Source organism: Neomonachus schauinslandi, chromosome 11 (genome assembly GCF_002201575.2).
Source record: "Neomonachus schauinslandi chromosome 11, ASM220157v2, whole genome shotgun sequence".
NCBI classification, from domain to species: Eukaryota; Metazoa; Chordata; class Mammalia; order Carnivora; family Phocidae; genus Neomonachus; species Neomonachus schauinslandi.
The window spans coordinates 38,717,685-38,789,773 of NC_058413.1; the positions used below are offsets into that span (position 1 = coordinate 38,717,685).

The 72,089-nt window shown below is 40.8% G+C and overlaps 1 protein-coding gene across 1 annotated transcript; it reads right to left on the bottom strand.

The window, feature by feature from the left end:
* Positions 1 to 1,754: 1,754 nt before the first annotated feature.
* Positions 1,755 to 57,495, bottom strand: ZDHHC13 (zinc finger DHHC-type palmitoyltransferase 13). Its single transcript, XM_044919221.1, has 17 exons — positions 57,397 to 57,495; positions 43,753 to 43,898; positions 41,049 to 41,171; positions 39,707 to 39,784; positions 37,978 to 38,122; positions 36,502 to 36,566; positions 35,014 to 35,176; positions 34,647 to 34,772; positions 31,093 to 31,226; positions 27,832 to 27,932; positions 14,774 to 14,898; positions 13,847 to 13,909; positions 12,837 to 12,930; positions 11,556 to 11,639; positions 7,396 to 7,553; positions 4,733 to 4,830; positions 1,755 to 2,341 (listed from the first exon to the last, which is right to left on the bottom strand). The coding sequence occupies exons 1-17, from the start codon at positions 57,421 to 57,423 to the stop codon at positions 2,203 to 2,205; spliced, it is 1,869 nt and encodes a 622-aa protein (XP_044775156.1). The 5' UTR covers positions 57,424 to 57,495; the 3' UTR covers positions 1,755 to 2,202.
* Between the last annotated feature and the right edge of the window lie 14,594 nt (positions 57,496 to 72,089).

Genomic DNA, 72,089 nt, shown 5'->3' on the forward strand with positions numbered 1-72,089 from the left:
GAAGCAGGCTCCCTGCTGAGCAGGGAGCCAGACACGGGGCTTGATCCCAGGACCCCGGATCATGACCTGAGCCCATGATCGGAAGGCAGCCGCTTAACCGAATCAGCCACCCAGGCATCCTAGGAATTTGAATTTTAAATAAGTGATCCTCAGACACCACCCCCGTCATTATCCCAGGCCTGTTATTCTGATGTAAATGGTCTATGGACCCCAATTTGAGAGTAATTACTTGGCAGGGGTTGGTGAGAGCAGACAAGAGGATGTAAGAGGACTTTTTACTGACAAGTGAGTAAAGAAATAGCTCATTATTGCTCACTTAAATACAGCTCCTTAGCTTAACATTCAAGGCTCCTGGAGATCTAGTCCCAATCAACAAGTCCAATTTACTGACCAAGCTCCCCACTTTAAACACCCTATAAACCCAGCCTGTCATGGTTCTTAACTACACTTCAGACTCTCCCATTGTCTTCACTTGTAGAGTTCTCTCCATGAGAATGCCTTTCACTTCCAACTCCATATTTCCAAACTAAGTATCATTGAAAGACCCTTTCTAATGCCTTATTGTCCATAAACACTTGATCACATCCATTGAGGCTCTCTCCAACCTCTAAACTCTAACAATATTTTATTTGTACCCCTCTTACGGCTTTTAATATTTTCTACATTATACTATAGGCTCATTTATCTTAGCTTTCCCTCTAGACTGCAAGCTCTGTGATTACTGTGCCCAATTAAATGTTTTATGGCCTGAAAGACCTATCATGGTGTTCAATAAATACCTATGGAATAATTTAAATTAATGAAATGTGCTTTCCTTATTACATGTCAATTAGAAGTGCTGGAATATAGTCGTTTGGAAGGTGTGAGGCGGGGTATTTGAATTTTAAACAAGTGAGCCCCTGCCCCATCCCTGTAATTCTGATTAAATGGTGTATGGACCATAATTTGAGAATACATACTTGGTAGAGTCTGAAGAGAGAGAAAGGGAAAGAATATAGCTTGAGAAAGTCCTTCTGTCCCCCAGTAGAGAATCAGTCTTCAAACAATTATGATCACATCACATCCTGCTTAAAAACCATTCATTCATTCAATGAATTTAAATGTTTACTGAACACATACAGTGTGTCGGACGGTATTCAAGATGACCGGCACTCCTAGAGTTGCGACCCCATTTAGTGTCTAAGTGACCTTGGAGAAGACAGGAACTTCTTTAGGCTTTAGTTTCCTTATTTGTAAAGGCTCTATAGAGGAAAGAATGGATCCCTGGAAAACTGAAAGGTCAATGTGGTTCCAGTACAAAGCGTGGTCCAGAGTGAGACTGGTATACAAAATACGGTTATATTATTCAAGACCTTGGAGGTCATGATGAGAATTTTAGCCTTTACCCCAAGAGCAACAGAACTGTAAGTAATGGTTTTCAGCAGGAAGGGGCCGTGCCCAGGGGCATTTATATACAATACCAATAGTTAAAGTTGAATTCGTTTTCCCTCCAGACTAAGGGAAATTAGCAATTACAATCACATCAGTCTAATGTTTTGAGGGTACTAAGTAAAAACAGTAATTAATCTTTAAGATTTCCTCTGTTCAATTTTCTAAGTAAGATGGAAAACTAAATTAAATCTTGCTTACTGGTGTTAACAGAGAGCTCAACTCATTCCTGGAATCACGAATCAGTTTCTTTATGTCCTATATACACCTTTTCTCAATTTAAGATTCTAAAAGTGTTAAGTGTCAGAAATGAAATCTCAACTACAAAAAAAAAAATTTATTAAGTGTGAAAGCAAAACAGATACATCTATTTAAATATTTTTTACATATTTATAGATAAAACAAACACAAATAATTTATCAAAAATTACAAGTTTAAAGAATAGTACTATTTTGAAACAACCAATAAAGTATTTGAAAATACATTTTATCCATAATTAGTGAATATTATCTCCAAAAAAATGTAACTTGTATTTTCTTGTGAAAAATATAAGTTTCTTTAGATGTCTGCCAAGATTGTTCAGGAACAGTCCACCCTGCTAAATCTAAAAGTGTAATGCCTTTATTGAGAACTTGTTTTTACCAAATAGCTTTAAAAACCACCTGCATTTTCCTTTGGGCTTAGGTGAACTCTGAATCTTCACTTCACTTGCAGACCACAGGGCATCAACATAAATGCTAGCAGGTCAGAGGGAGAGTCTGGGGTTGCTTTTCTTCATACGGAGCGAAGAACCTTCTCCTTCGCTGGGTGGAAGACCATGGTGTATTGTGATGTCCAATCCACGGCACAGGGCTTCACCAAGCCGAAGCAGCCACACTGAAAGAAATCTGCGAGGTTCTGTGTGAGCCCAAGGCTGCCAAGGAAGGAAGAGAACACATCTTACTACATTTCCTGTTGGAACATTCATTCAGACCAGAAACATTCACTGAGAATTTATACAAAGTCCTTTGAAGATCCTGTAGCAGGAATCCAGAGGTGAATCAGACAGGTCCCCAGCTTAGAGGACATTAAAACTGAAGCCCAGTTCCATTTCTGGACCTGAATCCCTATTTCGAGATTCCCTGGCTTCTGCCCAGCAACTTAATTTCCTTCTGAGTCCCCCACTCACTGGGATGGTGACTGCCATCAATAAGTGTCCTTCTTTCCATTCCCATTGCCCTGATTCGCATTTTGATGATCTCAAAGGCCAGAAAGGCCAGAAACATTATAGTCAACAAAGTGGGTTTTTTCCTAAACTTCCTAAGTAAAACATGGCCCTGTCTCAATGCCTTCCAATGACTGATTGATTGATCGATTGATTGATTTTTTTATAGTCCAGGGGTCTTTTGTCTTTTTTTAGACCTATCATACCATGAATTCAGAGGGAATGGGTTCTAGCAGCTCAGGCTCCTTTCCATTGGTTCTCACAAAGTGCAGCACTTCTCTGGGTGGAACAGGCTGGCCCTTCAGTTGAACCCAAGTACCTTTCTCCTTGGCTTCCTTCTTTTTCTGATCATTTTCCTTCACATGCTTCAGGAAGCTATCTCAGCTCTTTGAGTGCTTAATAAGCTCAATACGTACATTAGTTCTCTTGGCAAGAATCTTGCCCTTGTGTGTTTACGACAACAGCATGCTGGGTGACACTGTAGACTCTTGCAGTTCCGCCATGGTAGCACTTGTGGGGCGTTGTTTTCTGAACGGTGCCCATTCCCTTGATGTCTACAATATCACCTTTCTTGTAGATTCGCATGTATGTGGCCAAAGGAACAACTCCATGTTTTCTAAAAAGTCTAGAGAACATACAGTGGGTGCCTCTCCTCTTTCCTTGGTGCTAGTCATTTTGGCGAATTACTGGAAGATGGCGGTTCCAGGAAAAAGGAAGGAGCTCCTTCCAATTAATCTTACCAATTGGACACTGTCTGGTCCTCCAAAAACCTTATTAAAACCAACCCCCATATGCATTAAAACATATCTGTGCGTGAGGAGGACTATGCCATTGCTGCTGTGGGGAGAGTTGTCAGGAAAGTACCATCAACACTCCTCCAGAGCTAGTTAGTGAATACAAGTAACTTAGGGTAAGACAAACAAGACAAATCTTCAATTTGGGCAGGTTTGTGGAAGCGAGATGCAAAGGAGTTCTAAGGCTTTCCTGTTAGTTCCTCCAGGGTATGTTGCCCTTACTCAGTAATTCCCAAACATGCCCCAGTTCTTTCATCTCAGCCCCTTCTTTCAGGCTCTTTAGGGCTTGAAATCCCCTTCTGTCCTTCTCTGTCAGGCCCCATCCCACAGCTCTCAAGGCTCAGCTGAAAATTCCACCTCGGTCACAAAGGCTTTCATCCTTATTCCTCTGGTTAAACTACTGGGAAAGGGTTTTATCCTTGCCAGTCTGAACCAATCATCACAAGCTTAGCACCACCGGCCAACCTCCATCACCTTAGCCATCTCTTCCCAATTAAGTCAATTCCTCTCCTCTCTAAACACAGATCATAGTCCTATCCGAGGCTCTGATTTCCTTGTCTAACAGCCTAACAGTTTCATCTTGTACCACGAGTGTGCTTTAAAATAGACTACTCATGAGATATGCAAGTGAGCGTTAAATCCCCTGAGGGCTCAGGGTGACCTCTGCAGCACTCCCAGCCTCCAAGACCCCGATATGTAGGACAGGGAGATAAGCTTCAAAGCCCGATCATTCATATTGTAAGATGACAGCCTTCCTTACAAACACTCCCATTTTCAACTGAGGACAGGTTTTATACAACCGATGCCCTGGAGCAACCACACCCCAAACCCAAAGCACTAGCTTCTCCCTGACACAGATGGGCACATTAAACATGGGGCTAAAAGAATTACTAGTGATAGAAAGGCAGGTGGAAAATCTTGGCAAAGCTCACAATCTAATGCTTTCTGCAGAGAGCTTTGTGGCTGGAATTCTTGGTTATCTCACACTGACGTCATGCCAGCAACATGCAATCTTGTGACCATGTGGCTTGACTAGAGAGCTTCCCCATCTTGGCAAAACTTCAAAGTCACTTAACTATTTGTGCTGAGTCCAGCAGACTAAGTCCCAAATTCTTACCACCTTGGGGCTCATGACCTTACCACTCACCTCCTGTCACTGAGGCTTCCAAGAAAAAAGAGGTTCAACTCCACCAGACAGCAAGTTACAGGAGAGCAGCACAGCCTGGGTGGTGGCAGTAGGCTGGGAAACCAATGGCTAGACTAGCATCCTCCACAGGACACAGCGGCCAAAATAGATCTGACTTACTTGTATGGGGTCCTCCTGAGGGACAATGTCTGTTTCATATGCCTGCTCTGCTTCAGCAAGCTGGTTCTCTCGTGGGAGGTCAGGCCCAGAAAAGCAATCTGCAAAAGAAGGTTGGAAGGTACATGAAAAATACTATTATACTGAGGTTCTGTCACTCGTAGTGCATCACAAGACAGTGCTAAACATTCAGTACTCCCCCGAAGACAGTATAACCTAGCCTTTTGTCTAACCAAGGATCACGGTCAGGATAACGACTCAACAGCTCTAAATGAGACTAAGTAAATCTAGTAGCTGATCATTTCTTTAAAAGTTTACTTATTTATTTTTCAGTAATCTCTACACCCAACGTGGGGCTCGAACTCATGACCCCGAGATTAAGAGTCCCACGCTCTTCTGATTGAGCCAGCCAGGTGCCCCTAAGCATTTATTTTTTTAAGTGACTGTTTTTATTAACCTTCAACAAAGCACAGTCATGAAATAATTGCTTTAGTAATTCAAGTCATGGCTTAGAAGCCTGTTTAGATTCTCAACACATGCAGCATGTAAGTTTTAGATGAATAAAACTATATAAGGTCATTTTTACTGCAATTATCTCACCTTGTATATGCTTCTTACATACATGGCCCTTTGGAAAGGGCCAATTGAAAAAGTTAATCTGGAGTGAAGGACATTTAAATCCATAATTTGGGGAAGGGTAAGAGTTAAGGTAACTTAAAAACCTCCAAATCTTTAAAACCCTACTATTCACTGAGTTACTCCATTTAATCCTCAAAACAACTCAAACAGCAAGGTCCTTATCCATAAAACAGAGATTATCACACCATCCTCCCTCATCAGACTGTTGAAGGATTTGACATAATATATCTAAAATACCCAGTGCAGAGGCTTCCAGAGGTGAAGTAACTGGTCCAAGGTCACACAACAGCTTCAAAAGCGGCAGAACTTAGACAGACACACTCAGTCACCTCAGGCTTCCAGAGGTGAAGTAACTGGTCCAAGGTCACACAACAGCTTCAAAAGCGGCAGAACTTAGACAGACACCTCAGACACCTTAGTGTCAAAGATATGGCAACAAATGGCCACATACATTATCTTATAAAGTGAGAACTTTATTCTCACCATATCTCATGGTCCTTGCCACAGTCTATGCTCCGTTTGACTTGCTACAGTCAAACCCATGACTCACTAGAGCAGTCAGCAAATGAAAGGCTTCAAACAACTGAATTGTTTTATTAAGAAAACAACTTTACCCTGAATTCCTGTATTAGAAAAGTATCCAAAACTTTGAGTCCATTTTCTTGCCTTAGAAAGTATAAGAAACATTAAGCTTTCTTTTAAAAAGTTGGTATTATAGTCTCATATGTATCTGTACTTGCCCTAAGAGTCCAGAAAAGAAGGAAGAGAATTAGAATGGAGGTCTCAAATCTTCGGTTCTACTTCTAATTCCACCTCTCACCAGCCACACGGCCAAAACAAGGCACTCGACCTCTCATAGGCTTAGTTTTCTCGTCTATAAAATGGAGACACTGCTTTGGCACAGTCTATACCTTAACTGTTTGTCAGCAAATAGATAGGAAAGTGCTTTGGATTATGTAAAGCATATATAAATATTAGGTATTATAAGATATTAACAATCAGTGATGCTAATATTCATTCTTTGTGCCTGAGTCTGTAGATACCAAAGGGGCAGGAGATGAAGATGAACATTCAGAGGCCTTGGTTCAGTGTTACCAGCTTCATTCCTTTCCTTAGCGTTTTTTTCCTTTGTCTGTCTTTATTTCTTTATTATTATTATTATTATTATTATTGTAGAATTGGTTACTTCCCTGTAAAAGTGGAATGCATTTTGCTTTCGATGAGTAATGCTCTAATTATCTGAGGTCTTACAGTAATTGGCTCAGACTGATCACGGCTGTCCATTCCACGAGGGCAGGCCATAGCAACAACAAGAATTAGGTTATGCTCATAGAGGAAGGCAGGCAGCAGGAAAAGGACAGAGCTTCATAGGAAGCTGAATGTGGCTACTGCCCTCGAGCGTGAACTCTCTAATGGCCGTGATCTTCTCTGGAAGTGTAATTACCACGTCCACTGGTTGGTGATGGATCTTGCATTTCTTCCCCCCTTCTATCCACTTAAGCACTGCATAATAAACGGGATATAAACAGGGTTGGAAAAAATGAGGGAAGATAATCATCTCACAAATGTCTTTAAAAGCATCTCACAATGCTTTTTATATTTTATATCATGTTTTCACACACCTTATGACTTAATTGTATGATGAAAAAAGCCTTTGAATAGGCTGTCAGAAGACCTAAGTTTCTAGTTCTGATTTCACTACTCACTGAGTGATCCTGAGCAATTCAATTCACCTCTCTGTAACTCTATCCGTAAAATAAAAAGGTCAGATTAGATCATTTCTAGGCACAAGATAACAACTTATTATTCCAACCTTTACACGATCCTGTGAGCGTAGCATTATCAACTCCATATTACAGACAAGGAAACTGAAATTCAAGACTCAACTGACATGCCTATACCCAGAGAGTAATCGACAGGTGGAACTAAGACCCGAAAGCCTTCTGATTTAAAAGTCAAGTCTTTCTACCTTGTTACAGGCTACTGGAAATTTTACTCAAAGGCATTATAAGAAGAGAAATAAATACCTGAAAGAGTTGATTTAATAATAAAAATGTGGACCAAGAGAAATGGAAAGCTGCTAGCATGAAGATATATAAAACCCAAGGGGAACAGGCCACAATCTGATTGAGGTAGGTCCATAGTCCATCTTCTCTGAATGTTGTGGCACAATGATTTGACCAATCTGTGAATTCACAAAAAAAGGAACTCATTATTTAAAAAGGCAACAAACTAGTGATCATTCTTCAAGAAGATAAAATCATTGCTCTTCTATTCAGGCAGAAGAGAAAGTAAGACATGGTAACACAGACTAGAACCCAACTTTAAGAATTTATCTTCCAGGGCGCCTGGGTGGCTCAGTTGGTTAAGCAACTGCCTTCGGCTCAGGTCATGATCCTGGAGTCCCAGGATCGAGTCCCGCGTCGGGCTCCCTGCTCGGCGAGGAGTCTGCTTCTCCCTCTGACCCTCCCCCCTCTCATGCTCTCTCTCTCTCATTCTCTCTCTCAAATAAATAAATAAAATCTTAAAAAAAAAAAAAAAAAGAATTTATCTTCCAAATGCCAGCTTAACTAACAAAGATGAAAAAAATGGTACTTCAGGCTCGTGAAGGCTATGATAGCATTGCATTGGTGGTTGGCAGTAAAGGAATAAAAGCAAAAAAGGTCCGTAAGACCACCACTAAAACCATCCTATTCAGCATAAAATAAACTGGCCCAAGGTTAACCGTTCAAGGACTTGATAATGGAGAATAGCTGTATTTAATAAATATCTGCTTAGAAAACCCTTTATCTTATCCAGGATACACAGCAAGAGATGAGCCTGTTATAGCACTGAATAAACTCTTATTAAGGGTTCAGATCAACAGGCCACTGCTGTAGGCACAAGAAATCCTGTAAGCACCCAGATACCATTGGAACATGACCTAACAGCACACGTGGTTATTGGGTGTATTTCTGCAATGGCACCATGATTTATCTTGTAGAGAGAGAAAGTTCAGGTAAGGGAATCATGAGAGCGACACCCTAGGAAAAGAGAGGACTTCACTATGGCCTTCGTGACCCCCTAAGCCATGCAGCTAAGAGTAGCAGTAAGGAGAATGCAGGTAGGTAGAGCAGGAACAAGGGAACAAATCTTCAAGGTTTTGTGAAGCCAATGACTTTTGTAGTACCATGACCGTTTATAAAGGGCAAATTATTTTTGAAGTAAGAACTCTGTAAATTTGCACCTTGAGGTTTCACTAATGCCTCTGACAATTTGACAAGTAGCTTCAGACATCTTCCCAAAGCAGCACTTAAGAACTCCTAGGACAGAGGACGCCTGGGTGGCTCAGTCGGTTAAGCGACTGCCTTCGGCTCAGGTCATGATCCTGGAGTCCCTGGATCGAGTCCCGCATCGGGCTCCCTGCTCGGTGGGGAGTCTGCTTCTCCCTCTGACCCTCCCCCCTCTCATGTGCTTGCTCTCTCTCATTCTCTCTCTCAAATAAATAAATAAAAAATCTTTAAAAAAAAAATCTATTTTTCCCCCCTTTTTAAGTCTCCTTTGGTTCCTAACCATCTATCATGACTATATGTCAGAAGCATTCTAAGGACAATCATCACAGAGTAGTAATCAAGGCAACAAGTTAAGGCAAATTACGCTCTCTTTAGAGCTTCTCGTTAGGACAGCAGAAAAAGATGCATCCCATGCACCTGACATGACAAAAAAAGAATATAATTCCCAACAGAAGGTAGAAGAAACAGCTGCTGCATGGCAAAGAATATCTACTTTCTTCCAGCTTATAGATTTCTACTGCTCTCTTCTGGGAACTTTTTTGATAATACAGCATGACCTCAAACTGAAATTTTCATAGGACTGATTTCAGACTTAGTGTCAAAGATATGGCAACAAATGGCCACATACATTATCTTATGCAATATAAAACTTTCATATGTGCTAATAATACATTCCTGTCATTGGCTAATGACAGGGGACTCCTACTGTTCCAAGCCGATCCTTTTCCTCTTTAGATAGCTCTGACAGTTATAATGTTCTAACAACGATCTAAAATCTTTCTCCCTGTAACCTGTAGGAGGCTGACACTTTGAGTGTCCACCCTGCAAGCAGACCTCACAGAAGATGAAACGGATGGACGCTACACAGAGCCAGAAGTAGCTGTCACTGACTCACAAGTGAGGCGTGCGCCCATCAGGGCTCCAGCAACAGGAATGTCCCTGGGAAACCACGAGGGTGGGATGACAGTGAGACCTCCTTAGAAAAATGAAGCACGAGTTCACTTTTTCCATCTGTGAGGTAATGATAAATGACACAATGTCCCCATTTAGTGTAAAGAAATACTGTCGGAATACAAATGGGATAAAAGTAACCAAATGCGTTCAGCTAGTCTACAGGGTTGCAAGTGAATATAAAGTGGGACCATTCCTAAGAAACAAAATATAAAAACTGGATCAGAGCCAGAGAATAAAGACAAAGAAGAGGGAAGAACCAATGCATGTAATAAGAAAGCAACTTGGAAAGAATGGAAGCGATGGAAAATTACTTCTGTCCTTATCAATACAGTCTTCTGCTGGACACGGACACCAAACAAAGGTGACTATTTTTAGTGAAGAGAGAAGCGGGAGACAAGAGTGGTGTAAAATCTGGCTCCTCTCCCTTAGTATCAAGTCCAAGGGACAAGTTGGTCCATGGGCCGGCTTAAAAAGGTTTTCTGGGAATATGTTTTATTGTTAGGCCTTAAAAGGACAGTTCTTTCAATAGAACTGTCAAGAAATCTTTTATTTCTTACACCACAGGACATAATTTAAGAGGTTTTTGAATTCCAATGCTCAGGATTACTGATGGCCTTTGACAAGAAAGGAGATCAGGGATCTCAACCTTCTGACTATTAGATCCATTTGAGATAGTGACGGTCACATTGAGCTTACAAAAGCATTCCCTACTGATCATAGACACCCAAGGTGTCAGACAAGAAAGGGGCTGACAAGGTAACTGAAGCCCTCTCCATGCCTATGGCAGGGCAAAAAAGAAACCAGTTCACATAGATATTAAGCATCTTTAAAAATGAAACCCCAAACAAACCAAAACTTGTAATACTGGATGTTTCTGGGGAGGGGAACTGGGAGGCTTAGGGACAGAGTAGGAAGATTTATTTTTCAAAAACTAAACAAAATTTAAACTAAAGAAAGCTGGGGGCCGGGGAAGGCGGGGGGGGGGGGGTACTTAGGATGCTAAGGGAAAAAGAAAATAAAGTAGAAAAAAACGTTTCTAACATCTTCCTGAATCATTCCACATTTTAGCTCAGGATATAAACTAGTATGCTACTGGCAAAATCTAAGACCTGAGCATGTATATAACAGGAGGGTGGGTGGAAACAGATTCGTAGTGAGGCCAGATTCTCCCAAAGCCTTCAAAATAAGCAAGAAATAAACAGTTAAGGCCAAAATAAACTACAAGCACTATACGTTTTCCCAGTTAGGTTTGTGAAGCATAGCCATGCAATTGTTAAGAGCTAACCCAAATCCTTCTTGCTTCAATGTAAACCCTGTTCTTCTTGGTCAATCACCTTGGAACAGCTGGATGTCACTCCCTACGTGAGCCCCCTACATGCCTGTTCACACTGCTACTGAGAAGTTATTTTCCCTTCTCAGGGATGCAGAATAAATGGTCTAAGGTTTTCTTCCAAGACATTACTTCCAAACTTTCAAAGACTATTAGTTGTCCCATTAGTCCTGTGACAACATTTATCAAATAGCATGGACGTTCAGGCTTTTGTTCCTTCTCTCCTGTGATCACTTCCTCCCACCCTTAACCTCTCCACGGCCAACCTGTTCTTTTTCCTATTTTTTTTTTACTTCTCACTTCCCTAGTTTTGTTCCTGAGCAGCTAATTTTTCCTCACTTCACTAGGTGATAAATCTACACTCTGCCTTAAATGAATTTGTATTATTGACCACTTCTCAAATTCATCAAGGTCACTTTAGGTGAGGTACAATCTCTTGCCAAGTGCTAACAACTAATCTCTGAGCATTTCTTGCAGCTTCCCAATGCTGAGTCTTAAAGGCAGCCGTTTCATTCTAATTAGGGGTATGGTTTATCGTCACCCAGGCAGAATGTGATATACAAGAATTTACCAAGAAAAGTGCATGTGGGTATGGGTTCATGAGCTTACTGTAAGAAAAATTTATACTTACAGATGAAAGATTCATATATAATCCAATCACAAACGATGGAAAGGAAAAATAAGAAGAATATGTAATAGCGATGGTTGCCAAAACCTACATCAAAAAGAAAAAAACATATTTAATACTTTCTTACAATGATTTTCCAGATCAAGACCTTATTCACCCCTATCCTGTCAAAAGCCTTCACCAAAGTAAAAAATAAGCTTATGCTTTGCCTTTAAATACCACCACACCAAAACCAAACAGCTCTGATATATCATGGTCAATTATCCATGTTAGCTGAACTAATATTTATTTGTTGCTTACCTAAAAGACATCGTTTTTGGAGAGAACAAGATTTACTAGACACATGCAGCTCTAGGATGGCCTATAACTGCGCTGGAGGAAGGTGAGAAGGCAGGACTTTGGGCAAACCATACCCTATCTCTTCCTTCCATGTAGCGAGTTTAAGAAGTACAATTTTGGAACATCAAGGATCCACTTGATCAGGGGAACAGAGAAAATGAATCTGAAGAGCAGCAAATAGATATGGACTCATTACTGTTGCTTTTTCAGCCTGCTATAATGCTAACCATCCCATCTTTACAGTGGGATGGGGTCCATGAAGCTTGGGGCCTTAAGAATTACCTCTTCACCTATTCTCTAGGAATAGCAGAGAACATCAAAATGCACCAAAGAAACCCGACTGTGAAGCAGCCTTTTGTTCAAGATTTTAAAAGCATTTCCTCTGCCGAAGACAAATGACCGTAGTTCCTCTGCAGTTCCTCATAATATACCCCTGGTTTTTACAGTGACCGCTCAGAGGAAACTCAGGGCTACAGACCAGGACAAGGAATACTCCCCATCATCTCTGGTTCTGGCTCCTACCTGAGCTTTGAAGGAGGCAAGTGGAGAAGTAAATGAGAGAGACAAGTCACAAAACATGGTAAGAACCTGGTAATTTGGTATAGAAGACTGGTATTACTAAAATAACCTCAAGCAAATAATTTACCTTTTATATTTTTTCACCTCTAAAATGGAGATAGTAATACCAAACTCAAAGGTGTGCCCTGATGATCAAATAGGATACTATATTCAAAAATGCTTTATAAACTCTACTATACAAATCACATTCATTATTACCAACATGGACAATTTTCCAGAAGTGTTAAACCGTGAAAAGGATTCTCAGATAAGGAAGAGCTATAAAATGGACCCCTTAGATGCCCTTCCATTTTTTCTATGAATCACACACATAGCTAAATATATGCTTAACTTCATAGTGTTAACTAAAAAAATTCAATCTCTCACCTATGCACCGTCCAGTCCACAGACAATGCTGATCATATCGAGCGACACAGGAGTTACACACGTGGCAGTGCAGTGATCTTAACGGCTTCCTTATCTAATGGGCAATAAGACAGGTCTGAGCAAAAATCAGCGTCTTAAAGTGGTAACAAATCACAAGCAAAATCTTACTCCGAAATCATAAAGACATGGGCACAAATAATCCTAAATAGATCATCAGTTCACACAGAGGCTCTGGAATGCCTTATTAATATCTACTTCCAAATATCTATTTTGATTAGGCCATCACTAAAAGGGATTTGACTTCCAGAGCCCAGTCACACTGACCAAGGGGAAGTGAGGCAGTAGCAGGCGGCAGAATTGAGCACTGGATTAAGAAAAAGGAAAAAGGAAACCCAAGTTACATTTCTGGCTCTGCCAATAATTTGAGGGAAGTTACTTCCTCCCTCTAGGCCTTGATTCCTCAACTGCAAAATGAAAGGTTTCACTAGGTGGTTTCTAGGGTCATCGTGAACCTCTTACTTGAAGTTAGTTCTAATACGTGCTTCACGGCGGGAAAAAGCAATCAAAACACGCTACGGATCATTCAGAGAGATTTAACCATGGGCAACTTCAAGAAACTATAAACATCATTCCCTCATACGCTCAAGGCAGAAAACTATTCTGACAGTAATACAAAATTAGAACCTGGTAAAAACGAAGGTGTACAAATATACCATGAAGATTTAACAAAGGCTTACATGAGAAATGTTACCAAGAATTTGCTTTCTTTTTTTTTTTTTTTTAAGATTTTATTTATTTATTTGAGACAGAGAGAATGAGAGAGAGAGAGCACATGAGAGGGGGGAGGGTCAGAGGCAGAAGCAGGCTCCCTGCCGAGCAGGGAGCCCGATGAGGGACTCGATCCAGGGACTCCAGGATCATGACCTGAGCCGAAGGCAGTCGCTTAACCAACTGAGCCACCCAGGCGCCCCAAGAATTTGCTTTTTTACTACGGGAAGAAAAAGACTCACAAGACAGGATGTACAAAATGTTCTGAAGTCCAGACAGCCAGTCTCTGCAAGGGTGATGATATTCTGAAAGGCATGAAATTTGACCTTATGATTACATTTTACTAGGGAATGTATAATGCATGGTTATATACCATTCTCACAGCTCTCTCTCCAAACTCAGGTAGCCAGAGAAGCAATGTGGAATACTTGCCACCAAATCATCCTGTACCCAAAAATAATGTTGACTTTTCAAAGCTGCATTTTCAACCACAGCCAATAAATTAGAATGCACAAAAATTACACCTCCTCTTCTCTCCTTTGAATGGCTAGCATCTCCCAGTTATAATCTGCTAGAGAAAAATACATACACACATATACACTCATAAAAAAAACAACAACAACAACAAAACCCATCACTAGACACCAGAACTGATAGTTATAAGCACCATGGGCTTGTCTTTCAGGAACACTGGCTAGAAGTAACACAGACATCCATACTCTCCCTGACTTCTAAACATTCACAAGCGAAGGAAGCCATGCATGGCAACTGACAGCTTTGCATCTGAGGAAGAGGAGGGCATCTCTTGCCAATAAGGACTCCTCCCTTGCCCCTGCCTGCTTACTCTCCGTGTATTAAATTGGGGGAACTTAAGCTAAATGATCATTATCTCAGTGTTACTATAAAGAAATCGAGATCATGTTTGCTAACAGAAATTACATTTGAAAAAGTCTTGGTGGGTATGACCTTAAGAGAAAATAAAAATATTTTTTGAAAATTTTTACATAAATAAACGAAAGCATGACAGTGGAGAAATCTCAACTTTGTTGATGTATGTTGCATCTATTACGTACCAGACACGAGAGATCCAGCCATGACAAACATCAACATTGCTATGACCTCCTTATTTAAAAAAAAAAAAAAAAAGTAACATTATAAAGAAAGCTCACCGTTTTCCTTTCTTCTTCAGAAACTTTGGTGAAGCCTGGATCTGTTGCCCAAGTCTTATAGAAAAAGTAGAGGAAGCCTATTATGCTGAGAAGGAAAGCAAAATAGAAAGGGGTGCCTGCTAGATGTGAGAACCATGTTAAGGAATGTATCAACTTCCACTAAGAACGGTATAATTATGACCTAAGCAAATTTCATCACTGGTGCCTGAGAATCTCTCTGCATTCTATCCTCACTTTCCATTATGTATACACATCCCTGCCACCAAACCTGGCCCCATCCTATGTTCTAATCCTACAGGAATTTGCTCATAGTTGCTAAAAATTAATCCCTCCCGATTAGTTAAAACTCATGAAATATTGATAGGAATAGTTGCAATGTATGAGGAACATCCTGACGACTGAAAAACATTCCAGATCCAAATAAATTAACCTCTCATGATGTAACTACGGCTCTCCTGTAAGCATCGAAAAGAATATTTATTGATCATTTTTAAAAACTCATTCAAAGAAACAAACCACTTGATTCAGAGATTCCAACTGAAAATATTTCTTTATATATTAGATAAATGCTTGCAAAAATTTCCTAATGGAAAGTTTAATAACAAATTCTTGTCATGTATTAGGCTGTATTAATTTAGAAACACACAAAAAAATTGCTCTCTTTGCAAAGTAATTACAAATCAAATACTATTTTGGGAAAGGAACATATTACAGACACAAGATAAAAAGTATTTCAAGGATAAACATTACCCATTTTGAAATGATATAAATTCTTTGTATGAAAAGTAAAATTTTGCTCTAGGGAAAGATAAATGAAGGTGCACTAAGTAATAAGCCAATACACCAGTAGTAAACCAATTCTCCTTGCCCAATTTAAATCAATATTGACACAGTAACTTTATCTGCCTTCCAAGGTATTATCAGCTTTTTTTTTTTTAAGATTTTATTTATTTATTTAAGGGGAGAGAGAGAGACAGTGAGTGAGCACGAGTGGGGTGGGGGGTGGAGGGTAGAGGGAGAGGGAGAAACAGACTCCCGGGTGAGCAGGGAGCCTGACGCGGAGCTCAATCCCAGGACCCTGAGATCATGACCTGAGCTGAAGGCAGATGCTTAACCAACTGAGCCCCCCAGGCGCCCCTCAAGCTGTCTTGTGCCAAACTCTGGAGTGGAAAAGATGGCCATAAATAGCCTCTAAACCCTTGCTATTTAAAGTGTGGTCCATGGACCCACAGCAATGGCTTTACCTGGGAGCTTGTTAGAAAGGCAGAACTTCAGACCTCACCCCAGATCTGTAACCAGACTCTGGATTTTAACAAGATCCTCAGGGGATCCACATGCACATTACAGTTCAAGAAGCACTGCTCCAACCCACAAAAACCACCAGCAGCAACCAGAACATCTGGTTCAGGTAGGCAGGAGCAAAGCTTGCTGGTTAAATTTATCAGTTTGTCTGCAGAAGGGCCTGGCTTTAAGAAAGAGATAGGATCGGGGCGCCTGGGTGGCTCAGTCGTTAAGCGTCTGCCTTAGGCTCAGGTCATGATCCCAGGGTCCTGGGATCGAGCCCCACATCGGGCTCGCTGCTCTGCAGGAAGCCTGCTTCTCCCTCTTCCACTCCCCCTGCTTGTGTTCCCTCTCTCACTGTCTCTCTCTCTCTGTGAAATCTTTAAAAAAAAAAAAAAAAGAGGATCTAGAAGAGTTGTGTGAAATGGAATTCCAACAAATAAAGCTTACTTAGAATGAATTAAGAACACTATTATAGAGTACGTAAGTCAAGACCTTTAAAGTAACACATCCTGCTTTCTTCCCATAGAATCTTTTTTTAAAAATTTTTTTATTCTTATGTTAATCCCCATACATTACATCATTAGTTTTAGATGTAGTGTTCCATGACTCATTGTTTGTGCATAACACCCAGTGCTCCATGCAGAACATGCCCTCCTCAATACCCATCACCAGGCTAACCCATCCTCCCACCCCCCTCCCCTCCAGAACCCCCAGTTTGTTTTTCAGAGTCCATCGTCTCTCATGGTTCGTCTACCCCTCCGATTTCCCCCCCTTCATTCTTCCCCTCCTGCTACCTTCTCCTTATTTTTTTTTTTTCTTAACATATATTGCATTATTTGTTTCAGAGGTACAGATCTGAGATTCAACAGTCTTGCACAATTCACAGCGCTTACCAGAGCACATACCCTCCCCAGTGTCTATTACCCAGTCACCCCATCCCTCCCACCCCACCCCCCACTCCAACAACCCTCAGTTTGTTTCCTGCGATTAAGAATTCCTCATATCAGTGAGGTCATATGATACATGTCTTTCTCTGTTTGACTTATTTCGCTCAACATAATACCCTCCAGTTCCATCCATGTCGTTGCAAATGGCAAGATCTCATTCCTTTTGATGGCTGAATATTCCATTGTATATATATATACCACATCTACTTTATCCATTCATCTGTCAATGGACATCTTGGCTCTTTCCACAGTTTGGCTATTGTGGACATTGCTGCTATAAACATCGGGGTGCACGTACCCTTTCGGATCCCTACATTTGTATCTTTGGGGTAAATACCCAGTAGTGCAATTGCTGGATCATATGGTAGCTCTACTTTCAACTTTTTGAGGAACCTCCATACTGTTTTCCAGAGTGGCTGCACCAGCTTGCATTCCCACCAACAGTGTAGGAGGGTTCCCCTTTCTCCGCATCCCCGCCAACATCTGTCGTTTCCTGACTTGTTAATTTTAGCCATTCTGACTGGTGTGAGGTGGTATCTCACTGAGGTTTTGATTTGGATTTCCCTGATGCCGAGTGATGTTGAGCACTTTTTCATGTGTCTGTTGGCCATTTGGATGTCTTCTTTGAAAAATGTCTGTTCATGTCTTCTGCCCATTTCTGGATTGGATTCTTTGTTCTTTGGGTGTTGAGTTTGATGAGTTCTTTATAGATTTTGGATACTAGCCCTTAATCTGATATGTCATTTGCAAATATCTTCTCCCATTCTGTCGGTTGTCTTGGTTTTGTTGATTGTTTCCTTTGCTTTGCAAAAGCTTTTTATCTTGTTGAAGTCCCAATAGTTCATTTTTGCCCTTGCTTCCCTTGCCTTTGGCGATGTTTCTAGGAAGAAGTTGCTTCGGCTGAGGTCGAAGAGGTTGCTGCCTGTGTTCTCCTTTAAGATTTTGATGGATTCCTGTCTCACATTGAGGTCTTTCAACAATTTGGAGTCTATTTTTGTGTGTGGTGTAAGGAAATGGTCCAGTTTCATTCTTCTGCATGTGGCTATCCAATTTTCCCAACACCATTTGTTGAAGAGACTGTCTTTTTTCCATTGGACATTCTTTCCTGCTTTGTCAAAGATGAGTTGACCATAGAGTTGAGGGTCCATTTCTGGGCTCTCTATTCTGTTCCATTGATCTATGTGCCTGTTTTTGTGCCAGTACCATACTGTCTTGATGATGACAGCTTTGTAATAGAGCTTGAAGTCTGAATTGTGATGCCGCCAGCTTTGCTTTTCTTTTTCAACATTCCTCTGGCTATGCGGGGTCTTTTCTGGTTCCATACGAATTTTAGGATTATTTGTTCCATTTCTTTGAAAAAAGTGGATGGTATTTTGATGGGCATTGCATTGAATGTGTAGATTGCTCTAGGTAGCACTGACATCTTCACAATATTTGTTCTTCCAATCCATGAGCATGGAACATTTTTCCATTTCTTTGTGTCTTCCTCAATTTCTTTCATGAGTATTTTATAGTTTTCTGAGTACAGATCCTTCGCCTCTTTGGTTAGATTTATTCCTAGGTATCTTATGGTTTTGGGTGCAATTGTAAATGGGATCGACTCCTTAATTTCTCTTTCTTCTGTCTTGTTGTTGGTGTATAGGAATGCCACTGACTTCTGTGCATTGATTTTATATCCTGCCACTTTACTGAATTCCTGTATGAGTTCTAGCAGTTTTGGGGTGGAGTCTTTGGGGTTTTCCACATAAAGTATCATATCATCTGCAAAGAGTGAGAGTTTGACTTCTTCTTTGCCGATTTGGATGCCTTTTATTTCTTTTTGTTGTCTGATTGCTGTGGCTAGGACTTCCAATACTATGTTGAATAGCAGTGGTGATAGTGGACATCCCTGCCGTGTTCCTGACCTCAGGGGGAAAGCTCTCAGTTTTTCCCCATTGAGAATGATATTCGCTGTAGGTTTTTCATAGATGGCTTTTATGATATTGAGGTATGTACCCTCTATGCCTATACTCTGAAGAGTTTTGATCAAGAAAGGATGCTGTACTTTGTCAAATGCTTTTTCTGCATCTATTGAGAGGATCATATGATTCTTGTTCTTTCTTTTGTTAATGTATTGTATCACATTGATTTGCGGATGTTGAACCAACCTTGCAGCCCAGGGATAAATCCCGCTTGGTCGTGGTGAATAATCCTTTTAATGTACTGTTGGATCCTACTGGCTAGTATTTTGGTGAGAATTTTTGCATCCATGTTCATCAGGGATATTGGTCTGTAATTCTCCTTTTTTTTTTTTTTAAGATTTTATTTATTTATTTGACAGAGAGAGAGAGAGAGAGCACAGATAGAGTGGCAGGCAGAGGGAGAGGGAGAAGCAGGCTCTCCGCTGAGCAGTGAGCCCGATGCGGGGCTTGATCCCAGCACCCTGGGATTATGACCTGAGCTGAAGGCAGACGCTTAACCGACTGAGCCACTCAGGCGCCCCTGTAATTCTCCTTTTGGATGGGGTCTTTGTCTGGTTTGGGGATCAAGGTAATGCTGGCCTCATAAAATGAGTTTGGAAGTTTTCCTTCCATTTCTATTTTTTGGAACAGTTTCAGAAGAATAGGTATTAATTCTTCTTGAAATGTTTGGTACAATTCCCCTGGGAAGCCATCTGGCCCTGGGCTTTTGTATTTTGGGAGATTTTTGATGACTGCTTCAATTTCCTTAGTGGTTATAGGTCTGTTCAGGTTTTCTATTTCTTCCTGGTTCAGTTTTGGTAGTTGATACATCTCTAGGAATGCATCCATTTCTTCCAGGTTATCTAATTTGCTGGCATAGAGTTGCTCATATGTTCTTATAATTGTTTGTATTTCTTTGGTGTTGGTTGTGATCTCTCCTCTTTCATTCATGATTTTGTTGATGTGGGTCATTTCTCTTCTCTTTTTGGTAAGTCTGGCCAGGGGTTTATCAATCTTGTTAATTCTTTCAAAGAACCAGCTCCTAGTTTCGTTGATCTGTTCTACTGTTCTTTTAGTTTCTATTTCATTGATTTCTGCTCTGATCTTTATTATTTCTCTTCTCCTGCTGGGTTTAGGCTTTATTTGCTGTTCTTTCTCCAGCTCCTTTAGGTGGAGGGTTAGGTTGTGTACTTGAGACCTTTCTTGTTTCTTGAGAAAGGCTTGTATTGCTATATACTTTCCTCTTAGGACTGCCTTTGCTGCATCCCAAAGATTTTGAATAGTTGTGTTTTCATTTTCACTGGTTTCCATGAATTTTTTAAATTCTTCTTTAATTTCCTGGTTGACCCATTCATTCTTCAGTAGGATGCTCTTTAGCCTCCATGTACTTGAGTTCTTTCCGACTTTCCTCTTGTGATTGAGTTCTAGTTTCAAAGCATTGTGGTCTGAAAATAGGCAGGGAATGATGCCAATCTTTTGGTACCAGTTGAGACCTGATTTATGACCTAGGATGTGATCGATTCTGGAGAATGTTCCATGGGCACTAGAGAAGAATGTGTATTCCGTTGCTTTGGGATGGAATGTTCTGAATATGTCTGTGAAGTCCATTTGGTCCAGTGTGTCATTTAAAGTCTTTATTTCCTTGTTGATCTTTTGCTTAGATGATTTGTCCATTTCAGTGAGGGGGGTGTTAAAGTACCCCACTATTATTGTATTGTTGTCGATGTGTTTCTTTGCTTTTGTTATTAATTGCCTTATATAACTGGCTGCTCCCATGTTAGGGGCATAGATATTTACAATTGTTAGATCTTCTTGTTGGATAGACCCTTTAAGTAGGATATAGTGTCCTTCCTCATCTCTTATTACAGTCTTTGGTTTAAAATCTAATTTGTCTGATGTAAGGATTGCCACCCCAGCTTTCTTTTGGTGTCCATTAGCATGGTAAATGGTTTTCCACCCCCTCACTTTCAATCTGGGGGTGTCTTTGGTTCTAAAATGAGTCTCTTGCAGACAGCATATCAATGGGTCTTGTTTTTTAATCCAATCTGATACCCTGTGTCTTTTGATTGGGGCATTTAGCCCATTTACATTCAGGGTAACTACTGAAAGATAGGAATTTAGTGCCATTGCATTGCCTGTAAGGTGACTGCTACTGTATATTGTCTGTGTTCCTTTCTGGTCTATATTGCTTTTAGACTCTCTCTTTGCTTAGAGGACCCCTTTCAAGATTTCCTGTAGGGCTATGTTTTGTGTTTGCAAATTCCTTTAGTTTTTGTTTGTCCTGGAAGCTTTTTATCTCTCCTTCAATTTTCAATGACAGCCTAGCTGGATATAGGATTCTTGGCTGCATATTTTCCTCATTTAGTGCTCTGAATATATCCTGCCAGTCCTTTCTGGCCTGCCAGGTCTCTGTGGCTAGGTCTGTTGCCAATCTAATGTTTCTACCATTGTAGGTTACATATCTCTTCTCCCAAGCTGCTTTCAGGATTTTCTCTTTGTCTATGAGACTCACAAGTTTTACTATTAGATATCGGGGTGTTGACCTATTTTTATTGATTTTGAGAGGGGTTCTCTGTGCTTCCTGGATTTTGATGCCTGTTTCCTTCCCCAAATTAGGGAAGTTCTCTGCTATAATTTGCTCCATTATACCTTCTGCCCCTCTCTCTTTCTTCTTCTTCTGGGATCCCAATTATTCTAATGTTGTTTCGTCTTATGGTATCGCTTATCTCTCGAATTCTGCCCTCATGATCCAGTAGTTGTTTATCTCTCTTTTTCTAAGCTTCTTTATTTTCCATCATTTGGTCTTCTATATCACTGATTCTCTCTTCTGCCTCATTTATCCTAGCAGTTAGTGCCCCCATGTTTGATTACACCTCATTAATAGCCTTTTTGATTTCAACTTGGTTAGATTTTAGTTCTTTTACTTCTCCAGAAAGGGTTTCTCTAATAACTTCCATGCTTTTCTCAAGCCCAGCTAGTATCTTTAAAGTGATGATTCTGAACTCTAGATCTGACATCGTACTAATGTCCGTACTGAGTAGGTCCCTGGCAGTCGGTACTACCTCTTGTTCTTTTTGTTGAGGTGATTTTTTCCATCTTGTCATTTTGTGCAGAGGAGAATAGATTAATGAGAGAACAAAATGCTAGCAGAGTAACAACGTCCCCAGAAAATATACTCTAAACAAATCAGAAAAGACTTGAAACAGTGGGAAAAGAAAGGGAAAGAGAGAAAAAAGAAAAAGATAAAGATAAAAACAAACAAAAACAGAAATAAACAAAACAACAACAACAAAAAAACCAGAATGTGATCAAATATGATCAGGCTGGTATCTTGCCATAAACCGTGATCCGCGGCACTGTCCCGTGAGGGTTCCACCCCCCGCTTAGCCACCGGAGTGACATCCCTCAGCAGAGCAGACTTTTAAATACCAGACTTTTAAATATCAATATCAAAATCTAGTGCCACACACTAGATTTTGGGTGTATTTTGGTCTGTTAAAAGAAAGTGCCTCCCAAAATTTTAAAAAAAGAAAAACTTATATATGTACAAAAATAAGGGTTGATATGATGAAGGGATGGAATATGACTGTAAAGATGGAAATTATAAAAAATTTTATATAAGGAATTGATAAGAAGTTGTTTGAAAAAAGAAAGAAGAGGATTTAAAAAAAGAAAAAAGAAAAAAAAAGGGAGAGAATGTGATCAGGCAGGGGAGTAGAAAAAAACCATATACTAGAGATTTAGGGTATATTTTGATCTGTTAGAAGAAACTATCTCAAAATTTTAAAGAGAGAACAACTTATATATATGCCAAAAATATGGGTAACTACTATGAAGGGATAGAATATGACTCTAAAAATGAAAAATAAAAATTTTTTTAAAAAGGGATTGATAAGATGTTGGTTGAAAAAGGGAAAAAGAAAAATTCAAAAAAAAAAAAGAAAAAAAAGACAGTTAAAAAAAAAAAAAAAACTTTGAAAGACTAAAGAATCATGGTAAAAAAGCCATGAATTCTATGTGCAGTATTCCCCTAGCGCTGGAGTTCTGCCGTTCTCATTGATGGGTAAACTTGGTCTTGGCTGGCTGTTCTCGCTGATCTTCTGGGGAGGGGCCTGTTGCCGTGGTTCCCAAATGTCTTTGCCGGAGGCGTAATTGCCCCGCCCTTGCCCTCTCCCGGCTAAGTAATTTGCTCAGGTTTGCTCTCAGGAGCTTTTGTTCCCTGCAAGCTTTCCGTACAGCTTTGGAGGCGGAGAGTGAAAATGGCAGCCTCCCAATCTCCACCCTGGAAGAGCCGAGAACTCGGGGTCCCGCTCCTCAGTGAGCTCCCAGAGAAAAGCAGTCACTCCTGGCTCCCCGGTCTCCGGCCACACTCTGTGCTCACCCGGCCTGTGACCGCGCATTTCTATCTCTGGCACCCGACCCCGGGTGGAGTCTCCAAACCCAGCAGATCCCTGCGGTGCGCTCCCGCGCTGCTCCTCCCAGGGAAGAAGGGGAGTCTTCCCGGATCTGCCGCTTGTTGGGTCCCTGCTGGAGGAGCAGTGGCCCGACTGTGCCGCGGATCACGGTTTATGGCAACCCCGAGCTGAGAGCCCGCACCTGGGCTCCGCCTCTGCAGCCAGCTTCCCTGCTCCGTTACCTGGGAGCTCTGCCACACTCAGGCACCCCCGGTCTTTCTGTGACCCCAAGGGTCCTGAGACCACACTGTCCCGTGAGGGTTCCACCCCCCACTTAGCCACCGGAGTGACGTCCCTCAGCGGAGACTTTTAAATGTTCCGATTTTGTGCTCCGCAGCTCTATCACTTGCCAGAAGTGGCCGACGGAGGCCCCTCCCCCACCCTCTATCCTCCCGAATATCACCTCTGATTCACTTCTCCGCACGTCCTACCTTCCAGAAAGTGGTCGCTTTTCTGTTCAGAGAGTTGTTGCTATTCTTTTCTTTGATCTCCTGTTGAGTTTGTAGGTGTTCAGAATGGTTTGATCCCTATCCTGCTGAATTCCTGAGAGGAGATGAAATCCAGGTTTCCTACTCCTCCGCCATCTTGCTCCGCCCTCCTTTTCCCATAGAATCTTGATCAACACACATGACACATCCTCAAAAATACATTCAGCTGAATCATATGATTCAGCATACTGAGCTGACCCAACTCCGGGCTCCTGTTCTAAATAACTTTCAAAACAAATCCCAGGAGAACTCACTGGAGCCTCTCTCTCTTCAAGTAAAATGAATGCATTCTATCTTCTCACATAAAAGCCAAATGTTCCTTGCTTCCATGCCCTTGCTTTGTGTGGTTCATTAACCTCAAATGCTCCCCACTGCCCCCATCTACTTCTAGAAGCACACTTTGAAGATGTCCAAGCCCTAACTGCCTTCAAGACCTAACATATTCTACTTCCCCTTGAAGGTCTTTCTTGATTGCCTACAGAGAAGAATTCTTTCCCTTCCCTGAAACTAAAGATGCCTGTTCTGTGGTACTTAGACCTTATACACACCTCAGCCTCCCCAGTTACCTTGTGACTCTTTGCAGTTAAAAAGTCTCTCGGGCGCCTCGGTGGCTTAGTCGTTAAGCGTCTGCCTTCGGCTCAGGTCATGATACCAGGGTCCTGGGATCGAGTCCCACATCGGGCTCCCTGCTCCGCAGGAAGCCTGCTTCTCCCTCTCCCACTCCCCCTGCTTGTGTTCCTGCTCTCACTATGTCTCTCTCTGTCAAATAAATAAATAAAATCTTTAAAAAAAAAAAAAAAAGTCTCTCAATATGGAACTGAAATTTGCCTTTCTGTAACTTGGGACTGTTTTTCATTCCATAGATCCTGTAGCTCTACACTAAAGATCTACACTATAGCTGCCCTTAGATCTATCCTACAGAAGCTATTCCTCATTTTTCAATACATTTTTATTCAATGTCCATTCCATACAATGCACTGGCTTCCGAATGATAAACTTCGGAACACATGACAGTGGAGGGCAGTGCTCACACCTCCAGGATAGGCAGCAACCTTGTTCCTTATGCAGTACAGCCTCCTGGTCATGTTCTGCTTATGCTCCTGTTTGTCTAGGTCTCTCTCACAAGAACAGAATTCAAAACAGAGCAAACACACTTCAGGGTTGTCCTGACCAGTGCCGGGGACAGCGCAACTGCTGTTGTCCTTTGCAGGGACACTCACATCCTTGTACTACTACTGGAGAATACAGCGGCTTCCATGGCAGCTAGGTCACTCCCTACACGAGGCTTTTAGTCAAAGCTCTTACTCTTACACCTGAACCGAGGCTGGGTCACTCCCTCCGCAACAAGCCAGAAGCACAGACGTAACGCTCTGTGTGTCACCATTTCTGAGTCTTAATCTTACCTCCAAACGCATCAGTAAGGTCCTATCTTTTCCATTTGATCCTGCCTCAGAAAAGCCAAATACATTAATGCTGAACATATAAAAGGCACCAAAAGGAAGTGATCTTCTGAGGAACCAACCTAGAGTTTCCCTTAAAATTAACTTCAGCATGCAGCCTTCCACACAAATTTTATTCATAAGAGTAATTAATAATGAAATAGGTATTATTTAGAAAATGCCTATTATGCAATGGGGCCAGCATTTTACAGACATCATAGCATAATAATCCTTGCAGCCATCCCATGAACTTGGTACTCTTATCCCTCAGGGATTTTTTTAATAGCAAAACTGAGACTCAGAGAAATTAAATAATGTGCCCAATGGTACGTGACAAGTCAGAAAAAGAACCAAACTCAAACTCATTCTGTCTGATTCCAAAGATGGTACTCTTTCCGCAGCGCCCCAGACACTCTTCCCATAATGGGCTGTGGGAGGGGAAAGCTCCCACACGATCCAGACTTGGCAACCTGAGATAAGATTAGTCTATATACTCAGGATGGGTCTTTACAGGGTAGCACCTCAATTCATACCCAGAGCAGTTCAAACAGCATTTAACATTCAGCTCTCAAAACACCGATCTGACGGCAGAAGTATGCCACCTACTGACTGGCATGCACTCACCAGCAGCAGGTTCATATGGGTGCACAGGTCAAAGGGCTTTCTGCTGTTCGTGCAAGGAAAATATCCCATCCTGTCAACTCTGACATCGTAAGAATCTGTCTAGCTTTGGAAATCAATTCTTCTGATTAATGGCATCTTCACAAATGGTGAGCTGCTTGTAATGAAACTCACCTGAATACTAAGTTCTGTAGTTGAGGCTCTCAAACTACAGTGGAGTTACATTCTTGTTGATATTACTTCTGCAAAGTTGAAATAACTCAATATAAACAGTATCTCACTTTTTGTGCAAAAAGCGAAATAATGTGAATTGCTCGAATCTTAAAAATTCATCAAGAAACACAATTTTAAAACTGTGTTTACTCCACTGCCACATGGGTTGGTAAACAAAAATACCAGCCATCCCTTAGGATCATGTCAATTATCCCAGAATTTACCAGCCTTGGGATTTTTCCAAGTGATTTTGGGTATATATTGTGCTGTTGTTTTATACACTCATGATTACTTATAAAGTATTTTTATATCACACAGTATCATCCAAGCCTTCATTAAGCAGTGGTCATAAGGCTAGTGCTTAAAAAGCTGCCCCCAAATCAGTAATCATGAGACAAAGGCTGTATGTAGTAACATCTTTGATAAAAGTCAAATGAACTCCATGGTATGCTGCACCATTCATTTACATTAAAGGAATCTGAAAAATATTAGAGATAATGCTCAGAAACAAAAAGCATCACTGAAGTATAAACATGCTATGATGAAAGGAAATGTATGCACTCTGAGAACTCATCTGCCTCTCTCACTTTACATTGATTCCCTTGAAAAAAATATTCCTGAATTGAGTATATGCATCTCTCCCACAAACACCATTCTTTCTTTTCAAAAATACCATTACCAGAAAGAGACATAACACAAGTTAAAGGAGCATGTTTACGGGTACATTTCTATCCACCACATTCCTTCTTCCCCTACCCTATAAAGAAAGCAAGGTTATAATGGCTTCCTAGAGTCTCTGCAAGGGGAGAGAGAAACCTGGAAAGAGGTGGGAAGATAAAAATCAGACAAAATGCCTCCCTCTTAATGGGAGATATAAATAGCTGTAAACCAAGAAGTATGCCCTATCCCCACTTCTATGTGACTAGGCTTGGTCGACCCTAAGAGCACAATACACCCTTAAGCTGGTCTTGGCCTGAGCCTGGCTCCTCAAGTGATAAACCTATTTCTTAGAGGAGTTTTTTTTGTTTGAAACCATGGGCTGCCATCCATTAGTTGGCCATGAAAGAATTAAGTGGGCTGTGACCAGCATTTTTAAAAAGGGAAATAGAATAGGATAAAATAACAAAATTTCAGAGTAAAAGCACACATCAGGAGTGTCAATTTTCTGTTTCACATACGTTTTGGGTGGCAATGTAAAAGTGTTTTTACTGTGGAGTGAGAATCACCGCTGTAGAGAGCAGCAACACTTCGCTGACTGCTGAGGAGGACATGTTTCCCCGAATACCCCTCCCATACAGGCCATCTTGGTACCCAGAAGATTTAGTAACTGCCAACCAAGTTAAAAGAACCATTTGACCTTGAAGAGAGTATCTCAAGGCAGTACAACAAATGTTTATGGGTCCGAGTAAAATAATAATTCATCCTACTGTTTCTTTCCTGGGAGTAATAAATACTAGACCCCTACCGTTTCCATGGTGTGCTCTGAGATTATTTCCGGAACTGAGAAGATTTTCAACACTAAACATCGTCAACCAGAATAATTAAAATGAATACAAATAGGAGTTGCATTCCCTGGATCTCTTCTATTCTAATTCCTAAATTTCTAACACTGGCATTACTATTGTTTAAAGGCAAAATGAGATATGCGTTTAAATTTCAGCTTGAAGGATATGAGGAAAGAATAAGATGAACCAAGTCACAAATATCCAAAAAATGGAACTTAGCAGGAAGACCGCTGGTAAGTATACGAGGCTCTTATACCCGACCAAGAACCTGAAAGAAAAAAGGATAAACATATGATATTAGTGAAAACAAGTATGGTCCATATTAATTTTAGTTCTAAGTCCCCTTAAATAATAACAGTAATAATAACAATCCCCTTAAGTAATGGCAGCAGCAACAGCTTTCAGTACCAAGCGCTTCCTGTGTGCCACTTTCCACGTGGTAACCGAGAGTTCGTCGCCACCTTGCCCCATTTTCCAAGAGAAAAGTAAAGCGGAGATGCACGTTCCAGTTCTTATAACTAACTTCTACATTATTTTATTCCCCATAACTTTTTATCTGCAATGAATCTTTAGTTCTATTGAGACGTATCACGTGTGTATTTCTCTTTTTGGCATACCATGTTTTCAAATATTCCAAAATGCAAAAATTGTAAATACTTGGGAGATTCACCTCACATTTAACACACTTCCTTGCCAGAGGATAGTAGCATATTTTTAAAAACAAAACAGATGCACACAACCTTAAGCAGTTTCATCCCAAAACCAGCTTGAGAAGCAGACAGGTGACACAAAATGATCTATAAAGGCTAAAAGTGGCACCTGTCGTCAGAACGCTAACCCCCTCACTTGGGTAACAAGCAACGTGGAAGGCTACATATCACTTACTCAAATGTTACTATTGGAGTTTCAAAAGAAAAAAATGTCTTTCATGTTAAATACTCAGTATAGTAAATCCATGCATGAACAGAGTTTACCTGGATCTGTTTTAAAATTTATACCGGGAAAAAAACAATGTTGATGACGGGTAGGAAAAGGATTTTTTAAGAGCTATCAAGATCATAAGCATAGTTAAGATAAAATATTTCAGAAAAACTAAAGATCCTAAACTTCAGGCACATAAAATGTTCCCAGAGTAGGCCAAATGGAGCCCATGTAACCTCCACAGCATTACCTGTCTGAGATTTTGCAGCACAAATGTGTTTGACCTAATTAAGTAGTGCAGCGAACTACCTATTTGTAAGCGTCTGCTACCACGACCTGTCTACTTCTAACTGGCATCACATAGCAGCCTGGATCAATAAGCAACTGCCCCTGGAGTCTAAATAATAGAAGTCTGCAGCTGCCTACCTCCATGAAACTGGGTCTCTACAGAAGGGTATGAGAGAAATAAAAGCAGTATGGATAAAGATGCCATATGCATTTGTCTCCCATTTGAACTGTGTCCATATGCCAAGCCTAGCATATGAAGCCCTCGACTCACTGTCAGCAAAAACAAAAGTTCATAGAATTTTCGTATAATGTTGGTTTCTAGTAGAAAACAAAACCTCTAATGTTCCTATCCTGGGTGAGGAGATACTGCCAGCCCTTTGAAAAAGCAAAAGCAAAAACCCCAAAGTGATGACTGAGACTCCTGGGGACCTGGCTTAAAATTTCCTTTGGCAACTGAGTCAATCTAAGTAGTGGAAAATGAATAAATATCTCTATGTTACAAGTTTTCTGAATAGCAGACAATTTTAGGCATTTTGTTATTTTTCAGAAAAATAAGTTTTTACTTTACATTTATATTCTAATTCATTTCCAGCCGACTGTCCTGCTCTTGAGTGACCAAGAATAAGATTCTTCTAACACTTTGTTTTTTCTCATGACTTAAGCAGCTCATGCTTATTCCAGAAAATGCTGGCAAGCAAAAAAGGGCATAGGAATACTGAACACCACACCCTGAAGAGAGCAATACTGTATTTCCTTTTAGATCCTTTTCTATGGGTCATCATCATTACATTTTTCTTTCATTCAGTAAATGAAAATATTGAACAGGAGAAACAAGTTTCCTGCTTATAGGGGCCTTAACACTCCAGGAAATGGTGATTAAGTGCTATGAAGGAAATCAAACAGGGTGATGCAGAGGGTTAGTTGGAGATGGCCTAAGGAGGTGACACTGGACCTGAGGCCTGAATGGTTATGTCTCCTGCTATACAACAACAATATGGTATTGAAACACTTCAGACAAAGACAGAAGCAAGAGCCAGGGCGGGGGGGGGGGGGGGGGGGGGGGGCGGCATGACCTCAATGTGTTCTAGAAATAGAAAGAAGGTAGAAGAGCAGAGAAGGGAAGAGAGGAAAGAGATGAAATCAGAGGGGAGATCAAATCACATAATACGTCACGGGCAAGGAGTTTGGATTTTATTTTGAAGACACAGAAAAGGAACCAGAGGGCTTTAAGCAGGGAGAAAAGACAGAAACTGATTTATTTGCCTTTTTAAAAGACCGTGCTGATTGCTAAGTGGAGATGAACTATAAAGGGATAATAGCTGAAGTAAGGAGACCAGTTAGGAACCTTGGTCTAGGGTGCCAGCATGGAGACGGAGAGAGCAGACTGACTGGACAAAGAGGAGGAAGGACTTGGTGATGAGCTGGATGTGGGAAGGGAAGAATCGAAGATGAAAGTAATCCAAGGATGGCACTCATCATTCACACAGGGAACTGGATGCCATTTTATTGAAAAATGGAAGTGAGAAGAGATTGGGGTGTGGCATGATTATTGAGTAATGTGTGTCAGCCATGGTTCCAACCATTGTAAATGCATTAACCATGAAGCAGGCATTGTCACAATTATCCACATTTTATAGATGAACAAAGTGAGGCACAGAGAGGTAAAGCAACTTAACGTCAGACTGCCGTGTGGTAAAGCCTGACTTGAACCCAGGCAACCTGACTCTTAACCATGACTATATATAATCATGTATAATATTTTCCTAAAAATAGAACCATATGCAGCTACTATTTTATAATTTCCTAAAATTTAATTAGGTTGTTTCAACTATAAAGCATTAAGAGCAAAAATAATAAGCTTAAAATAAGTTTAGATTAAGGAAAAAACATTTCTGAATAATGGGCAAAAATGCTTCACAATGCAAAACAGTCACAAAAGTCTTCTCATTATTTACCAAAATCCACAATTCAAAAAGTGAGCTAAGGATCTTTATTTTCCATCAATTGCCAGTTCAATCAAATTACTGGGTTGACCAATTTGCTTTTAGCTAAAACATATGCTACCAAAGCCCTTCCCTCCCACCACCCCTGAAGAAGTCTCTATGTAGTAAGTAACATTCATAGCTCAATAAAAACCTATGATTCTAGCTAATCGACAATAGAAATAAGTAATCAAATAGAAATGCAATAACCAGCCTTGCAAAAACTAATATACACACCTTGGAAACAAAGATGTCAGAAAAAACAATGTTAAAAGAAGACATCCTTTTAAAAGCCAAGAATCTGAATTGAAGTCCAGTATGTATCCAACAGCCCACATGGTAATCACTGAAAGCATCAGCAGCAGGAAGAGCTATTAAGAGATTGAGAATTTTAGAACTTTATGGATTTTACATCCTAAGTTTCTAACAATGATTAGTACAACAAAAGATCGACTTCCTAAATATGTAACAATACAACAGCAGGATACAGAGTTTTTTTCTCTGAAATTGCTGATTGATAAATTTGAAGTCTGAGAAACCACAAATCTTGGAAACAATCTTCTAAAAGCCTTAGACTTTATAAAATATTGCTTAAACATGTTTTCTTTTGCTTTCTTCCCCTCCAAGAAATGGCGGTCTTTTAGAAAAGTGCTAATGAGAGCTAACATTTTTAAAAATAATTTCTTTCAAATAGTAACTACAGGTCAGAAAGCATAAAGCAAAACAAAGGAACCACACAAAAATCAATACACCCAAATCTCAGTGAGGAGAGTACAGGAGTTCCAGCCTGAACACAAGATGGTGCTAGCCCCTAATAAAGAAGGTCAGAGGGAACAAATTTGCAGAAAAGATGACAGTTTAGGGCATGTGGAATTTCAGATGCCTATGGGCATCTAGGAGATACCCAAGAGGTAGTCAGAAAAAGCAGGTCTACCACCCAGGAGAACATTTTGTACACATCAGTATACAGGCTGGAAAGCGATGAATGAACAACATCCCAAAGACTGTGTACAGGTGGAAAGGGGCAGAATCTTGGCCAACACAAACATTTAAGGGGGAAAAAGCTAAGTCATCAAAAGTCACCAAGAGAGAGTGACCGGTGTGACCAGAAAGGCAGGATGAGAACCAAGAGAAAGGTCCCCATGAAGCCAGAGAAGAGAGTTTCAAGAAAGGAGTAGTTCTCAGTTGTCAAATGTCACACGGAAGCCAAAGACTGAATTAAATCCTCAGGATGCTAATCATTCAGGTTTATTCTGGCAAAGTTAACAATGAAGTATCTAAGAACCAACGGTGTGACTGACTGCACTGAAGCCGGGCTCCGCACCGCTGCAATGCAGTCCCTTAACTGCAATATACATGACCTTGGAAGCCAGCAGGGCTTTTGTAACAGCAAAGGGAGAAAACTTATTCTGCCCTATTTTCTTTGATTTTTACTTCTTTAAGTATTCTGAGGATGAATACTTTCAAATGCTATCAAATCTTTAAAATCCTAAATCTAATTTGCATGGCAATATAAAATTAGCAAGTTTAGATTTTTTAAAAAGTAGTAAACTTAGAATCTACAAGCAACATAATCTCAGAACAAAACTATGAATTAAATATGGATCTCAAATTTTAACCCCAGACATTAACACTCCTAGATGAGCCACAGCATTTATTTACTCAATAACTATTCCAGTGTGTACCGTATACAGGGCACTGTTCTAGGCACTTGGGACACATCATGATTTAAGATCTTTCTCTCATGGAGCTTAAATTCTAGCAGAAGATGACAAATAAATGTACTAAGTGATTTAATAGTACATAAATAGTGATTTAATAGTACATAAATACCTGGATCACGCAGAGCCTTATAAGTCACTGTAAGGACTTTGGCTTTTATTCTGGGACAAAGGGGGAGATATCACAGGATTCTGAGCAGATGAATGACAGGACCTGCCCTACATTTCAAAAGATTCATCTAGCTGCTCCATTAGAATGGACTAGAGGTGAGTGGGGGCAAGGAGATGTCAGACACCTGCAGTAATCTGCATGAAAGATAACGGTGGCTGGACCAAAATGCCACTGGTGGGACAGTGACAAGGGATCAGACTCCCGGATATAGACTGAGGCACAATTAGCCAATATGGTTTTCTAATGGACTGGATACATGGTGTGACAGAGAAAAGGCAAAAATGGCTGGGAAGCCCGAGTTGCCACCTACTGAGAAGGGAAAGGCTGTGGATGGAACAGTGGGGAGGAGTGGGGCAAAGATCAGTTCAGTTTTGGATATGTTATGCTGGAGATGCCTATCAGACACGGAACCGGGTAAGTAGACAACTGGTATAGGAGTCTGGAAATATCTGAACTAGAGATAACTTTGGAAGCTGTCAACCTGTACATGGCATTTACAGCCATGGAAGTGCACTGGGGGGCTTGGAGGGCTCAGTTGGTTAAGCATCTGCCTTCGGCTCAGGTCATGATCCTGCGGTCCTGGGATCGAGCCCCACATTGGGCTCCCTGCCCAGCGGGGAGTCTGCTTCTCCCTCTCTTTCTGCCCCTCCCCCTACTTGTGCTCTTTCTCTCCCTCTCTCAAATAAATAAATAAAACCTTTTGAAAAAAAGCCATGGAAGTATATGAAATCACCAAGGGAATCACCAAGGGAATGAATGGATTAAAAAAGAGGTCCAAGAACAAAATCCTGGGGCACCCTACCAATAGGGGGTAGGAGAGAAGCAGAGGAGCTGGCAAAGGATACTGAGGAGTGACAGTTACTTCTTCCTCTCTCCCTCCATACATCTGAATGCCAAAATAGGTGCGGTATTTGTGATGACCTCTGCATAGAAATCTGGTGTCTGTGAATTTAGAATCGTTCTGAGGATATAATTACTGATCATTATTAGATAAGATGATGCCATCTGTCATATTTGAAAACATTAAAAATAGTAGAACTTGAATTATGTTCACTAATATGACTTAGATTTTTTGGGCCATTCACGAGAACAAGCTGAACTTCCTAACTTTATCAATTCACTTTCACGTTTAGGAGAACATCACTCAGAACTGCCAAGTTAAACAAAGAGTAAACTTGGGGTACATCTCTTGAAATTCCAGATGTTTTCATTTTGTGAAGAGCCATCACATGCTTGAAGTCTGCAACACTTATTTTTAAAGTCTAACTCATCCGTGTTGAATGTTACTATTTTCCTCTTGAAAAAAATTTCAATAAAAAGTTCTTTAAGGGCGCCTGGGTGGCTCAGTCAGTTAAGCGACTGCCTTCGGCTCAGGTCATGATCCTGGAGTCCCTGGATCGAGTCCCGCATCGGGCTCCCTGCTCGGCAGGGAGCCTGCTTCTGCCTCTGACCCTCCCCCCTCTCATGTGCTCTCTCTCATTCTCTCTGTCTCAAATAAATAAATAAAATCTTTAAAAAAAAAAAAAAGTTCTTTAAGAAAATCTTCCACAAACTTCCTCGCAACAAGGTATTTTTCCTTTTGCTTGTTTAAGAATCTAAACCGTCTGTTTTCAATTCATTCATTAAATAAATGTGGAAGTATGCTGTGACATTCACAAGATAACATGTAGCTTTAGAGCCATCTAGCTGAGGACCAATAGCAAACTGCTAATGAAAGTGCCAAATTTCCAACTCTGGGCTACGGGATGTGTGCAAAAGATGCGATTAGCAGATGTAATGTAGCACTAAGCCAATTTCCTGGTTTCGCCCTGGTTTCCTCCCTGATTTGCCTTAAGAAACAAACACAAATGAATAAAACAGTTCTTATGGCCCAAAGAACAGGACCCAAATGAACATACCTCACATTTCTGCAGCCACCTCCAAAGTCTGAACTTCTTGTTGGCTCTCATTTTGGCTTCTGTTTTTAGCATGTGAATAATGAGGCGATTTTTGTTTTGTAGAGCTATATCAAGAGGTGTTTCACCCTTAAAAAGAGAGACAGAAAATTCAATTATATTTTCCACAGAGTATGGGTGCTAAACATTTTATAAGAAATCAGCAGAATCACAGACTCAAATGTATTCATTCTGAAAGTAGCCAGCTACAGTTGATGGTTATTTATCTTGTGGTTAACTGAAAATATATGTATAGCTTATGTTTATGTTGATGTACTAATTTTCTAACTGAAGACATAATAAACTAAGGGAGATAAATACCTGGTCATACCTTAACATTTCGAATATCCAGGCTAGAACCAGCTTCCAAAAGTTTATCGACTGCATTAACATTTCCTGCTGCAACCGCCCAGTGGAGTGGAGTGTTTTGGTGTATTTTATCAACCACATTGAGAGAAGGATTAAACTTTAAAAGAAATCCAGTTGGTTCTGGCCTGTCTCAAAACAATAAAATACCCAGGAGTATTAAGAGAGATGAATGATTTCACGGGTAAATGCAAAATAACAAATTTTTTAAGCTAAGGTATAAATTGACCAATCAGTTAAGTATTCTGAAAACCAAGAAACTTCTTTCTGCAGAGTTCTATTCCAGGGGCTAATAGGAGAGATGCACCCCCCAAAAACACATCTACAAGTGACAGTCTGCTACACAGATAATATAATTTCAATGTCAATACAGTGGAATAACTGCTTTTGTTTTTCAAACTTTTACTTTCATGTTATTGTTCTATTGGTTAACATTTTTTCTTAAATTGTGAATTTAACTTTGGCCAATGCTATGTCATTTACCTAATTAAAAACTAAATGTACAACATTATATTTGAGGGGATAAGCCAAAAGCTAACTTTGCATGTTCCCGTAAACCAATTATTGCAGGCAGAATTCAATATTTTTACTTTACCATCAGTATCTTCCCTTTCTTCGTGACTGCTCAAGAGATTCTTTTAATAAAGCAATATTCTACTTATTTATTCTATCAACATCTTTAAACACTATTATCTGACTTTAGAGTTATCAGCAAAAAAGATGAAATGCTTTTTAACAAAATTCAACCCCCAGCCCCAGCACCTCCATGAACAAAATGAAATGGCATCACAACTAACTCAGTTCCTAGGAGAGAGGTCCTAAGTAAAAGCAGAATCAGAAATTAAGTACAACACTGGAAACAAATTCATAAAGGTAAAACTGGCGAGTATTTGGACAGAAAGAATACCAGAGGTTGGGACTATATGGTGGTCATTAATCACATGTGTTTAGACAATACATAGAAAAACTTATGTAAATACTTAATATAAACATAGCAATAGACTATATTCATAGATCAGTTACAATTAATATTTTCAGAGCGGTCAACAATGTCAGAGAACCTCAAAATGTATTGTTTTCTGAAAAGATTTTATCATCTAGATTTCAAATTATGAGAATATTTAAACTTGTAGCCCTTTTTTAAAAAATGCAAACTCAAAAATATAAGTCACATTAATAAGTATATGCTATGGAATCTCTACTTGTTTTGTAAGGAAATTTTTTTCTTATTAGTAGTTTTCAAACTTTTCCCCAAAGCTACCAGGAAAAAGAAAATTTATTTCAGTGGTGCCTGTCTAACCACAACTACATTAAAAGTTCCTATCAGCCACAAGGTGGAAAATCTTTCTTCTTCACAAGGTAGTATCATCTCAACATAGACTAAGATACTTAAAATTATATACACAGTTAGAACCAAGAATCAAAATGAGGCAATTCAGTTAAATGTACTTACCCAAGTACTTTGTGAGCTGATAACATGAGAGGTGTCTGCCCATTTAAATCTGTCATATTCACACTCTGTTCAAAATGAAGAGTCAATCAGACTTACTGTAAACGCAGTCAAAATTCTCTCTTCTCTTAATGGAAGTAGCTCTCTAATACATTCAACATTACCACTGTGTTTACAAGAAGGGTTCAAATATCATTTGAACAAAAGAATGTTCTGCTTCACATCCATGGGGTAAAAATCCATTGATTTCTACAAAATATTCTTAAAGGGAAAATCTGAATATATGGTTTAAAATGTATAATGTGAATGGAAGAGAGCTAAGGGAAGGGGGAGAATGCTGATAATGGCCATCAAATATAAGAGACTGCAGAGACCTTAGGAATCATCGAGGTTACACCTTAACTGACACAGTAGTAATTCAAACTACCGTGTCTTATACAATGGTACCCAGTCTTTATGTAAACACACCAGGAATAGTGAAATGTCCATCTTTTCTGAAGCAACTCACCGTATTTTTGGACTTCTGTATCCAAGAGTAAAACGTGAAAAATTCTTTTCTATTTTTTAGAATATAGGGGGAAAAAAGGAAACCCTATCTCCACGAGGATATGCTCCTTTTAATAAATGGGCCCAGGTTTGAGGCACACAATAACGGTTCCATCCAAGTCAAAGAAAGAGTTTCAGTTACCTAAGAGTCTTTTGGGCCCTGGAGGAATACAACTTGGGAAAGAGCCCAAAGAGAAGCAGACAGGGCTCCTCCTCATACGTCTTCCCAAAATGAGACCCAAGAGGTTATAATTATTCTACTTCAGCTGGCTAAGTCTGAGAGAAAGTGCTTATTTAAAAAGAACACAATCATTCCAAGAGCATTTGTGCAAACATGTTTCCACGCCTGTTACAGGCGAGTCTGCTGATATATAAACTACTTTGCTACCAGAAAGCACACCCCAGACAAGTACAGCTGACAGTGAAACTCCCACCGCCAGTACCCTATAATTTAACCTGTGCCATAAATGGATGCCTCTTAAGGCAAGTCATTTTTCATGGAATTACTTTAGAGAACAATAAGAAGCACACATTCAAATTGGTCTCCCATTTGGACTCAAATAATGAAAGCAAATGATGGGTTAATTTAGTGATCTGACTACCATTTCTACATTCAACCAGAAGAAAAATACAGGCTTTTGAAGTCATGTTTTTGAAAAACTCTGCAAATTACTGGGATCATAAGGAAAACTACTGCAGGCTTACAAGTTTCAAAAATACCTATTATATGTTACTGTGCTAAATGACCTGTCCTTTTTGCTCCAATGAAGCTAGAAAAGCAGCATTCAATAGCTAGCTTTACTGAGGTTAATATTTGAGTATCTGGATATCTATAACTTTTACTTTAAAAATGAGGACAGACTATCACTAACCATCCTCCCAATCTCTTCAGGTTCACAATAGCTGGAGTATGAGATAGGTTTCAAAACATACCTGTCCTTTGGAGATGAGATAGGCTATAATGGGCATGTGTTGAAATAATACTGCCAGGTGGATGCTGCTGAAGCCCTCCCCATCAATGAGAGTGGGGTCTGCTCCATACTGTAGTAATAATATGACCATAGGCAAATGTCCTTGTCTGTAAATAGAGGATAAAAATTATACTGTTTTCTGTAGCATGCAGAAAAAGAAAAACTTCAGGGAGAAACTGATATCCCTAAGACAGGAAAGATTTGGTTCAATATAAAGAGTATTTCCTAACAGACTTTTAAAACACTGGAGATTCTCTAAACATATTTCACTTTAATGCTCCAAACTTAGAGCTATCTGGAAAGTCTTTCTTGAGTGCTGGTAATACACTTAATAACCTCCCAATCTACTATAAACCTTAAGTTGCTACCACATATAAGTAATTATTTCACATGACTAATGCCCAAAATGAAAACTTTAAAACCACTTAGACTTCACTGTTGCTATTTTATTAAAAGTGTTTCTTAAAGATTTTATTTATTTATTTGACAGAGAGAGACACAGAGAGGGAACACAAGCCGGGGAGGGGGGGTATGGGTGTAGAAGAGGGGGAAGCAGGCTTCCCGCGGAGCAGGGAGCCCTGCAAGGGCTCGATCCCAGAACCCTGGGATCATGACCTGAGCTGAAGACAGACACTTGACTGAGCCACCCAGGTGCCCCTCACTGTTGCTATTTTAAAAACAAGAAATAATCATGAGCCAGATACACTGAAGTACAACATTCACAGACTACAGGTATACGTGAAGTATTATTTATTCTTAGGAACTACATACTTTTACACTTGAATATGGCTCATTTTCCATGTAAAGCATTGTACCTTGCTAGCTTAAAAGGGATGAGGTAACCTAAATTCTTCAAAATTCTTGGCTATGGAAAGAAGACTCTACTCCTTTTCTTAAATGAACAATTATTCATTTTAGTTTGGGGTTCATGCCAACCCCACCAACCAGAGACTGGAATTAAAATGACAGATGAAGAAATTGTTAAGTATCAAGACAAGCATGTTAACTTGAGCTTCAAATGGCCAATATATACCACAGAAAAGAACTGACTGAGATGGGTATTAAGGAGGGCACTTGTTATAATGAGTACTGGGTGTTATATGTAAGTGATGAATCACTGAATGCTACTCCTGAAACCAATATTGCACTGTATGTTAACTAACTAGAATTTAAACAAAAGTTTGAAAAAAAAGAACTGAGTTTACAGTTCTCTGAACTATCACTTTATCCATGTAATCAGATAAAAAGATACTTACTTTGATTATAAGCAAGTATAATACACATATTTGAGTTTTAGCATCATAATGGAACCCTAAATTAAACACTAAAAAACACTGTCTCTGTAAACTCTTTAAAACTATAATTTTTTTTTTTTTTTTAATGAAGGTGGGGGGTAAAAAGGGAAAGAAAGCCTTTCAAATGGTCTATAACAACAGTTTCTAATATGGTAGTTACTAGCCACATGTGGCTATTTAAATTCAAATTAGTTAAAATTAAATAAAATTAAATAAAAATTCATTTCCTTAGTTGCATTAGCCATATTTCACATGTGGCTAGTGGCCACCACAAAACGGAACACTTCCATTATCACAGAAAATTCTGTAAGAAAGTGCTGGTCTACAAGATTCAGAAAATGAACTTAAGTCACTTTGATTCTGAATAGCAATTTCAGTGTTCAAAGAAATCTTTACCTGATGGCCCAGTGAAGAGGAGTCGAATTTAAATCTCCACCCAACTGATCTACTACAGCACCTTTTGAAATATAAAACCTATTAAAAACAGACATAAATGGAAATAAGATTTAAAACTTAAAATTCATGCTGAGAAAGAAAACATTAATTTTTCTTAGTAAGAAATACATGAAAACAGAAATTATGATAACCCTGCCTATAAGCACTCAGACCTACAGAAGTCTGAGATTCACACAACAGCATCAAACAGAGCCCTGGTGGAAACATTCTCAGCATATCAATAATTACTCCTGCTGTCAGGAGCATTCCATTATAACTGACATACCAAACGCACAATAACTATTCTCCATGTACTCTAATTACTCAGCACTCTCAAAACGGTTTATATTCAAAACATTTAGGATCATAGAGACATTCTACTTAACTTGCAAGACGAAAGGTGGAATTATGTCACTTTTAACAATTTAGAATTAGAATTACTAGGCGGGACTGAATTCTAAAAGTAAATAGTAAAAAACTGATTCAAAATCCTTTCAGAAAAGTTAGACACTGAGTATTTGGCTTTCTATTTCGGGGTCACAGGTGTGATACAGTGGTATCAAGTAAACCTATAAGGTAAAGAGACTTATTTTCTTCTGTGGCTTATAGGAATTAATCTCATTATTTTATTTTATTTTATTTTTTTAAAGATTTTATTTATTTATTTGAGAGAGAGAGAATGAGAGAGAGCACATGAGAAGGGGGAGGGTCAGAGGGAGAAGCAGACTCCCTACCGAGCAGGGAGCCCGATGCGGGACTCGATCCAGGGACTCCAGGATCATGACCTGAGCCGAAGGCAGTCGCTTAACCAACTGAGCCACCCAGGCGCCCTAATCTCATTATTTTAAAGTTATACTTCATATATCATATTATCCAAATAATCTAGTTTATTTCCACAGAAAAGGAGTTTGCCAGGGAATATAAAGTGTGTTTATTTTAGTATATTTTAAACGTTAGTACATTTTTATTTTCTTAAACTCCAAGGTTTTTGCTGAGACTATTTCACCAGGGATCTGTTTGATGCTACTGTGTGAATCTCAGACTTCTGTAGGTCTGAGTGCTTTTACAGAGGGTTATTATAATTTCTGTTTTCATGTATTTATTCTAAGAAAAATAGACGATCACTAAGGTTCTTTTCAACACTACGAACTGATGTGTATGGCATGAAGTTTCAGGTATTCATTCACAATAAAAGATGACAGACGGTACAACATTCATACTTGTACTTGAAGAAAAAGACAAATGAAGAGAGGTCTAGAATAACAAATACACACTTAATTAACACACATATATCCCATCTTACTTTACAAGATCCAGCCTGTTGTTAATAGCAGCCCAATGAAGAAGCGATACATTTTCTTTGTCTGGTTGCCTGACATCATATCCTGCTTCTACCAACTCTTTACAACGTTCAAAAATCCCGTATCTCAAATAAGAAAAAAAAAAAAAGCATAATTGATACCATTAAAATAATTTCAAATACCAAAATTTCTTCATCACATCTTTATCCAATCTGTCTTTCAGTTGAGACAGAAATACAGTAATTAACAGAGATGTACACAGAGAGCATATTGTTAAGCCTTGTAAACAACAAAAATAAACCTTATTTTCTAACTGATCAGACCAACCCATTTGGGAGTTGAACTTGATTTTCTTAACTAAACTTCAACATTCACATTTCCCCTCCCTTCAATAAATTTCATTTTATCCTCTACTATATGCCAGAAATGCATAGTGCTGATCCCTGACTACAATCCTATCCCTTAACATGGGAGAGAGACAGCAAAGTAGGAATGGGATAAATTCAACAATACAATGTAGACATGGTATAGTTACAGTAAAGAAAGGAAAGATTAGCCCTTCCTGAAGGAGATGAAGCATGATATATGTGAGCTGTCTCATAGGCCGAAGGAAGGGTATCTGAGGCCGAGGAAATAGCATGGACAAAAATCAGAGATGTGAAACTGCATGATGTTCAGAGAAATATAAGCAAGTTAGCATGGCAGAAGCATTAAGCATAAAGAAAGGGAATGGCAAGAGACAAGGCTAGAAGAGGTAGGCGAAGACTGCGTGGACCTTCTAGGCCATGCTATGAGTTTAGACTTCTTAGCTCAAAGGGAAGCCACTGAAGGTTTTAAAGAGGAAAGCACACACACTTTGAGTTTTAAGAAAGGTCGCATTAGTGGTGGAATGGGAGTTAATTAGAAGAGGGTGACTCTTGTATAGATATACAGGTGAGAGGCAATGAGAACCTAAACTAAGAGATGGAAAAGGGAGGGACGGACTGGAGGAATATTGAAGAGGGTTATTTAACGGACTATCAGAATGAGAAATGTCTCTTTTTAATGCTATAGTAATTTTTAAAATCATTCATTAGCTTTATTTCTTTCTAACAGTAACTATTAAGTCCCCAACAGACCATTTAGCACTTTCTTTGAAACTTATTTCCATTTAGAGGGACCCGAATGCTTCAACAGGCCCTCAAGGGTCAAAATCACATTTTAGATTAAATAATTTCTGCCTTACCAAAATGTGTGTGCTTATCAGTCTGTCATGGCACTTTTTAAGATAGAGATACCTGTTTGACAATGCTACGTGAAAATAGTAATAAGAGATACATAATGATACATATATTCATATTCTCCAAGTTTTAAATGTCAACTTTAACATTTTACTGAAAAATACTCCCTTTATGTGAGAAATATAAGAGTACACATTGAGATTTTAGTAATTTAGAGAATGTACTTATCCTAGTTCTCTTTTGCCCTTTCCAAATACTACCTAATGATATTCCCACAACCACTTAAGAAGGTCCAAGATCTGAAGGAAATTTTAGGAAAGATATAAAATGTGAGTTTTTACTGAGATTCCCTGTGAATGTAGCCTAATTTCTTACATTTATTATAACAGAGCTTTACTGGCAGCAGATAAACATTTAAACGCTTCTATGCTAATTAAAGCAAATATTTACCTTAAGAACACTCTTACCTTCATATAAACACAAGAATATAAATAATATCAAATAATATTCACCTAAAGTAGCAGTTCCAAGGGCCTCTAGAGTTCATATAAATTAATAATTAGAATACTCAAATAACCGTCGATTATTTTTTATCATAAATAACACATTAGTCTCTGTTAAGGCTTAACAGGCTAATTAATCACCAAACATCTTTGCTTTTGACAGAACTGTATCAAGTTAGTGTGATAACATTAGTTCCTTATAAGTTGATTAGAAGCTCTGATGGGCAGATTTGTATTTGATTACTAAGAAAATGTAGTAGTCAATTAATGTAGTCTGAGAGACAAAATATTTCAAAATACGTTCAATGGCAAGAGGTGGGGTGGATGTTAATGAACAGTGAGATCCATGAGGGTGAAAATGTTAGGACTGATTTAATGCACATACCCACATATGGAGATCTTAAGGCGAAACTTTCAAAACATACTTTCATTTTCAGTGCAAGCAAATAACCCGCTGTACGTTTCAAGTGGTCAGAAAACCTATTTTACTTTACCAACTTTCTTCCAGTGCACCCAGTACAATAGGTACATAGAAAGTACTCAATAAATAATTGTTTAAAATATCCATAAATGTGTGAGCTGATATTTTTCCATTCTGTTGACCTATTTAGGTTGTAGTACGTTTTTAAAAACTCAGATTTGTGTTTCAAACTCATAGTTTTAGTATCATTTATAATCATTCATTCACTCAACAAAGATTTATTCAGCACCTGATACATGACAAGAACTATGCAAAAGCACTGGGACGACAAGGATAAAAACGACATGCATTTGCTAAGAAGCTGCTCATGATTTAATGGGAGAGACTGGTAATCAACAGCTAATAAGGTGCACTGCATTAAGTGCTCTGATGTTGGTAGGACAAACATGCTAGCGCTAAAAGTATGAAGTGAGGAAGGTATACACTGGGATGCCATGAAATGCACAAATGTTATTATAATTCAACAGAACACAGGATAAAATGAAACACTGGGGAGACTTACTGAGTAGCTTTTACAATGTCACAGTTACTAGAGTCCTCTATAAGAGGAAGAGCTTCTCTCGCTTTGGCAAGTTCTTTGCTTTCAGATGCACAGATTCCATGTCGACCAAATCCTGGAGGGTGGGGGCCATGGCTGTGATTCCTGCACTGAAGAGTAAGAGTAATCTGACAAAGCATAGTAGGAGAATTAATGTCACATTCAATTACATAAGGAAGCATTTGCTACTGTCAACTGTATCTATGTCATTAAATTAGAATTTCTTTCAGTCTTACAGGTATATCCTAGGGAAGATTTTCATCTTAATTCTATTCACTAAGATGAGATGCTTATTATGAGAAAATTCCAAATTATATATTTTGTCATAAAACAAAGATCACCTGCAAAGGCACAAATGGACCGTACTACCTGTAGTAGGTGGAGGGTAATGGATACTGACACAGTGGGAAGGTCACCAGGCCTCTGCTTTGGGAAGTTGTGGCAGACACACCCTAAGGATACCCCCTAACCTCCCAATAAATCAAGTTCTTGAATATGTATAACTCCCAGGAAAGGAGGAGGAAATGCTTTTAAATATTTGACTGGGGCGCCTGGGTGTCTCAGTCAGTTAAGCATCCAACTCTTGATTTGGGCTCAGGTCATGATCTCAGGGTTGTAAGATCAAGCCCCACGTTGGGCTCCTTGCTGAGCGTGGAGCCTACTTAAGATTCTTTTTTTTTTAAGATTTTATTTATTTATTTGATAGAGAGAGACACATCGAGAGAGGGAACACAAGCAGAGGGAGTGGGAGAGGGAGAGGCAGGCTTCCCGCAAGCAGGGAGCCGGATACGGGGCTTGATCCCAGGACCCTGGGATCATGACCTGAGCAGAAGGCAGACACTTAACGACTGAGCCACCCAGGCGCCCCTACTTAAGATTCTCTTATTCTCTCTTTCCCTCCCCCTCCCCCCTCCCACCCCTGGCTCATGCGTGCAAGCTTCCTCTCTAATGTATGTATTATATATCAAATATATATATATTTGGACCAAACAATAGCCAAAATCTTCCAAATTTGGTGAAAATTATAAACCCACAGCTCCTAGAAACTCAACAAACCCAAGCAGGATAAACCTCAAAACTGTACATGACGGCATATTATAATCAAATCACTAAAAGCCAAAGCCAAAGAGATAATTTTAAGAGCAGCCTAAGGGAAAAGAAACATTATGTTCAAAAGAACAAAGATAAGAATGAATTCAGACTTCTTATCAGTAAGTGCAAGCCAGAACACAAAACACAGCTTTAAAGAGCTGAGAGAATTGCAAACCTGAAACACCAGCAAAACTATTCTTCAAAAATGGGGGTGAAATACACACTTTTTCAGACAAATAAAAGATGAGAAAATTGCCAGCAAACTTATACTAAAAGAAATGATAAAAGAAGTTCCTCAGGCTTAAATGAAAATAATACCAGATGGCAATCTAAAACAATACAACAGAACAGAGTACCTTTAAATATGTACAATTATGTGCGTAAACATAACAGACTTTCTCTCATTTTTTAATTTCTTGATGAAAGTAGAGAAATGGAAGTATACTTGTAAGTGTACTTGTAAAAGATGCTATAATAGTTATAAGATACTATAATAGTATTTGCAGGTAGGCAGTGATAAAGTGTATAATGTTAACCCAAGGGCAACCTCTAAAAAGGCATAAGTAATAGGCTAAGAGTAGAGACAAAATAAAATGCTAAAGACACCCAATTAATATTTTTTAAAAAGGCAAGAAAAGGGGCGCCTGGGTGGCTCAGTCAGTTAAGCACCTGACTTCGGCTCAGGTCATGATCCCAGGGTCCTGGGATAGAGCCCCACATTGGGCTCCCTCCTCAGCGGGGAGTCTGCTTCTCCCTCTTCTCCCCACCCCCGTTTGTGCTCTCTCTAAAATAAATAAATAAAATCTTTTTAAAAAAAAGAACAAAAATATGGGGCGCCTGGGTGGTTCAGTCAGTTAAGCGTCTGCCTTCGGCTCAGGTCATGATCCCGGGGTCCTGGGACCGAGCCCCGCATCGGGATCCCTGCTCGGCGGGAAGCCTGCTTCTCCCTCTCCCACTCCCCCTGCTTGTGTTCCCTCTCTCGCTGTGTCTCTGTCAAATAAATAAATAAATAAATCTTTAAAAAATAAAAAATCTTAAAAAAAATAAAATAAAAAAGGCAAGACAAGAAGGAAAAAAGGAACAAAGAACAGAGAAGAAAAAGAAAAAGAAAAACATACAAGATGATAATATTTTCACCTAATCACCATATTGATAATCATGTTAAGTGCAAATGATCTAAAAAAAAAAAATTCATAGATTGTCAGAGTGGATTTTAAAAAACAAAACAAAAATACTACAACTATAGGTTGTCTACAAGAAACCTGCTTTAAATATAAAAGCATACATGGGGCTCCTGGGTGGCTCAGTCGTTCAGCGTCTGCCTTCGGCTCAGGTCATGGTCCCAGGGTCCTGGGATCGAGTCCTGCATCGGGCTCCCTGCTCAGCGGGAAGCCTGCCTCTCCCTCTCCCACTCCCCCTGCTTATGTTCCTGCTCTCCCTAACTCTCTGTCAAATAAATAAATAAAATCTTAATAAAAAAAAAAAAGAAAAGAATCTAGAGAAAGAGGGGCACCTGGGTAGCTCAGTTAGTTAAGTGTCAGACTCTTGATTTTGGCTCAGGTCATGATCTCAGGGTCATGATATCGAGCCCCACGCCAGGCTCCATGCTCAGTGCAGAGTCTGCTGGATATGCTCTCCCTCTCTCCCTCCCCCTCTATGCCCCCCACCCACCATTTGTGCATGTGCTCTCTCTCTCTGAAAATAAGTCTTCAAAAAAAAAAAAGAATCTAGAGAAAGAAAATTAAAATCAACGTAGACAGGGGGCACCTGGGTGGCTCAGTTGGTTAAGCGACTGCCTTCCACTCAGGTTGTGATGCTGGATGAGTCCCGCATCGGGCTCCCTGCTCAGCAGGAGTCAGCTTCTCCCTCTGACCCTCCCCCCCTCTCATGCTCGCTCTCTCAAATAAATAAATAAAACCTTTTTAAAAAATCAACATAGAATAAAGAAAGCAGTAAATATAGAAGAAATTCATGAAATATAAGAAAAACAATGTAGAAAATCACTGAAAATAAAAACTTGTTCTTTGTAAAGAATAAATCAATAAAATTGATAAATCTCTAGTCAAACTGATCAAGAAAGAAGATGTCAATGACAAACAGCAAGCTTAAAAAGGGGCTATCACTACAAGAGCCTATGAAAATTAAAAGGGTAATAAGGCAATACTGTGAATATCTTTATGTCAATAAATTCAACCTAGATGGAATGAATGCACAAATACTTCAAAAGTCACAAGTTATCAAAACGGGCTTAAAAAGACATGAGTAGCACTTTAGCTATTAAAGAAACTGAATTAATAATTTTAAAAGTTTCCATTAAAAAAACAAAACAAAATAACCCCAACCCCATATAACCTTTAACTGCTGAACTCTATCAAAATACTTAAAGGCTACCAACTCCTTCAGAAATTATAGAAAATGCTTCTCAGCTCATTTTAGGAAGCAGCATTATCCTGATACTAAAATCAACAGACATTACAAGTAAAAAAACAAAACAAAAAAATAACTACAGATTCAATATCCTTCATAAACATAGATACAAATATCCTTAAACAAAATATTAGCAAAGTGTACCAAGTAATATGTAAAAAGAATAATATATATTACGACCAAGCTTAATCACTTTAAAACAAATCAAGTGACTCCCCATATTAACAGAATAAAGGGGAAAAAAGCATATACTCATTTCAGTAGAATAAAGCAGTTGACAAAATGCAACACCCATGCATAATAAAAACTCTTGGATAAAGATTCTTGGCACACCAGGGAAAGAATGAAACTTCTTCAACCTGATAAAGAGGTACACTGTAAGAAATCTACAGCTACCACACACTTCGTGTCAAAAGACTGCATGCTTTAACTCTAAAGACTGAAAACAAGGCAAGGATGCTCACTACCACCACTTTTTAAAGTAGGTTCTCTCTCTGCCCAACGTGGGGCTCAAACTCACACTCCTGAGATCAAGAGTCCCATGCACCAAGGACCAAGCCAGCCAGGTCCTTCTAATCAACATTGCACTGAAGTCCTAGACAGAATAGAGTAAGGAACAGAAGCAAAATGCATATGGATTAGAAAAGAAGCAAGTCCATCTTTATTTGTAGACAACATGATCACATATAGGAGATCTAAGGAATCTTTGATAAGATTTACAATAGCATCAAAAATATAAAATACTGGGGCACCTGGGTGTCTCAGTCTGTTAAGCATCCGAATCTTGATTTCGGCTCAGGTCAGGATCTCAGGGTCTTGAGATGGAGCCCTGCGTAAGGCTGGGCTCTGCACTCAGCGGGGAGTCTGCTTGGGATTCTCTCAGATCTCCCTCTCCCTCTGCCCCTCCCCCCACTCATGCACATGCATGCACGCACACATGCGCTCTCTCTCCCTCAAATAAATAAAATCCTTAAAAAATAGTAATAAAATACCATACCCAGCATTTTTAGTTCAAGGGGGGGAAGTTCACATCAAATATCTAGCAAACCATTCCTAGAAATCGAAATTGGCTAATTAATCATTCCCTCGTTCTTTTTTTTTTTTTTAAAGATTTTATTTATTTATTTGTCAGAGAGAGAGACAGAGCACAAGCAGGGAGAACGGCGGAGGGAGAAGGAGGCTCCCCGCTGAGCAGGGAGCCCGATGTGGGACTCGATCCCAGGACCCTGGGATCACGACCTGAGCCGAAGGCAGCCGCTTAACCGACTGAGCCACCCAGGCATCCCCATCCCCTCGTTCTTTACCATTAAGTTGTTACCCAGCCTTCACCCACCTTATTCATCAGACCTGTCTCTCTGAACAACTTTTCACTGTTTACAGACAAAACAAAAACAAAACACCATCCTCAAAGGATACACATTAGAAATAGAAAAGTTGAAGATATTTAAAAGAATGTGCCTAAGTCAATTCCCCAGGAGTTCCAAAAAAGGTTTAAGAAATGATAGTTTTACTGAAATAAGTCTATAGCCCCTCAATGGGTTTACTGAAGGGGCAATGCTTTTTTCTTCTTTTAAGTTAACTTACAATAAAATCGACTTTTTGGTATGTAGTTCTATGAATTTTAACACACTGCATATAGAATTGTATAACCACCACCAAAATCAAGATACAGGACAATTCCAACACCTCAAGAAACTCTGCTGGGATACTGCTTTGTGGTCAACACCCTCCCCATACCTCAACTCCTGGCAATCACTGATATGTTCTTCATCACTAGTTTCATCTTTCCCAGAGGGTCATATAATGGAATTATACAGCATATAATCTTCTAAGACTGGTTTCTTTCACTTAACATAAGCTTTTTGAGACTCATTCAAGTGGTTCTGGGTTATTCATAGTTATTTCCCTGCTGCATAGTATTCCATAATATGAATGTATCACAGTTTATCCATTCAAACAACCCAGGCAAGTTGTTTCCAGCTTTTGGCAATTTTAAGTAGAGCTGCTATAAATATTCATGTACAAACCTTTTGTATGAACATATGTTTTTGCTTCTCTAAGAGTGAGACTGCTTGGCCATCTGGTGAGTGTATGTTGAATTTATAAGAAATCACCAAACTATTTTCCAGAGTGGCTGTACCACTCTGCATTGCCACTAGCAAGGTATGAGAGTTCCAACTGCTCTCCATGCTCACCGGCATCTGGTATGGTCAGTATAATAGGTAGCGGTATCTCATCACGGTCTTAATTTGCATATCCCTAATAGCTGAAGTTGAGTATCTTCTCATGTGCTTATTTGCCAGCTGTATATCTTCTTTGGTGAATTGTCTTTTACCCATTTTTTTAATTGGGCTCTTTGTTTTCTTACTGTTAAGTTTTGAGAGTTCTTAACATTATACATTCCAGACACAAGTCCTTTGTGTCTAGATTCGCAAATATTTTCTCCCAGGCTGTAGCTTATCTTCCCCTTAAAGTCCCAAATTTCCAATTTTGATGAAGTCCAATTTAGCAATTTTTTTCTTTTATGGATCATGCTTTGGGTGTCACTTTTAAGAACAGCTGTCTTGGCACCGCAACTCCTCTGTTCAAAGAGGAAGTTCTCCTCCCACAGAGTTTCAGGTGCCTGTGCTGCCAGGAGACCTCATTCTTGTCCCTTGAACTTGAACTAGAGGGCTTCTCCTGGAGCGCTCTGTCTGCACTGATGCTCACCTCCATGGTTCAAGTTCAGGCGTGGCGGGGAACAGGGAAGGGGACCCAGTGGGAAAAAACAAAACAAACACGTAAATTAGCTCCTGGTTCAGTGGTTTGTTGAATTCTGGTCTTTCCCCCCAATCTCCCTGCTACAATTTACTTTTCAGAATCCTTAAATAGCTGCTACTTATATTCTGCCCAGTGCCTTCAGTGGGATAGGCAGGGTGGAGGGTGCTTACTCCATCTTACTCAGAACCAGAACCACAAATGCTCTTTTGAATAGGTTAAGTTCTGCTTTATCTGGTGAATTCAACCTCCCCCCTACTTGACAATCTTTACACACAAGCATACACACACACAGCTAAAAATAAACATATAGGTAGTTAGATTAAAACATAAATAAGAACATTACTTTAGGATTCTTTTCATCATATCACAGCAATTATAATTACACGCAACTGGAAAGACTAGCTGCTGAGGAAGAGTTGAACTATACTCAGAATTACTATAATTTAAGGTCTTTCCCCCCACCTCTTGTGACAATTCAACTTCTTTTTTTTTTTTAATTCTTAAATTTCTACCTTGAGGATCAAGGACAACCTATTTTTTAATAAAGGTCTGGGTAGTCCTGAACTTAAATCAGTTAGAGTATCAGTAAATAGCAGATGGAGTTAAAATTGACAGAGTGATCAATCTACTTTTTACATCAACATTAATTTTTTTAATTATGATTCACATCCATTTTAAAGATCTAGCAATATAAAAGTGAACAAAGGGTAAGTAAATTCGGACTATTTTCCTTCCAATCTTGCAGCAATAGAGGTACTATTATTAGGAGTTTGGTGTATCCTACACCTCAATGTATAAATAGTTGACCCTTGAACAACATGGGTTTGAATTACATGGGCCCACATACACAGAGATGTCTGTTGATAAATACAGTGTAGTACTGAAATGTATTTTCTCTTATGATTTTCTTAACATTTTCTTTTCTCTAGCTTACTTTACTGTAAGAATACAGAATATAATACATATAACATACAAAATATGTGTTAATCAACTCTTCATGTTATCAGTAAGGCTTCTGGTCAAAAGCAGGTATTAGTTGAGTTTTTAGGGAGCAGAAGCTACAGACGGATTTTTTAACTTTGTGGGGGGTCAGCGCCCCTATACCTGGTGCTGTTGCAGAGATGCAGGCTGATTTCAGCCTTCACTTCTATAAAGAATGCTACAACGAATCCCTGTCCATTCTACAGCATTGATTCCCCAAAGGAGGACTAGGTCAGAAAATATATGCATTTAAACGTAAATAGATACTGGGCAACTATTTTCCCCATTTCACACACCAAACAGCAAGGATGTAAATGTTCTTTTTTCCCTACAAACCTTTCCATAACTGAACATTCTCAATCATGTTACAGTCTTGCCAATCCAATGGCTAAAAAATGGCATCTTGTTTTTCATCTGCATGCCCCTTGTTGCTAATGAATCTGAGTGTGTTCGTTATGTTTACTGGCTCTCATGTTTTTCTTTTGTGGACTCCTTTTTCATAGTCTACTGTTTTCCTAGTTGGCTGGTATATCTTTTCCCATTTGTTATGTTAAGAAGATTAACCCTTTGTTTTTAAACAGATTTTTCATCACAGAAAATTGACACATTCCACAGATACCAATTTGTTGCTTCTCATAATGCCTTAAAGCATTAAGGACATCAGCTTCATTTTTCATGTAGAAAGTTGAAGATTACATCTTTCAATGTAAAGAATATCCACAATTAGGAGCATTTGTTTTTTCAGCAATTATTGTGTACTTATGGTGTACAAAGTGTTATGCTAGAAGCACGAAAGCCATGGGAGTCTATCCTCCAGGAGTCTGAGTCTAATAGAATCTAATAGAGACAAACAGAGTAAAATGATAATGGAAGGCAACATGTGATCAAGGGGCAAAAATGGGTGGTAAAGACTAAAGAACAGGAGGTACCTTCTGTTCACGTCATCATTTTTTGCCAAAATCCAAATCAGAGTAAAACCTAAAAAATTATATACAAACTCAAAGCCTGTTTTCGAAGTCAGTGGTCTCCAAAGCCAGGCAAGGCCACTCAAGGCCATATATGCAGTGACCCACTGGGTAATGGGAGAACACGTTAAAGCTTCTATTATGACTTTTATCTTTAAAAAAAAAAGGAGGGGGGAACATCACAAAAATTTACAAATCCGGTTCTTTAAGCTTTACTTATTTTAGCACTGCCAGCCTCTCTTCATTTGTCAAGCAAGTCACTCCTTACAGTCTGTTTACAAGGTGACCTGGGGGCAGAGTAAAAGTTCTACCACCCAGAGGGCTTGACAGGGGGACCTTCAGCATACTGCAGTATACATGAGGGTAAGTTAATTTTCAAGTGAAATTATCTAACTTTAACTAAGTTACCCCTCCCAAAATAAGTGGCTTAAACTGATTCCTACAAAGAAGCCAAGAAGTAGGACAATAATAATAGCATAAGTCCAAGCAAACAAGAAAATGGCAAAGCTGACACTTCTATGCAGAGTATCTTCAGTATCACCTGAAGTAAAAACAAAAACAATTTAATGTGATCTAACAAAAAACCAGCCTCCCTCCAAAAACAATCAAAATTATCAAAAAGGGTAATTTGAAACAGGTTTCTGTTTATTATCTTTAATTCAAAATCTTATCACGAGTATATATTGAGCTATCAATCAATGAATATAATTTAGAAACATACTGCCAAATCTTACAATAACATGCCCTGTGACGATACAAATTCGGCAAGTGGCTCCTATCCCCAGCCCCCATGTACCTCAAATGGATGGAAGCTGAACTTTTTAAAGTCCCAGCCAACCACATGACACAAAATCATCCCATCAGTGTGTAAGTTAGCGTGCTCAATTGCCAACAAGTCACGACAAACTGCAGTCAGTACCTGGGAGATTTCAACTGTGCGTCTGGAGCCAAGATCCTGGCCAGCTTCTAGCGCAGGCTTCATTGATCATCCATTAATCTCACAATACATGATGCTTTACAAAAATGAAAATTTGGGATCCCATTCACATTATGGTAGGGTTTTACTCTAGGGGTGCAAGCTCAAAACTGTTTTACTGATTTGAACGCATGATCAAAACAGCTTAGAGGGGCGCCTGGGTGGCTCAGTTGGTTAAGCGACTGCCTTCGGCTCAGGTCATGATCCTGGAGTCCCAGGATCGAATCCCGCATCGGGCTCCCTGCTCAGTGGGGAGTCTGCTTCTCCCTCTGACCCTCCCCCATCTCCTGCTCTCTCTCTCTCTCTCTCAAATAAATAAATAAATAAAATCTTTAAAAAAAAAAAAAAAACAGCTTAGAGACCACAGCTCTACGTTCTCTCCTTTGCTCTAGGTATCACACCCTCCCAAAATTTTACAAGAGCTACAGGTGAGAAAAGGAATGACCTGCTTTTGGGAAGTCAACTTTGGAGACAGTCACATAAAGATGTTTAACATCGCCAAGACTGAAGCAAAGTTTATGTCAAGATACTAAAAAATGCTTCTTAGAAATTACTCTCCAGTTACCAAAAAAACCATTTATTTTTCATTTATTTATTTTTTTAGTATTCTCTAGTTGTTTCGTTTTTACCATGTTGAAATGCAAACCCCTTGAGAACAAGGCCAAAGTCTCAGATTCCATGCTGCCTGAACGATGGCGGCTCACCATCTACCCTATTTTTGGCTTCAGTTTTTACATTTGTAAAATGGAAGGAGCAGGTTAATATAGCTATAAAGTTCCTTCCACGTTAATGCTGTATGGGTCTAAGAGGAGCTGTTACAACAGTCATTACTGAAATGTGCACTGACAAAGACTTCCAAGCATTGCATACCCAAATACAACCATTCTCTTTCACTTTCAATACTGTGTTCAATAAATTACATGAGATACTAAACACTTTATTATAAAATAGCTTTGTGTTAGATGATTTTACCCAACTATAGGCTCATTTAAAGTGTTCTGAACATGTTTAAGGTGGGCTAGGCTAAGCTATGATGTTCAGTAGGTTAGGTGTATTAAATGCATTCTCAACTTATGACGGGTTTATTGGATATAACCCCTCTGTAACTCGATGAAGATCTGTATGAGGTAATTAGGGAATAAGACACAATTCCTGCTGCAATTCATTCATTCATTCATTCATTCATGAGATATTTACTGAATGCCCTCTATGTGCCAGGCACTGCTCTAGACACAGGATATGGCAGTGAACACAACAGGCAAGATTAAAAAAAAAGTAAAAAGGATACCAAGAAAGAAACATGTAGCTAGCTGAATACCCTCCTTCACAGGGGAGAACAAGATATTATGAAAATTATGTAGGAGAGATATGGATACATCTGTGGTGATTTTTATAATAGAGTCCCTAAATTCTTTGATACTTCTCCATTAAGAGGAGAGGGTCTGTGTCCCTTCCTCTCAAATCTGAGCTCTGTGACTGCCTCACTAATAAAATACCGCAAAGTGATGTTCCACCAGTTTGCAGGCCCAGGACTGAGAAACTGGCAGCTTCCTCTTTCTGTTTCTTGATATGCTCATGCTTGGAACCTAGCCACTATGCTGTGCAGAGGCCTGGGGCCACATGTAGGTGTCCCAGCTAAAAGTCAACATCAACTGCCAGAGAAGTGAGTGAGGACATCATCAGATGATACCAACCCCAACTATTAAGTATCCCAGGTTATGAGTCTTTCTAGCAAAGGCTCCAGACACAGTGGAGCAGAAACAAACCATCCCTGCTATGCCCTGTCCAAACTCCTGACACACAGTCCATGAACATGACAATGGCTGTGTTATACCACTATGTTTTGGGGTGGTTTTTACACAGCAATAGAAAACCAGAACACTTAAAAAAAGAAAGAAAGAAAAGACAACTAGAACAATTTTAAGAGATAAGGGATCATACAATATTTTTCACACAGAGATATCGTGACTCATAAAATTTTTTCTAAATAGTAAGTACTGTTAAAGTTACAGTGGGCATTAATTAAAGAGAAACTCAAGATCTAAAAAATCATATTCAAACTCTTATGAGGGTCACTATCGTGCCAGATTATCAAATAAAACAAAGAGCAATCCAATAGATAACCATTAAAATTTCTCATGACATTAACAGAAGTGCCAGAGTTCCGTTTCCAAGTTCATTCATTGGACAATTGTTTACAGAGTACCCACCAGTGCTAGGCACTGTTCTAGATGCTAGGCACACAGCAGTCAACACAACTGATAAAAAAAAATCACTGCCCTCATAGAACTTATATTCAGTGGAAGGTAAGAGACAACAAACAAAACAAAAAAGTATGTTAAATGGTATTAATTGCTGAGGAGAAATATAAAAGAAGAAAAGAGACTAGGGAATGTTGCTGGTAGTGGTAATGAGAAGGAGAGGTTGCCGCACTGAGGTGGCATTTGCATCAAAACCTTAAAGCGGTGGGGGAATAAGCCATGCGGGTATTTGAGGAAAGAGTACTTCAGACAGAGTGAAGAGTAAGTACAAAGGTTTTAAGGCCTGTGTGGCTGGGGTTGATTAAGCAAGCAAGATAGTAGTAAAAAAAAAAATGAGGTCACAGAGGAAACAAGGGGCCAGATGACATAAGCAAATTCCAGCAAAACCCAACAACACTGAAACTGGAATCAGAAGAACCAAATTCAACCAGAGCAGGAATGCTTTTATCTGTTAAATTCACTGATTTATCTCCAGCACCTGTAACAGTGCCTAACACCTAGCAGAATGAATGAAGTCTTGGCTCAATCACTTAGCATCTATTTGACTTTTAACAAATGACTAGAATAACAATCTCTCCCCACCTCATAGGGTCACAGTGATCAAGAATGGGGAAATATTTTGCCAACTGAAGAGCACCATATACAGGTGAAATCTTTATTACTGAAAAACAAACAATTATTATTATTATATTATTATTAACAACAACAATTATTATGAACAATGACTACTCTACCTTGCCCCATTAATTTCAACCTGTGAATCATTCTCTTCCTCCATCTGTCATGAAATTGGGGCAGGGATATCTTCCCTTCAGCACGAGGGAGTGGACTTGAAGTACTTGAAGGCTTTTGTAAATGAGTGACAGCAATTAAGATATGATAGTTACTCCTATCAACTTTTCCTTGAGATACTCAGAGAAAAAGAAGGAGACATAGTTTCCATGTGAAGATTCTACACCCTTTTGTAAAATCCAGTCAGCTGGCAATTTTTTTTTTTTTCTGTCAAAGTGCTATAATACCTAATATGATAAGAACAACTTAAATTCTCCACGTTTTATTCTTTCTCTTAAACCTACATCAGACTGTTGAAAGAAGGACAGGAATGGGGGAGCATGAGAAACACTCTAAGGAATGGAAAGACTTTTTTTTTAGAAGCTAACTCATCCAGTCATCTTAAACTGCTTGGATCCCATTAAGGACAGAAAATCTACCTAACTGACTCCAACTGGAGACAGCTTCAGTTTTCCCATCAGTAAAAAGGAGATCATATCATCTCAAGGATGCTTCAATTCCGTAATAAAATAATGCATATAAAAGCATCTGGCATAAGCTAAGCACTCACTACATGTTGGCAGAATCTGGATATTCTTCATTTATTCAACAAATATTAAGTGAACAGCCACAATATGCCTGTCAGCACTCTAGGAACTGGAAAAGGGCCATAAGCAAAAAAGACAAAAATCTTTTTCTCTCGGAACGTCCTCCTGTTATCTCCTGTAACGTCCCCCACTGGCCCGTTCTGTTCTCTGGAACTACATCTGGCTTCTGGTAGTATCTCCTCCACAGAACAGCGTCTTTTGGGGTTCTGCAGAGAGCTATCACGTACCTCTTTCCACCCACCTTTTCCCCAGACTAAACTAACAGCCTCAGTTCTTTGGAGTACGCAAGATGTGGGAACAAGAACCGGAATAGGGCTGAGTGGGGCGAAGGAAGATGTCCAGGCAACTCCACCGAAAAAAAGAAATCAAGAGAACTGCATGGATTCCAGGCCAAGGTCAAGACAGGCTGGTCCAACTCAGGCGTGTCACCGGACACCTCTCCCAGGAGCGGCCACACTCCCTTCCCAGGCCCCTCAGCGGTCTCTACTGGGCACCGAGGTACCGGCCCTAGGGGGTGCCCTGGGCCACCGTGGAGGATGGAGGGCCCGTAAGGCACTCACCCGTACGTCCTCGCCCTTTCTTTCCGGTCGGCTCGGAGAGAATTCCCAGCATCATTCTCGGAGTCTCCATGCTTCCTCCTCCCCAGCCCAGGCCCCTCCGCCCCCGGAGGCCCCTCTTGGGAGCCGCCTCACACCTACGCCCTCCTCCTCCCCACGGCCGCCGCCGCTCTCCCCGCCCCAAAACGGCCAGCACCCGGCCGCACTCACCTGCGAGCCCAGCCCCGGCCCCTCCATCTCGCCACTGGCGGCCACGACACGGCAAAGTGGCCGCAGCAACCCGCAGGCCAGCTCGCCTCGAGCCGCCTTTACTCCCACTTCCTGCTTATGGCCCCGCCTCCGCCGCGGCCCCGGTCGCGCCCAGTGCCGCCAATCGCCCTCGGCAGAGCCAATCCCTGCGCTCCCAGGCTGGGGGCGGGACTTTCCGCTGAAGCGTCTGGGGACCCGCGAGTCGGAAGCCCCGCCCCTGGCCCGCCCCCGCCGTGTGCTTCCAGCCCCAGGCCAAGACCGCGCAGTGCTCGCAGGGGTGGGCGTCCACCGGCCCTTCACGCCTCAACGAGTCCCCCACACAGGTCCAGGATCAGGCTGTTATTCCAAAGTCACCCCACCACCTACAGAGAGCAAATGCAGACTTGGCTACTAGTAGCTAGCGAGTTAACCTTGTGAAAGTCTCTTATTTTACTTCATTTCCTTATCTGTGAAATGGGGAAAAACAAGGGTACTTACTTCACAGATTGTCAGGAGAATTAAATGAGAGAAAACGTGCAAAGCTCCTCAGTCAGTGTTTGACATATAGTAAGGAGTCAATAAATGTTAACTATTAAAACATTTGCCACTCCCCACTTTTGTGATCTTGAGTGAGCCACTGCCATCATCTGGACCTCTGTTTTCTTCATACAAAAGAGAAAATATGTGAGTTTTACTGTTCAGGCTAGGGAAAGATTGGGCAAGAGCCCCCCACTTGCATTCTCCACGCCCTTTTGTGGACTGAAGGAACTGGCATCTAAACTGTTCAGGTTCCTGCCCTTGGGTAGCTCCAGTGGGGCAAAGGGGCTCTCCTACCTAGAAAACACTGGCATTTTCTAGCCCAGCACTTAACACCACCTTTGTAATTATTCCTTAATGTATCTGTTGCCAAACCGAACCGGATTAACACCTTTAAAAGCTAAACTGGAAAGGAACGGAAAACATTATGACTCCCTTATTCTATAAAAATAGTTTTAATCATAAAATAAGTGTCTAGAAATCCAACAAAGTGCTGGGTTTTCCCATAATAAATACCATAATACAATATAATTGTAAAAATTTTTTAAACTCTATTATTATTGGGCGCCTGGGTGGCTCAGTTGGTTAAGCAACTGCCTTCGGCTCAGGTCATGATCCTGGAGTCCGGGAATCGAGTCCCGCATCGGGCTCCCTGCTCAGCGGGGAGTCTGCTTCTCCCTCTGACCCTCCCCCCCCCCTCATGCTCTCTCTCTCTCATTCTCTCTCTCAAATAAATAAATAAAATCTTTAAAAAAAAAAAGAAAAGTGGTTTCCTTTAAATAAATAAACTCTATTATTATTATTATTATCATTATCATTATTATAGTACCCTGCCTGTTGGGCACAGCAGCCCTGAGTTGCCCCAGAAGCCCAACCTCTTTGAGGCCATAAGCAAAAAGGACAAAAACCTTGTTCTCTTGGAACATCCTCCTGTTATCTCCTGTAACGTGCCCCAATGAACCATTCTGTTCTCTGGAACTACGTCTGTCTTCTGATAATATCTCCTGCACAGACTAGTGGCCTTGGGATTTTGCAGAGAGCTATCATGTATCTGTCTTTCACCTACCTTTCCCCAGCCTAAACTAGAGCCTTAATTCTTTGAAGGAGTAAGAAGGATGTGGTAACAAGAGCTAAAACAGGGTTGGTTAGGGCAAAAGTGGGTGCCCAGGCATCCATCTCTGAACTCTCAGTGCCCAGCATAGCACTGGGACATGGACAGTGGTAAGTATAATTTTGTTGAGAGGATGGACAGATGGATAGGTGTGTCATCAACTTCTATGATACACGGAAGGACAAATAGAAGTGTAAGCAACTTCCTGGGAGAGCCAGAGGCGTGAGCATTTAATTTGGAAGGGCCAGGATGAGACATTAGGCAAGGTTTCATAGAGAAGAAAGCAGACCTGGCCTCTAATCCTGACTCTGCCATCACGTACTGTGGGTATCAGTTCTCTTAGGGCCTGCTGTACCAAAGTACCACACACTGGGGGGCTTAAACCACAGAATTTTACTTTCTCACAGTTCCAGAAGCCAGAAGTCCAAGATCACGGTGTTATACTACCAGGCTGTTTCTTCTGAGGCCTCTCTCCTCGGCTGGTAGATAAGCATCTTCTTCCTGTGTCTTTACAAGGTGCCCCCTCTGTATGTATCTGTGTTCTAATCCCCTCTTCTTATAAGGACACTAGTCAGATAGATTAAGGCCCACCCATATGACTACATTTTCATTTACTTGCCTCTTTAAAGACCTTACTTGCAAATACTGTCACATTCTGAGGTACTGGGTGTTAAAACTTCAACACATGAATAGGGGGGGAGGACAACTGTGTGACCCTGAGCAAATCACTTTCTCTCTCTGTGACACTTTGCTCATTTGTAAAATGGGGCTGAGACTGGCTACAGGAAGCACTAACCTCAATGGTCCCTCTCAGTTTTGATCAGGTAATTTCTCCCGCTGAAACTAAGCTCTATCTCTCCAATCCCCATAGCACTTTTTGGATCTCTTTTAGAGAACATTACTGCCCTCATTTTGCAACTATATTGAGTTGGTACTAGGTACCAAGCACCATTCAATATTGAGCAAGACAAAGAAAAAAAATTAGTCCCTGGTTTCCTGGGGCTTAGTGTTTAGTAGCAAGAGACAGACTTTCATCAAATGGGCTCACAGATACTGACCTCTTAGATCAGCCTTGCAGTTCTTGGGTGGATGCTCTTCCCTCTATTTGGCCAAGGACTCCTGGCACACATCCATCTTTATGCCCCTCACCATGCTCTGCTCAAGGTCTGGTACACGGTAGAGCCTAAAAAGAAGTACTGTCCAAACAAATGAGCAAAGGAATGAATACAGTGAAAGTCATCGTTTACAAAAGGAAATCAAAGGGGTTCAGTTCCATAAATCACTATAAGTGCTGATTTCACAATGTTTGACGATTCTTGGCCTTGAAGAAAAATTCCACATTAGGGTTTGCTAATCCCAACTGTCACACGATGGGTGGCCAATGAAATTTTGACTCTGGTCTCATTTCTTCCATGGCCTTATAAAGAACAGGAGTGTTTTTTGGAACAGAGGCTTGGGTTTGTAATTATTTCAAAGGCACTGTCATGATCCTTTGGAATGTCACAAAGTTCCACACATCTGTCAGCACAGAGCTTTTCACAGACACCTGTTAGAAAACCCCAGTGCTCACTGATGTCAAGCCAGCAGGGCTGGGTGGGGATGAGTGCTCCCTGGGGACATTCGGGCAACAAATGTTTATTGAGCTTCTACTTTGTGCCAGGTACAGGCTAAAACACCTGAGTACAGTGGCAAACAGCAGAGTCTCTGCTCTCCCAAAGGTCAAGTCTTTGGGGGGAGGGCAAACACTAATAGAGATAGATAGATTTTTTTTTTAAAGAGAAAAAGTAAAAACAAGGAGAAGTGCTAACAAGGAATTATAACACAGGGACCCACATTAGCCTGGAGAGATTAAGAGTCCTTTTCATAAATTCATAAAACTAGGTCAAAAGGACTTTCTCAACTTCCTCTATTCATAGATGGGGAAACTGAGGCTTGGGGAGGGAAATGACTTCTCCAGGACCATCCTACAAGTTAATAGAGAAGATAGGATTAAGGCAACTCTTCTGGCCCTACTCCAAGGCTATCTCACCAACCCTCAAAGTGCCTCACTTTCTAACTGTAACCAACCTCACAGATTCTCAGGACTGGAAGTTGCAGGATGGGGCAGGAATTTCTTAGAAGTCTTGCATGGTCTCTTGTCTTCAATGCATGAAGAGCTTCACAGTGAAAAAGTGAAAGTGACTTTTCCCCTTTATTTTATATATAAATCTATATAAATTGTCAAGATCTGGTAATGAGATACTCTAAGTCAATATGGTCTGGGTTAGGAGACCATGGTGTACATCTTACATTTTACTTGCCAGATCAACCAGATGTGTGTACGTGTGTGTGTATGAGAGAGAGAGAGAGAGAGAAGGTAAAGCAGGAAGTATTCCTACAATTTTTTTGTTGGTTGCTATTTTGAGTCTTAGTCACCTACTTACAGTCACACATTTAAATATATATTCCTATGGAAATTTTTCTGGATGTTTCCAAACTGTGACAGCAACACTCAGGATTGGGTAATAAATCCACCTTGACATTAATACAGGTGTGGCAAGACTCGCCTCTCTACCTTCTCTATCCATCTATCATAGCTCCGTATTTATTGGTTTATATACCCACTCCCCCCTTAGTCTCTGTGCTCCTAGATGACACTTAAACATCACTTCCTCAGGGAGGCTGGACTCCTACATCAGGTTAGGACTCCCTGTTAAATGCTCCCATAGCACCTATAGTTCTCCTAACAGCACCCATGGAACATTATTGAATTCATGTTTTGAACATCTATCGTCTCTGCACACCATGAGCAGTTCTGTGAGCATAGAACCTGGCCCTGATTCAGACATAGCCACGTTCCCAATGCATAGCACGGTACCTGGCCCATGGGAACTCAGCTCAATACTGTTGTATTTTACATCATCATTTGTATTTACATCCCCCGCACCTAGCACATGTCCCAACCCAAGCTAAGTGTTCAGAAAATGTTGACTTGAGTTGAAGAATCCCATCTATGGCTTTATACAGTTTGCAAAACACTTCTGCTTTTACACAGATTGAGACTCATAACATCCCTGTGAAGTGAGCAGAGTGGGGATTAACCCTCCACTTTACAGACTGTGATTCGGGAAGCTTTGGCAATTGCCCCAGGGTGTCAGGCTAGAGACTGTGGAAGAGCCCAGGCCCAGAGCTTTGGGTGACAGGCGCAGGGCTATCTCCCGTGTGACAAGGCTGTGACCATGGCAGTACCGTTGCTGAGGAGAAATAAGTTCGGGGCCTGGGAACTATCTACAGGTTCAGGAACTTTCAAAACTTCATACGGGTATTTTTTCAAAAGTAGTTTCAAACTTCCCACCTACCTGGAGGAATCAAGGTGGGACATGGGTTTCGGAGGCTCATTTTTTGTGTGCTCTTAGCAAGAGACCTTACCACTTTGAGCCTACATGCTCTCATCTATAAAATGGGAATAGTAAGAGAACCTACTTCATAGAGTAGTTGTCTGAATTAAATGAAAGAATGTGTGTAACGTACGTACAGTAAGTGCTCTGTAAATGTTGATCATTACTAGATACTCAGACACCTGAGAAAAGCTGAGATCTTAGGGTAAACTCAGCCTTAACACTGATTATGATCCAGCTCTGAAATACTCGTGACTTCATAGCAAATAGAATGACCACAGTTCCACTGGTCAGAATTCATTCCTTGTTTCAACAAGAACATTAGTTTGTGACATTTTGAAGGAGTAATTATTCTTCTCTTCCCATCACCGCCCTGCCCTACACACTAAACTATTTACGGTGATGAGAAGAGCTGCATTCCCACCAGCTCTGCCTTCCCTACAAGACAAGAAACTGGTTAAATTTGCTATTAGCTGCTGCCCCGCGGGCGCAATTCTAGCGACAGTGGTGTCCATGGTAACCGGCCAAGCTGGCTCGCGGTGCAAGTTGTTCAAGAATATAGAAGGGATGAGGGAAGGCCTAATTGGTTAACTGTCATCTCAGTTTCTAAATGAAAGAATTCCACCCTGTGCTTTGGAGAGATGGTGAATCCAGACAAAATCTGAATTTCCCAAGCTGAAGGCACTGAAGTCATTCCCAAAGCCACTGAGTTCCCGATGAATCTGACCTCTGGACTATGGTTTATCAGCAAGGGCAGTAGGTGAGATGGCAGGAGAGGCAGAACATGGAATAAAATGATTGCATGAAATTCTGCCATCCCCCTTGAACCCTCTTTGGCTCCCTATTGCCTGTGGTAAAGTCCCTTGTGGAACTGGAGTGGAACAGTGAGGCGCCCTCAAGAACCAAGGTCGCCATGGTCACTAGTTTCTCTCTCTTGTCTCTGTGCCTCTGGACATCTGTCCTGCTCTCACCGTAGAGTGGGGCCCTCTGCGTACTCGGTACTCAAAACTGCTGCTTTCCCACAACTTCTGCTTATACGTGACATTGACTCCAGCCCTGACTCTACAAGATCTTACAGGCCCGGTACCTGCTACCTGCTCGTCACTGACCAGGAAGAACTCTCAAGGCTGGAATATACCCAAGGTGGGGAGAGGGGACAGATCAGAAAGGAGAATCAAGATGGGTCACTTGAATAAAGGACACCAGAGGCCAGGCCTCCAGCTGTGATTAGAGCTGGGTCACAGACCCACAGCAATCCTGAAGCAAGAGCCCAGCCTTTGCCTATCCCAGGTTCCTCCTCCATCAACCATGCCCCAGAGCAGCCTGGGAAGAAGCTGTGTGGGGCAGGGCAAGGAACCAGGCCAGCAGTCAGGAGGGCCAGCTTTCAAGTGACCAGTTATTGGTTGCATAGCCTCTGGTGAGACATGGAACGTCTATAGCTTTCCTCACCTGCAAATGGAACTTGGCCACAGCACACCTGAGCAGCACTTAGAAGTATGTTCTGTGGAAATATCTGCAGAGCTTGTCATATGCCACAGACAAGAAAGAAGGGAGTCCTGAGCTCCAAGACCAAGTTAGTTTGATTCCAGTCCCAAATGGGAGTGTGGACACTTACAGGTGATTCTCCTTGTGGTGAAGGACAAGCCGAACTCCTGCCTCGGGAAGGGAGAAACAGTACCACATCATTACTTTGATGCAGAGCCGGGGTAATGGACCCAGGGGCAGAGGGACACAGAAGGAAGCGTGCTCTGATGCCTCCCAGACGAGGCACAGACTAGAGACGCCCACTCTTGTCAGTCCCCTCCCCACCGTCTTCAGCCCCATTGGGTCCTTTTCTCAGGCAATTCATGTAGAGTCTGAGGCAGAGTATTAAAATCAGTAAAGTTTTTGCAAACAAGCAGTCTAGTCTTAACTGGATAAGCATGGAGTAAGTTTTAAATGATAAAATGAAACTAAAAAGTCTGGAGAAGTCTCAGGCAGACTAAAATGCTTAAAGTTGCATGAAAATTTGCAAAACATCCCGATGGTGTGTCTATATTATCAATACATGGTTTTGTGGTTTGTTTGTTTTTTTTTTAAACAACCAGTGTGTCATTTTGAGTTACTTGGGTTTTTTTTCATCAATTTACCATCTGGAGTTAACCCAGATTCTTGGGGGAGCCTTGCGAGAATTGTAACTTCAGGAAATGGGGTGAGCAGAAAGCAAGGAGTGGTTTCATGGTCATAGGACTTTTAAAAACCCTCCACCCAATCTGCTCCCTGAATCAGGATTTTCTCACTCTTCCACATCTCTCAAAACCTGCCCCATCACTATCTCCTTGAATACCCATGTTACCTTCTACCATTTAGGTTATATTGAGCAGACCTTTATCTCACTCTAACTTACATAGTTGGCACCGTTTCTGGCTCTTGGGGGCCACAAAAATTCCAATGAATTCTCTCTTCTACCTCATAGCCCATTAGATATTTGGATGATTAATGACACCCCTGTGTGTGTTGTCCTGCTGGTTACACATCCCCAGTTCTTCCAACCATTCCTCCATTGGTGTAAAGACAACGTAGGGGAAATGCTGCTGTTGTTGTAGCCAGACTGAGGTAGCTTTATATCTTATTACAAGGTAGCTACATACCTGGGCCAAGTCACACAATCTTTCTGGGACACTAGTGCTATTTTGCAAGGTTGTAAAGAAGAGTAAAGGAGAGAATGTGGGCAAAACATCTGGTATGGCATCTGCCTCATGGTGGGTGCTTTGTACATGCCATGGTTGTGATGGGACCAGGGAAAACTTGCTTGTAATCGCTCCTCCTTTAGGAGGATTTTACATCAAAAAGGAATGGAGTTGAGATATTCAGAAGTAGAAAGAAAACAAAGGCTGATGTGACCTGGGCCAAAGGAGCTGAGCAGATGAGGCTTTGAGTCAAAAAGGAAAGAACAGACCAGTCACGAGAGGCCAAAGAAGATTCCGAAGATTCATTCATTCGTGAAGATGAAAATGCTTACTTCGCAGTGGCTGGCATCATCACAAACAAATTATATCGCGTATGTGAATGTGTTTTGTAGAGTAAATGCTCCCTTGTACTCCTAGAACACCGGTGCTTCACCTCATCGTATGATAATCATTTGTCAATATGTCTATTTCCCCCTGAAGATTGTAAAGTTATCATGGTGGGGAAATGTTGGAGTTCTTTTCTGCCCAACTCCCTCTTTCATTGGGGAAGCCCTCCCTCAATCCAAGTGGTTCAGATGGGACAGTCCATGTCAGTGCCCTACCTGCTGTGAGCTATAGGGCTGAGTCTGTGAGCCAGGCCTGACCAATCAGGGTGCTCCAGTCCTTTGTCCAGAGAGATTGGTCCAAGGCGCAGAGGCCCCAACCAGGGCCAACCAGAGTCCTTCCATGTAATTTGATCTTTGGATGCTGGAAAAGATGTTTCTTTCTTTAGAATTATGAACTTTAAGAGCATTAGCGTGGCAATACAATTTATTCATCCAAATTGTATTGAGGACCAAATTATCAGAGTTGAGAGGATCCAGTCATGAGACATATACCTCTCTGGATATTTTAAACAGAGGGAATTTAATATAGGAAAGTGACTATATAGTGTTGGAAGGGCTGAGGAAGCAAAAAAAAAAAAGGGGGGGGGGGACTTTGAGTTAACCCAGATCTTAGTGCCGCAGGAAGAAGCTGCTGTCCCTAAGGATGGGAGAACAGCAGGGTAGAGGTGGTGTTATCAGAGTCCAGAACCTGGGAGGAGGGGAGGCTGAGCTGGTGCTCTGAGCCATAGAGGTTTCCCAAAGGGGGCCAGAACTGAGACCATGATGGGGCTACACTGCAGGTTGGTGCAAGGACCATGTTGGAGAGCTACTCGGGCTCTGAGGAAGAAGCTTCACAGGCAGGAGCTTGAAGTGCCAAGAACACCCTGTTGCCCTCTGTTGCTGCTGGGGAGACGCTAACCCAAGTCCAAAGCTGGAAAAGAGCCTCGCTGGTCTCCTCCTTTCTGCTAATCTCCCACCATTGCCTGATTGATGGAGTCTATCTGAAAGCCTCTTGAAGAAAAAGTCCAGAAAATGCAGTTATAGAGTCCAAGCCTCCCTGGAATACACAGCAGAACAAAGCAGAGTAGAAATGGAGGCTGAGAGCAACCAGGCAAAACACCTGCCAAGGTGCTCTGTGCTAGGTCTTGTTCTAGGGACTGGGGTTATAGCAGTAAGCAAGACAGAAAACACCCCACTCTCCAGGAACTTACTTCTGGGGGGGGAGAGGGTAGACAATACAAAAGCAAGCCGAAGACAAACAAGGGAGTGCAGCAGGACACAAAGCATCAGTGGGTCTTAGTGCAGGTTCCTTAGAAGCTGAGTTTGAGATGAAGATTAATATAAAAGTGATGTATTAAGGGTGTGCTCTCAGGAATACCTGTTAAGGTGAGGGGATGTGATGCTTAATTTTATGTGTCCCCTCGGCTAGACTATGGTGACCAGTTGTTTGGTCCAACACTAGTCTAGATGTTTCTATAAAGGTATATGTTTAGATGTGATTAACACTTATGACAGTTGACTTTAGGTAAAGCAGATGATCCTGTATAGTGTGTGGGTGGGCCTCATCCAATCAGTGGAAGGCCTCAAGAGCAAAGACGGAGTTTTCCTGAAGAAGAAGGAATTCTGCCTCCAGACTGAAACATAGAAATTCTGATCCTTAGACACAAGACTGCAACCTCAACTCTTATCTGAATCTCCATCCTGCTGACTTGCACTATGGATTTCAGAGTACCAGCCCAAACAATCACAAGCTAATTCCTTAAAATCTCTCTTTCTCTCTCTCTCTCTCTCGGTTTTGTTTCTCTGAAGAACTCTGATTATTATGGCAAAGGAGAGGAGGAGAAGCAGAGCAAGGATGTGGTCTCAGCCCAATGCCATGGGGAGCTCTGGAGTGTTAATTGCACCACAGAATTTGCCCTGCCTCGAGGCAAAGGAGTTGGGCTTTGTACACCTGCATCAGTCAATTCCCAGGTAACCCTTCAGAGAAGGTTGTGTGTGCAAGTTATACACATACTTCAACTCTTGGGAATTTCTTTTCTCTATTTGTTAAGGTCATGGTATTTTAATTCCAGAGGGTAACAGGGACTCCTGGGAAGAATAATACACTGTTCCTCCATTGTCCATTGACAAACTAAAAGGGATTTCTCTAATTAGAAAACTACCTTTGAGTTTTGTGGGACATAGGCCTTGGCTTAAGGACTTAGAAGGTCTGGTTTCATGTTCCAGCTTGGCTAACTCACTGTGTGATCTTAAAAAGAAAAAAAAAAAGGTGGGGCACTTGGGTGGCTCAGTCGGTTGTCTGCCTTCTGCTCAGGCTGTGATCTCAGGGTTCTGGGAGGGTCCTGGGATTGAGCCCTGCATTGGGCTCCCTGCTCAGCAGGGAGTCTGCTTCTCCCTCTCCCTCTGCCCCTTCCCCCCTTGTGTTCTCTCTCTCTCTCAAATAAATAAATAAAATCTTAAAAAAAAAAAAAGGTGCTTGCCTTCTTTGAACTTTACCTCCTATATATACCAGAGAGCTAGCCAAGACAATAAAAATCTCTACTCAACCTTGTTTCCCTACTCACACCCTCCATATCTCTACCCTTTGCCACTACCAGGTAAATAACACTTCTAGAAGCTTCCCTGATCTCTCCAGGAGGGCAGCTCAAGTGGGGTTCCTTTAGGGTTTCTGTATATAAAGACAGCACTGACTTGAGGTTACATAAGGCAGGAGAAGATTTGGTTCCACTAAAGGGCTACTGAAGTCCCGCTCATTCCCAGCTGTTCTGGTATCCCCACACTATTTGAACCTTGTTTCCCAAGGGTAACTGCGGCAGGTCCTTAATGAACCAGATCAGCGCACTCGAAACAGTATTTTTTTTCTTACTTAATCACATATAAAGTGGCCAGCTTCTTCATCGTACCCAACAAATGCTTGTTCTAGATTCATGCAATTCCATAGGTGTATGAGGAAGGCTGGAGCTGAGGTCCACCTTGGCTTTCACAAGGCAGAGTATGTGCCCTGGGAGACAGTATGGTCACTAGGGAGGGGCCTAAGCCTAGGAGGATGGTTTCTACCACACATTAACTCACTGCAGACCACTGAACCTGGGTTCTCTAAGCCTCAGGCTCCTCATCTGTGAAATGGGGTGGTGGGGGGCTGGATTAAATACGTTCAGCCCAGGAGAGCACCCAGAACTCCTGCCCAGCCACCAGGATGTCCAGCCTGGTGAAAATCTTCCCTGAAGCTCTTTTGAAAATTATTTTCCTGATGGCTCCTCTGTGTCTTCTGGTGGCAGGTGTTTTCTCCTGAGTGCGGTGTGTGTAGAATATTAAAAAAAAAAAAAAAAGGTGGCACGGTGGGTGACTCACATTTTAATATTTGCATCGCGATCATCTATGACAGCCATCTTCTGAATCTTCAGATATTAACATTCCAAACCTCTCCCAAGTCATATTTTATAACCTCCCCAACTCACATCCATCCATGAATGAGATTTCATTATTAAGAATTTCATTTCTCACAGTGGATTTTTTTTTTTAATTTAGGCTCCATGGGCAAGGCGCCGAGATGACATGATTTATTGCTTCCAGTTTGCTGGCCTTGGATACTGAGTCTGCCTGTGTACTAATTTTATGGCAGGCTGAACTTCGGCTTCTTTACCAGCTTCTTCCCAAAGGAGGAAAAACTGCAGCCCCTAATACCTTCCAAACAAACAAACCAAAAACACCCCCAGAAGATAGATGCATACCTTTCCCTTGGAACAAAGGCTCACATTTGTTCAGGATGCTATTCTCCCATCCATGGGCTCTCTCAGATGGATTGAAAAAACATCAGACAAATAACTGTTCTGGTAGGAAATGGAGCAGACTGATTACTTCTTAATTAGTATCCATGTAGAGTAAACATCCTTGTGCAAGAAACATCTAAGCATGGTCCTAATGGGCATTAGATTCTGCCTTGAACATATTTACTCATAATGGAGGTCTTTTTTCCCGGCAATGAAATATATATGGAAATACATGTTATTTATTAGATAATACATGTGCATGTGTGTTTTCCAGAGCTCAGAAAGACTTCGAAGAGAGGGAAAATTCATACTCACTGAGTATATTAGTCTCCTGGTGCTGCTATAACAAATCAACACAAACTTGGTGGCTTAAAACAACACAAATGTATTCTCCCAACAGTTCTAGAGGCCAGAGATTTGAAATCAATGTCACTGGGCCCAAATCAAGATGTTGTCAGGGTTGCATGCCCTCTAGAGCCTCTAGGGAAGAGTCCATTCCTTGTTGCCTCCAACTGCTGGTGGCTGTCAGTGTTCCTTGGCTTGTGGACACATCTCTAAATCTCTCTAAGCTCTATCTTCACATCACCCTCTCCTTGGCGTGTGAAATCTGTCTCTGCCTCCCTCTTATAAGTACACGCATGATTGCATTTAGGACCCACTCGGGTAATGCAGAATAATCCCCCCACCTCAAAATCCTTAACTTAATCACATCTAAAAAAGACCACTCCCCCATTTCTGTTTTGCCATATAAGGTAACATTCACAGGTTCTAGGGATTAGGACATGGATACCTTTTGGAGGGCCATTTCAGCCTACCAACTGAGCATTTACTCTGTACCATTTCCTACCTGTGTCTGGATACCTGCATCTCCTTCCACAAGCCCTCTCTGAGGAACATACAGCAGGGAAAGAACTTGGGGCTGGGAATCAGGAAACCTGAGTTTGTTTCTTTGGTTTGTTTGGGGGGTTGTTTTTTTGTTTTGTTTTTGTTTTTTAGAGAGGGAGAGAGAGAGGGCACAAGGGCATGCTCGCACACGCCGGGGTTAGAAAAGGGGCAGAGGGAGAGGGAGAGAGAGAATCTTAAGCAGCCTCCATGCCCAATCAGCTCACAGCCTTGAGATCATGACCTGAGCTGAAATCAAGATTCGGACACTTAACCAACTGAACCACCCAGGTACCCCAGGAAATCTGAGTCCTTTAACTTACCATCACAGGTGCCATCACCTTCCTTTTCGGTGCCCAGGACAGACTTTGCTAATTGATCACAGCACTCGTTTTTGCCACACTCCTGGACTTGACCTCATAACCCTCAATACAATGTTGCAGGAAGTCAAAGTGAATTGAAACCTATTTGCCACCTCTCTCTTAAACCCTTGGTTTCCTCATGTGTAAAATGGGAATACTCTCTGCACATCTACTTTCTAAGGACAGTGTAAGGATCAAATGACATAATGAATGGAAAAGCACTTATAAATGCTTAAAGTAGGTGACCAAAGAAGATATGTCCCCAACAGGAACTCATGGGGAGACTGTCAAGGACAGCCTTGCCTAGAAAAGTAGAGGGCTCTCAGTGCAAGGAGATTATAAAGGTCAGGTTCAGGGGTAGTGAGGATAGATGATCATTCTTTTTCATCCAATAAAACAACATAAGCAAACACAGCCTATGCATTCAGTAAGGATAGCTTTAAAATAACATCACCAAGCACATAAATCTTACAGTAGTGTTTGCTTGGCTCAAAATAGCCATCTGGTATGTGTCAGCCTGAAATCAGGACTATACACTTGCTAGGCATCCAGCGCTACCAACTCTGTTCAAATTATATCAACCCTTCAGGGACTATTAAAAATGCACCCCTCCAGGGAGTCTTCCCTGATATGGCAGAGGGGCCCTCTCCCAACTCTATATGGATTTTTGTCACTTTGCGTATGCATTTCAAGGTTCCCTTAGATGGAGAAAGAGACAACTCATTCTTGTCTGCATAGATGTTTCATAGGCTCTTGCCAAAAAGCTTTTAAGTGAAGACCCTAAATCCTCAACCAAGATGTCAAAGTGTCTCTTCTTCCTTTCCACTTTTGGAGTCAGAAAACTACCTCTAAACATTTTGGTGACCGCTTTGGGTCAGCCAGGTCCAGCTGGCCTGTTTTCCCTGGGATCTGGTTCTAGGCTTCATTCTGCTACAGACCAGCTGTGTGATCTTGACAAGCTCTGAGCCTCAGCTTGCTCTTCTATAAAATGAGAAGGGTGTTGAACACTGACCTCCCTGCCTCTCAGGCTTGTTGGCCATGTCTAAGAACCCAGGCTTTGTTGCAGACAGACTAGTTCAAATCCCAGCTCATTTTCATTCTAGCCGTGTGACCTTGGGAAAGTTGCTAAACCTCAATGAGCCAGTTTTTTTAAATATAAAATGGGAATGCCTACTTTCTAGGACCATCAGTGAGGATATTTCTGTATATTGCTTAGTACAGTACTTGACATCTAATAAGTGCTCAATGCGTGTTAGCAAGAGTAGTTATCTTAACAAAACTGCTTTAGTTGGAAGAAATGGTGTTGTCAAACTAGAGGTACAGTTAGGCAGAACAGAAGCATCTGGACCTAGACAGGGAGCTCAGGAGCAGGCAGGTCTAGGAAGGGGGATCTTCAGTCTGAAGTTCAAGATCAGGCAGGTTGTGTTGAAGTCATCGTAATGGTAACAATCGACACACATGATGGAATTGTCCTAGGCATTGGCAACTCTCTTCCCATTCTCCTTACCCTCCACTCAAGACTCCAGGTGTTTCTGGACCCAGCCTGATAGGAATTGAGAATATGGGCAGCATGGTTATCAAATACAAGATGAAGACCCTAAT

Coding starts and splice junctions, on each gene's coding strand:
- ZDHHC13 (XM_044919221.1), bottom strand. CDS start 57,423: ATGGAGGGGCCGGGGCTGGGCTCGCAG. Junction 38,123..39,706: donor CCTCTTCACTGGGCCATCAG/GTAAAGATTTCT, acceptor CTCTATTTACAG/ACAAGGACATTTGCCTATGG. Junction 12,931..13,846: donor CATTTTGTACATCCTGTCTT/GTGAGTCTTTTT, acceptor ATTGCCCATTAG/ATAAGGAAGCCGTTAAGATC.